The sequence below is a fragment of the Quercus lobata genome, chromosome 9, assembly GCF_001633185.2.
Source record: "Quercus lobata isolate SW786 chromosome 9, ValleyOak3.0 Primary Assembly, whole genome shotgun sequence".
Classification (NCBI taxonomy): Eukaryota; Viridiplantae; Streptophyta; class Magnoliopsida; order Fagales; family Fagaceae; genus Quercus; species Quercus lobata.
In genome coordinates, this window is record NC_044912.1 from 5,165,462 (window position 1) to 5,237,550 (window position 72,089).

General features: G+C 32.9%; 5 protein-coding genes and 2 long non-coding RNA genes across 8 annotated transcripts in view; 5 read left to right on the plus strand and 2 right to left on the minus strand.

The window, feature by feature from the left end:
- The first annotated feature begins 3,062 nt into the window (after window positions 1-3,062).
- LOC115959047 lies at window positions 3,063-5,668 on the plus strand. The gene is made up of 2 exons (XR_004084743.1): window positions 3,063-3,156; window positions 5,409-5,668. It is a non-coding gene; the product is annotated as an uncharacterized LOC115959047 (long non-coding RNA).
- Window positions 5,669-7,989: 2,321 nt separating this feature from the next.
- Window positions 7,990-11,379, plus strand: LOC115960528. Its single transcript, XR_004085193.1, has 3 exons — window positions 7,990-8,692; window positions 8,791-9,471; window positions 10,694-11,379. It is a non-coding gene; the product is annotated as an uncharacterized LOC115960528 (long non-coding RNA).
- A 3,468-nt stretch (window positions 11,380-14,847) lies between these two features.
- Window positions 14,848-29,046, plus strand: LOC115960527 (TMV resistance protein N-like). Its single transcript, XM_031079465.1, has 9 exons — window positions 14,848-14,956; window positions 16,080-16,598; window positions 20,147-21,242; window positions 21,358-21,651; window positions 21,760-22,629; window positions 22,712-23,442; window positions 24,429-25,342; window positions 25,434-25,712; window positions 28,380-29,046. Exons 2-6 carry the CDS (start codon window positions 16,108-16,110, stop codon window positions 23,378-23,380), a joined length of 3,420 nt encoding a protein of 1,139 aa, XP_030935325.1. The 5' UTR covers window positions 14,848-14,956; window positions 16,080-16,107; the 3' UTR covers window positions 23,381-23,442; window positions 24,429-25,342; window positions 25,434-25,712; window positions 28,380-29,046.
- Window positions 29,047-33,984: 4,938 nt separating this feature from the next.
- LOC115961100 (TMV resistance protein N-like) lies at window positions 33,985-39,339 on the minus strand. The gene is made up of 6 exons (XM_031080141.1): window positions 38,852-39,339; window positions 37,040-38,132; window positions 36,624-36,917; window positions 35,928-36,509; window positions 35,427-35,759; window positions 33,985-34,365 (listed from the first exon to the last, which is right to left on the minus strand). The coding sequence occupies exons 1-6, from the start codon at window positions 39,337-39,339 to the stop codon at window positions 33,985-33,987; spliced, it is 3,171 nt and encodes a 1,056-aa protein (XP_030936001.1).
- Window positions 39,340-62,220: 22,881 nt separating this feature from the next.
- LOC115959103 (NAD(P)H-quinone oxidoreductase subunit T, chloroplastic) lies at window positions 62,221-63,791 on the plus strand. Its single transcript, XM_031077404.1, has 2 exons — window positions 62,221-62,688; window positions 63,171-63,791. Exons 1-2 carry the CDS (start codon window positions 62,321-62,323, stop codon window positions 63,589-63,591), a joined length of 789 nt encoding a protein of 262 aa, XP_030933264.1. The 5' UTR covers window positions 62,221-62,320; the 3' UTR covers window positions 63,592-63,791.
- Window positions 63,792-66,566: 2,775 nt separating this feature from the next.
- Window positions 66,567-71,179, plus strand: LOC115960863. The gene is made up of 5 exons (XM_031079864.1): window positions 66,567-66,854; window positions 66,943-67,446; window positions 68,761-70,005; window positions 70,095-70,165; window positions 70,608-71,179. Exons 1-5 carry the CDS (start codon window positions 66,747-66,749, stop codon window positions 70,960-70,962), a joined length of 2,283 nt encoding a protein of 760 aa, XP_030935724.1. The 5' UTR covers window positions 66,567-66,746; the 3' UTR covers window positions 70,963-71,179.
- A 185-nt stretch (window positions 71,180-71,364) lies between these two features.
- Window positions 71,365-72,089, minus strand: part of LOC115959495 (uncharacterized protein At4g06598-like) — a 5,001-nt gene continuing 4,276 nt past the window's right edge. For both annotated transcript variants that reach the window (XM_031077913.1, XM_031077912.1), the window contains one exon: window positions 71,365-71,864. In XM_031077913.1, the coding sequence (XP_030933773.1) occupies window positions 71,698-71,864 (167 nt within the window). In that variant the 3' untranslated portion in view covers window positions 71,365-71,697. The remainder of the gene's footprint in view (window positions 71,865-72,089) is intronic.

Here is a 72,089-nt window from a genome sequence, read left to right on the forward strand (position 1 = left end):
TAAAAATTAGATTTATATTAACATTTATAATTAAGAATTCCATATAATTATTACAATTAAGAATACGTAATTGTGAACTCATTTGCTAAATAAATAAATGTAAACAAAAAGATTTCGGGGTTACATGCTGGTCATTGGTATCCTTTTTTTCTGGCGTCCTTTTTTTATTTTTATTTTTTCCTTAATTATATTTTTTAGGCTTCAAAAAGATGAAAGCAAAACAAATGATCTAAGACAGATCTTTCAACCAGGTTTGAGAAAACTTCACAAAAAATATCCTTGAAGAAGATAAGTAGACAACCACTAAAGTCATGCTTAATTTTGATTTCGAATCCCTATTTACCGACAAAAAAAAAATTAATCGATTTAATTATTTTATGTAAAAAAAAAATATCAATTCTTTAAAAAAAAAAAAAAAAAACCAACCTATGGCAACTATCTCATTTCACCTTCATTTTGCTCACATTTGCATTTTGTTTAGCTTTGCCTTAGCGCTAGCAGACTAGCAACAGGAAACAATGTGTGGATCCCACCTTTTAGTCCGCGTGAGAATTTGAGGGAAACAAACAGGGAGTTTTATATGTTTAGAGTTCAAGAAATTTCCTCCATTCCATAACTAAGGCTCATTTGGATTGAGTGGGGAGGGAGGAGAAGTGGAGGAGAATAGAATAGAGTTGGCTAAAAATAGGCAAATTTTGAGTCATTTTTACTCTACTTTACTCCACTTCCCCTCCTTCTCCCTCAATCCAAACAAACTAAAGTCTAAACTATAGACACTTTTGAAAACCAAGGGCCACACTTTAGACCTACATTTTAATAAAGAGAGTCAATTAAATGATTTCTTGACTTGACTAAAAACAAAACGTTGCACTTTCCTTCATCTATATATATATATATATATATATATTAATAGCAAAAACTTAGAGAAAATCTAATTAGGTTTTAATTAGATTCTCAATTTTGTGACATGTGTTCATTTAATTTTTAATTTAGTGCCAAGTGAATTATTGAGTGTAAAAATTGAAGAGTCCAAATTTAATTAGATTTTAAATTGAATTTCAAATGAAATTCAATTTTACGCCACGTGTTCATCTAAATTTTTAATTTTTGTGGCAAGTGAATTCATATATATATATATATATATATAATTATAATATGAGAAATCATTACATATTTTAGAAATGTATGGTTTAAAAAAAGTGTAAACTAATATCATGTATAATTTGAACATCTTCTCAAAAAAATTTAATTTGAATTGTATAATTATGATTTTTTTTTAATTGTACCGTGCATATGCATAATTGTGATTGTTTTAAAAAAAATGTATAATTTAAACCATGTAATTGTGATTGTTTTTACTTGTACCTGTGCATATACACGAGTACAAGTAAAAACAATCACAATTATATAGTTTAAATTATACATTTTTTTTAGAAAATGTTCAAATTATACATAATATTAGTTTACATATTTTTTAAACCATACATTTCTAAAATATGTAATGGTTTCTCATTATATATATATATATATATGATTTAGAATTTAATTGGATTTAGACTCTTTGATTTTTGCATCCGATAATTCACTTGCCATAAAAATTTAAAAATTAGATGGATAAGTGGCACAAAATTGGACACCAATTGAAATCCAATTTTTAATCTAATTAGATTTGGACTTTTCAATTTTTACACTCAATAATTTACTTGGTATAAAAATTAAAAATTAGATGGGATACATGGCTCAAAATTGAGAATCCAATTGAAATTTAATTGGATTTTTTCTAAGCTGGCTTTTAATCTATATATATATATATATATATATATATTAATAGGCAAAATTCAGAGAAAATTCAATTAAAATTTGAAACTAGAACCCAATTTTGTGCAGTGTGTCTAAATTTATGTAGGGACTATACAATAATTATCTACTTAAGTTTGTGTCATGTGTCCACTTAAGTTTTTTTAATCTTTGTGCCAAGTGAGTTAATGAGTGCAAAATACTAAGAATCTAATATTAATGAACTATAAATTTCTTTAAAAAAAAAAAAAAAAAAAAAAACCAATCACATATACTCAATAAAAATCATCGCACAACAAAGATCATCATACGTTCTATCTTATTAAAAATTAGAAAAAATATGATTATAAGTAGTATTAAATTTATGTAAGAATTTTAATACATGACTAATTGTGTATGATTTTTAATATATACATACATATGCAGATGTTACATGCTATTTTTTTTTAATAATTTGACTAACTATTTATATTTTTATAATAAAAATTGTGTTTAATTTTAAATGCATTCAATTTGTGCATATGCATGAGTTACATGCTAGCATCTATAGAATTTAAACCATCAATTACACAATATGATAGCTTCGCCGACAATAAAATACTGCTAATCTGCTATTCTCCAAAATCTTTAAGTTCTCACCCTTTTTTTCAATGAGTATCTATAACTGTAAGTTCTCACTTGTTATATATGTTCATTCTTCTCTTTAATTTCCTCTCCTTAGTTTTACTCTTTAAATTCTACATAGTTTCCTTTTACCCCTTATTCGTTTATTTATTTTTACTCGAAATCTAATCAAATGACATTTTGACGAGTATCTATAATTCTATATTGTGATTCAAGGTTTACTTGTAAGCTTAGATTGGCTTTCATGGATTCAAAAACCCCATCTTTCTCTTCTTCTAGCCATAAGTGGAAATACGATGTCTTTCTAAGTTTTAGAGGTGAGGATACTTGCAAGAATTTTACAGACCATCTATATACTACCTTGAAACAGAAGGGTGTCAACACCTCCAGGGATGATAAAAATCTCGAGAGAGGAGAACCAATTTCCCATGAGTTTTTAAAAGCAATAGAAGAATCATTGTTTGCTATTATCATTCTCTCAAAAAACTATGCAACCTCAACATGGTGTTTGGATGAACTTGTGAATATCACGAAATGCAAAAAAGGGATGGGGCAAATAGTTTGGCCCATTTTTTACGACGTGGATCCATCTGAGGTGCGAAAACAAACAGGAAAATATGCACAAGCATTTGGTGAACATGAAAAACGTTTCAAAGATAATATAGATAAAGTTCACACGTGAAGAGCTGCTTTGATAGAAGTGGCCAATCTCTTTGGATTTCATTTACAAGATAGGTAATTTGTGCTAATGTCATTATTTCTCTTTACATATTTTATTAAATAATCGTCTTCATTGACATGCGAGATTTATTTTGTATCTAGTTATTAGGATGTCATTCTAATGCAGTTGACATGACAATAATAATCTCTGTTTTTGGTTAGGTACTAGTCCCTTTGAAATGTATAATTACTTGGTACAAATTATAAATTATTAAAAATTTACAATATAACACTATAAGGGTACTTTTAGACGTAAGATTTTGACATGTATAACCCTAAGTCTTTAGTTATAGCTCGTTATTGACTTCTTTTAGATGTGGGATTACCGTTTTTACTTGGGAAATTGTATCTTCTTACTTTTCTACTTTTCAATGTGGAATTCATTTGAATTTAAAATGATTTACAACAAATTTCCACTTTTGACTCAAAAAATAAACAAATTAAATTTTCATTCTTTACTATGATGGGAAATGATATGTCCATAACATTTTCATTACACTTTTACAACAAATCTTAACTGGTAGATTGTTAATGGTTATTATTGGTGGACAAAAAAGTAATTTAAGTTATGAGACTCAAATTAAAAACAATAATAATTTACCACATATAATTTGTTGTGAAAATGTTATGGACCAAACACTTCTCTACTATGATAGCTTCACCTTAATGAAGCTTAACACGAGTAAGATAACTAACTTTATACAACCAAGGCCACGCTGTGGAGGCTTGTCACGACCAATTTGATACTAGTTCGTTATCATTTGAGAATAGAAAATTTGCAATATTCATACAAACAATATATTAGAATATTGCCAAAGGCCTTGTAGCTGAATTGGCACTTTTCCATATACAAAGTGCTTGAGGGTCTAGGGCGGAAAGCATTTGAATTGCGCGATTAGCAACATGTTATAATTATCTCTCAAAATACATTAGAATATTTTCACAAGACAAACAATATATGTGTGAGTTCTTCACCGAGAAAATCTTTCCTCCACCTTATTATTCCCCTAATGGGACTCCTCCAAAAAATGGTTTACCCTTTACATCAGTCAGGTTTCTGCTCCCCTGTCCCAGCCAAAAAAAAAAAAAGTTCTAAAAAGAAGAGAATCCTCTTCCAACAATTTGTAGTGGATTTAAAAATTACTCCTTTATCTTTAGCCAAGCCCAAAAAATTGTTATAAATTTTTATTTTAGGATTCAACAAACATTTGAAAAAAAAAAAATTGCACTTGTATTTTCTCTTTCATAATATTTAAACGTTACACTTCTATAATCATAATGGGACATCCATTTCATTAATTAAAAAAAAAAAAAAAAAAAAGATGTACGTGACATGGATAAACTATCAATTAATTATAAAAATAAAAAATAAAAGTTATCCTATTTTTTTGTTCCTTTAAAAAAAATTGTAAAACCATGGAACCTTGTTTAGGAGTTTCATACACATAATTTCAATAATTGAAAATGAAAGTTAGGGACTTCAACTAGAGAAAAGAAAGATTAATTATTGTACCATTCTTAAAATAATCAAAAGCACATATAGAATTTCTTGAAAATTAATAGGTACTCTTAAGTAGTTAAATTATTATTTTTTAGATTTCTCTTTATAAGTTATTATGTCGATGAATATATATTGATTTGTGATATTATATTTTAATTAATACTATTCTTTAATAGAAATTACAATCTATGATTAAGTTATGTTTTAAGTGAATTTTTTTAAGTTTTTATTTATTTATTTATGATAATTAAGATATTAAGAATTTAATTTAATTTAATATTTATATTAATCGACATTTTTTGAATCAATACTGTGTCAAACTATGTTTTATTCTTACCCCCAAAACTATAATCCTAACTTCAACTCTACTTAATAGAATTGTGTATATATATGGCTCCAACAGTAACTCATTTCTTTATTCTCAGTGATTTGGATTTTAGAATTACCAATCTTGTGTTTGAGTTATTGCATGTACTTAGTTTTCTTCTTCTCAGTGTGAGATTTGAAATAATTTGAGGGTAATTTACATTGAAACTTAACACTAAATATATGCTTTCTTTTCGAAGGTGTAGGGTAATATGGGTGACTCAATTGTATTGCATGATTGTTGCTCTTCTTTGCAGGCATGTGTCAAAATTTATCCAAGATCTTGTGGCAAAGATATTGCACAAATTAAGTGTAACACTAAATATATGCTTTCTTTTCAGATGTGGAGGGCAATATGGGTGATTTAGTTGCATTGCTTGATTGTCTCTCTTCTTTGCAGGAATGAGATAGAATTTATCCAAGATATTGTGGAAGAGATATTTCCTAAATTAAGTTACAAATTCCCAAGATCAGATACCAGTGATTTAGTAGGAATAGATTCTCGAGTAAAGGAATTGATGTCACTTTTGGCTATACGATTAAACAATGTTCGCATCATAGGGGTTTGGGGGATGGGAGGAATTGGTAAGACAACTCTTGCTAGATTTGTCTATCATAAGATTTTTAATTATTTTGACGGTGGTAGTTTTATCACTAATATTAGAGAAGAATCTGAAAAACACGGTTTACTTTCATTACAACAAAAACTAATTTGTGAAATTTTGATGGAGAAAAGTATGAATATTCAAGATGTTGATAAAGGAATTCTTTTGATCAAGCATATCATGTGCCATAAAAGGGTTCTTCTTGTTCTTGATGATGTAAATCAATTGAACCAGTTAGAAAAATTAGCTAGGGAGCTTAATTGGTTTGGTCCAGGTAGTAGAGTTATTATCACAACTAGAGATGAGTCTTTGTTGAAAAGACATAACATATTTAAAATATATGAGGTTAAAGAATTGAATGTTGATGATGCTCTTCATCTTTTTTGGTTGAAAGCTTTTATGAGTGATTGTCCTGCCAATGGTTATCTAAAGTTGTCTAAACAATTTGTAAATTATGCCAAAGGCCTTCATTAGCTATTGAGGTTTTGGGTTCTTTTTTGTTCAATAGAAGTAAGAAGGAATGGGAAAGTGCATTAAATAGGCTCAATGAATTTCCTAATCAAGATGTTATCAAAATACTTCAAATAAGTTTTGATGGACTTCATAAAACAGAAAAGGAAATCTTTCTACATATTGCATGTTTCTTTAATATGAAAGAAAAATATTATGTGGAAAAAATACTAGATTATCTTGGCCTTGACCCTAGAATTGGTTTAAGGGTTCTCATTGAAAGGCTATGAAGCACGGGTGCGTTTCGGGACTCGGGTGCGGGTGCGGGTGCGGGTGCGGGACTCGGCAATTTTTGAAAAAGGTGGGTGCGGGTGCGGCAGGACTCGGCGATTAAAAAATTATTAAAAATATTTTTATAATATATGTTTAATATATTGCTAAGCATACTTTTACTTTTTCACATTATATAAACAAATATTTTACTAATAATTTATAAACAAATATTTTACTAATATTTATAAACAAATATTTTACTAATATTTAACCAAATATTTATAAACAAATATTTAACCAAATATTTATAAACAAATATTTAACCAAATATTTATAAACAAATATTTAACCAAATATTTATAAACAAATATTTAACCAAATATTTATAAACAAATATTTATAAACTAATATTTAACCAAATATTTATAAACAAATATTTAACCAAATATTTATAAACAAATATTTTACTAATATTTATAAAAAAATATTTTACTAATATTTATAAACAAATATTTTACTGATAGTTTATAAACGGTGCGTTTGCACCTTTTTTTTTTTTTTTTTTTTTTTTTGAATTTCGGCCTGACTCGGCCGTTTCGGCCGATACAGGCTGATACGGCCGATACGTACCGAGTCGGCCCGATATTGGCCGCGTCGGCGCCGATTTTGGCCGCGTCGGCCCGAGTCGGGATCTGCCACGTGGCGCGACGCGGCACGACGCGGGATGGACGCGCGGTCTGCGGCGTCCCTCCCGCGTCGCCGCGTCGGACGCGGGTGCGCCGGCCTGGGAGCCGCGTCCGTGCATCCTTGTTGAAAGGTCACTTTTAAAAGAATTTAAAAATAAATACAAGATGCATGAACTACTACAAACGATGGGTAAAAGCATAGTTCATAAAGATCATCCTCAAGAACTTGGGCAGTGGAGCAGATTATGGATATACAAGGACATTCACAATGTACTGGTGAAAAATTCGGTAAGAGATCATTTGTAGAACTTAAGCATATGCCTTATAATGTTATTCAACACATAGTTACAATTTGAATTACTCTAGTATCTTGCAATTCACCTATCCATTTTTCTTGATTATCAGGGAACAAGAGCAAATCAAGGCCTAGTCTTACAGCTTCCTAAAGTTGAAAAACTACATAAATACGAAATGAGATATTGGAACCTAGAAGCCTTTTCAAAGATGCCTAACCTTAAATTGCTTATAATTCATGGTGTTCAACTTCTGCATGGCCCCAAACATCTTTCTAATAAATTAAGAATTCTTGATTGGAGTATGTATCCTTCAAAGTCTTTGCCATCAAATTTTCAACCATATGAGCTTGTTGAACTTCAATTGTTGCATATAGTAAAATTGAACAGCTTTGGAAAGGGACAAAGGTAAGATTGTTATTTAAGTACTTTGATACAACTTTGTTTTTAATTTTCAATTAATTGTAAGGATTATTAAAGCTTACTCTTCTACTATATATTTTGGCTTTGAACAGTATTTGGACAAGTTAAAGTTCATCAAATTGAACAACTCCTTAAACCTCATTGCAACCCCTAACTTCACCGGAGTTCCCAATCTTGAGAAATTGGTTTTCAATGGTTGTATAAATTTACTTGAGGTACACCCATCTATTGTGGTTCTTAAAAGACTTAGATCTAGAAAACTGCAAAAGCCTTATAAGTCTTCCAAGCAAGTTTGAAATGGAGTCTCTTGAAATTCTCATTCTTTCTGGCTGTTCAAAAATCAAGTGAATTCCAGAATTTATGGGAAGTATGAAACACTTATCAAAACTTCACTTAAATGGCACTGCTATTATAGAACTTCCCTCTTCAATTGAACATTTAACTAATCTTGAAGAACTATCTTTTCGAGGATGTAAAGAGCCACCATCTAAACTATGGAATAAGCTTTTTCCCTTTAATTTAATGCAAAGAAGAAGCCAAAATCCGGTGACCTTGTTATTGCCTTCCCTATTGGGTATGTGTTCTTTAAAGAGATTGGACCTAAGTGACTGTAGTCTCTAAAAAATTCCTAATGATTTTGGAAACTTATCATCTATAGCTGTTTTAAATCTAAGTGAAAATCACTTTAGTTGCCTTCCTGAAAGTATCAGGCAACTATCTAAATTGTTGGCAATTTATTTACACAATTGCACAAGACTTTGTTCATTGCCACAATTGCCATCAACAACTTTTTGGGTTGTAGCAGATGGTTGTACCTCATTGGAAACATTTCCAAATGGATTAAAACCACACCATACACATCGTACACATCTTTTCTTCTTGAATTGCTTCAAATTGGCTGGTCGGAGTGGCATGTTCATTAACGTGCTAAGAATGCTATTAACAGTTCATCAGGTCTCTTTATATCTCTCTCTCTCTGTGTAAATATATATATATATATATGCGTGTGTGTGTGTGTGTCAATTCTAAACATCTTGGTTTTTATGTTTCAGGAAATTTGCAAGCAATCTATAATATTATATCCCTTTGGTTCCTTTAATATTGTGATTCCTGGAAGTGAAATTCTGAAATGGTTTAGTCATCAGAGTGTGGGGAATAGAGTTAATGAACAAGTTACTCATCCCAACAGAAATGTGAATATACAAGTGCCTTCTTGTTTGAGTAATATGTGGATTGGTATTGCTGTGTGTGCTGTTTTGTCATGCCCCAATTTTTATATTTCTAATATTTTGAGATGTTGCATTCTAATCAATAAACATAAAGGTTCAAACTTTTCTGTAGGCATTAACCCTAGATTGGTTAAGATTAAATCACATCACCTTTGGTTGTCCTATCTACCCTCTCAAATGTTTAATGAGAAAGTGAGAGCAATATTGAGTCAAATTGATGAGAATGGAATCATACAGATTGAGGTTGGATTTCGATGGGATTCCAACTACTTCCTGGAGGTTAATAAATGTGGGTTTCGTATGGTATACGATTCACCATGATTTTCACATTTCAACAGAAGGTATCAAAATGAAGCGAAGTTGTGATGAATATGAAGGGGCTAGAGCTAGTGGAGAAGGCAGCTCTAACAATGTCCCACACTCAAAGAGGACTGAAAGATAGAGAATGTATGGGCTCATGCTAACTTTGATTGTGAGAATTCTAATGAAGGTGGCCTAGGACGGGTAAGTCATCATTACATAGACTCTGTAGCATCTTATTAGGCATATATACCTTTTGTTTTTTTTAATTTTTTTTTAATGTTTTATGGAATTTTTTAAGCTTAGAAATTATGTTAAGCATATGTTACACAGACTCTGTAGATTCCTATTGGGCCAGTGGTATCCTTGTTTTTTTTTTTTGGAGAGAAAGTAGGCCATGATACAAAGGAATCTACAGAGTCAAAATGTTATTGCAATTACTAGTTTCTTAAACCTGTGAGTGTCAGAAGCTTGCCATTTTCATTTTACCATCTTGTACAAATTTTTCCTTAAAAGAATAAATCCCAATTTTTAGTTAAATATATATATATATATATTTGATAATAAGGTACAAGTTGCTCATGAAGATATTTGACTATAAATTATTTTTACTGAATTTTGGCTTATTCACTTGAGTTTCTCTGTTGAGTTCACTTATACATACATGCATACATACATAAATACATACATACATATATATATATGCTCAACTTGGGTGTGAATCAATTTGGAAAAAGACCTATTTTCTTCTGCTTTTGGTTTTGCTTTGAAATTTGTTGGGTTTCTTCTACTTTTAGTTTGTTTGGGCTTTTCTCCATGATTTTTCATCTTCTTATCCCTTCTTGTTTTGTTGGATTTCAATTATTGTTATTTTTTATTCTCTAATTGCTTAAGTACTTGGCTTAATTTGGGTTAGTTTTGGATCTTGGACTAATGGGGTTAGATAATTGCAAAGACATTGGCTATGTTGCTTTAAAAAAAAAAAAGTCATGATTTTAACTTTTTTTTTTTTTTGGGAGAAACCTGATTTTAACTTTGTTGGTGCTGCTATTTGAATCCGTACGAGTAATTGCTCTGCAGCATTTTATGTCTATTTACAATAAGAAATCATTAAACCGATAAATAAAATAAATAAATTAGAAGCTCTATTCAACTTTGATGGCATGCTAGAGGCTTTCACATTATTTGTTTTGTTTGTTAAAGTAGGTTCTAATTGCCACGAAATCTGATGCAATTAGATGGTAGTTGCAGCTTTTAGTGGACAGCTTTTTTTTTTCTTTTTCTTTTTTTCACTAGAGGCACTTTCTTTGTCATACATCCCCAAATTGCTTGTTTAACATCCAGAGTAATCTTAGTTTGGTTAAGATTGAAAGTGAATATAGGCTAATTTGGATTACTGAGAGAACAATAAAATATTCTTGTGCAGGTGCATGGAACTGTATAAGGATGAAATGCCCAAAGGTTAAATGGTGATGAACATCATCTGGTTTCCCAAAGTAATTCCAAAACATGTGGTTTCCCAAAGTAATTCCAAAACATGTGTTTATAGGCTGGGAAAGACTAATGGTTCTCAACAGAATGTCCACAAAAGATTGAATGTGTAGTGATATGCTAATCTTGATGCTCAGTGTGTTATTTGTAAAAGAAGAGTTAAAAAGTATGGACCACTTGTTTTGTGATTGTTCTTTCTCGATGAGAATATCATGAACCATAATGAGATTATGCTCTAGGATGTGAAATCCATTGTGTCTATACAGGCATCGTGGTCTACAGTGTATCATAATGGCTTCAGAGGAATGCCAATATTCATCAAGGAAGACTACTTTCTGAAGAGGCTATGGTCAAAATGATTGGGTGGGAAGTGCAGAAAAGAGTTGAATATAGCAATTACTGCAGTTCTGTAAATGGTCCTTGTCTCTGTAAACTAACAATGTTGGAGTTTTAACTTTGTAATGTTTTATTATTGTTAGAGATTTTACTTTGTAATGTGTATGGTGTAGGCTGTTTCTGTATTGGTGTTGTATTCTTTAGAGGTGTTTTGGACTAATTGTACGTCTGTTTCTGTTGAAATTTGCTCATTCATCCCCAAAAAAGGAAAGCATTCTTTTTCAAATTAAGGTTGAGTTTATTCACAAATTGTTTGATTAACTTATACTTTTCTAGTTTGTAAGTTTCCGTGATTTATTTCAAGGAATTCTTGCACAAAGAAACCAACACATGGCTGAACTGTTTGCCTACATGGGATGGAGTCTATGGTACAATAGGAATGCAAAAAGAGTTGGGTCCACTTCCTTGCCAGGGGATAAAATCTTCAATGATGCTGTGGAACGGCTGCAAGAGTTCCATTCGGTGCAAGATCAGTCAATACAAGATGACGTGGTTGTTCATTCAACCCAATGGCGGCCTCCACCACATCCAACCTACAAAATAAACTTTGATGGAGCTACTTTCATTGAATCGGACACGGCAGGTTTGGGTGTGGTAGCTCGTGACTCAGAAGGCATGGTTATCGCCTCCCTGTCGGAACGAATCAGTCTTCCACCAACGGTTGCTAACTTAGAAGCTCTGGCATGCAGAAGAGCGATCTTATTCGCCATCGAATTAGGTCTCCAAGATGTGGTGTTTGAAGGTGATTCGGAGGTTATCATCAAACACCTCAAAGCAGAACAGCCCTGTTTGACAGCTTATGGGCACATAATAGATGAAGCACGAAGCCTTTCAACCAGGTTGAGACAAGCATCATACTCTCATATTCGGCGCAAGGGAAACAAAGTAGCAGATCAACTTGCAAAACTAGCAAAAAGTTTGTATGAACCACGAGTGTGGATGGAGGACATTGATAATAATGCTCTGCAATATGTATTCCAGGACAGAGGCGTAATGCCTGTTTAATGAAAAGCACTGTTTCGTTTTCTCAAAAAAAAAAAAACTTATACTTTTCTTATATAGTAAACATGACAACCAAATATTTTTAGTCCTTTAGAAATCTATGCTAATAATTATTGACTAAGTTATGGTTGAAATTGTAGTATTTGAGTTAATTAGATAAAATGATATTCATTAATGAACTCATAAAAATTAGATTTATATTAAGCTTTTATAATAAAAAATTCTATATAATTATTACAATTAAAATAGACTATTTATAATAATAAATTTATACAATCCTATTTGAAGTCTATATAAGAATGTTATATATATATATATAGAGAGAGAGAGAGAGAGAGAGAGAGAGAGAGAGAGAGAGAGAGAGAGAGAGATACTTAAATTAAATCTCATACTTACTTTTATCTGTAAAAAAAAATAATTAAAAAAAATTCTTATTTACCAATTTGTTCGTGAATACATTATTACTAATCGCTAACCCGTGCGATGCACGGGAAAACTATTAGAAAATAATAAAGCATGCATATATTAAAAGACAATTTAAGTTCATGTGTGATTGCAAGGGGTACATACCTAAATAGTTCTTGAAGTAGAAATAAAAGCCTTATCTTTGAGATAAAGAACTGATGTAAACAAACTAAACTTACATAAAACAAATTTAAAAAAAAATAATAAAAAAAAAACATAAAACTGATGTCACGGGAAATTCAGCCAAAATCAAAAATATAATGATTCTTCAAAGACAATGGTATTCCCTCTCCAATGATAAAATAATAGAGACGAGGAGAGGAAGTTACCTAGAACATATTTTGTCTAAGCTGTAGACCACAAAACCTGCAAAAAGTAAAGACATCTCCATTTATCTAATCACCAGCTCCTATTTTGCAGCAGGGAGATTGCACAAATTCAATTTGCTAGAGAATAGAAAACTCAAGAAATATATAATAATAGTTATTGAAGTCATAATAACATACGCTTGAACTCCTCTAGATTGTTCTGCTTATGCCTGCCACCAAAGCAAACCACGATGGGGCGTCCCTTCTTATCCAGGCCTTGCATAAAGAGCTTGCAAACTGATTGTTCTGTTTATGTATTAATTAATATATAAACAGAACTGAACTTTATAAGCTAAAATCTATACCGTGCATTGTAGATCTTGAATGTTTTAGAGCTTTCTACGTCTGGAGAGAGAGAGTTTGTAGAAACCGTGGCTTTATATTTCTTAACTTGAGAGAGGGGTAAGGTTGCTAGGGTTTTGTAGATCTTGAATGCTTTAGGGCTTCTTACGTTTGGAGAGAGAGAGTGTTTGCAGAAACCATGGCTTTATATTTCTTAAATTGTGGTGCCAGCAAAGGCTTCGGTTTTATATATATATATATAGATAAGCTCATTCTAAATAAACAAACAAACAAAATAAACAAATAAATAAATTATGGATCAAGCTTGAACTATTCATAAACTGTTGAATTTATTTACGTTTGGGGTCGTCAGATTTCCGAATTTAGCTAGGTTAGAATATTTCTGTTTACATTATCTTCCTTCAAGGTTTGGGCTTCCATAATTGGTGCAAGGTTTGGAACAAGCCTGGTAACATTGTCGGACAGTGCTAGTTGATGGGCTTTAGCATATCTTTTGGACCTGTCGTTTTCCCTATATTTCTTCTAAGGAAAAGCTTAGGAAGGCAAATAGTGCTGCTAAAAATTTAGTGAATGGACTATTGGGGGCCTGTTTTCTTACATGGGACTGAAATCTGAATGTGTTGAATATGCCCACCTAAAATAAAATAACAGAGAGACCATAAATAAATAAATAAAAACAACTCAATTTATTTATTTTATGCACAACTTTTTACTCATTGTTTTTAAAAATAAAATCATACAATTGCTTAAATTAGCAGCAGGAACCAAATTGTGGATCCCACCTTCAGTCCCCATGAGAATATGAGGGTAGGATGAGTATGGGTATAATATATATATATATATATATATATATTTTTTTTTTTTTGAGAAGAGGGTATAATATTTTTAGTTGTGATAAGTATGGTATAATATTTTATTATTTTTCCTAAAAAAATATTTTTTTATTATTATTTTTTTGATGGATTATTATTTTATTTTATGATAGAAGTATAGAACAACTCTTTAATAGACTCCATTTTATAATAAAGTCTAAAGATACTTTAAAAAAGCCGGGGCCATTACTTACACACTTCAATAAAGTTGCTGAGTTACGTAAGTAAAGTAAAATGAATTATTATATTCCTAAAAAAAAAAAAAAAGAAGAAGAAATATATATCTATATATGTATGTATATATATATTTTTTTTGAGAAGGTATAATATTTTTAGTTGTGATAAGTATGGGATAATATTTTATTATTTTTCTTAAAAAAATATTTTATTATTTTATTTTATTTTATGATAGAAGTATAGAACAACTCTTTAATATACTCCATTTTATAATAAAGTCTAAAGATACTTTGTTTCTCCAAAAAAAAAAAAAAAAAAAAGTCTAAAGATACTTTTAAAAAGCCGGGGCCATTACTTACACACTTTAATAAAGTTGCTGAGTTACGTAAGTAAAGTAAAATGAATTATTATATTCCTAAAAATAAAAAATAAAAAATAAAAAAAAATAAAAAAAAAAAAAAAAAAAAAAAGAAGAAGAAGAAATTCACGGCTGGGCCATATATAAACGGACGACGCTCTCTCTCTCTTCATACGCACAAAACTTTGCAGATTCCTTTTAAACCAGCGATCAGACGATAGGAGCTTCACAGACAATACTGCAATTCTCCATAATCTGTAAGTTTTCACTTGTTACTTGCATCCTTCTCTTCTTTTTTTAGTTCCTCTCTCCTTTTATTTCACTCTTTATCTTTCTAAATCGTTTCCTTTTAATCCCTTTTTTTTAGCCTTTTAGAAATCTATGCTTATAAATTTATAATTATTGATTAATTAAATTATAGTTGAAATAAAATTATTTGGTTTACCAAAAGAAATGAAATTATTTGAGTTAATTAGATATATAGAATAATCTTCATTAAGAAACTCATAAAAATTATATTTATATTAACCTTTTATAATTAAAAGTTAATTATGTATAAGTATTACAATTAAAATGGACTAAAAATGTTATACACATACTTAAATTAAGTTTCATACTTGTGAGTTTGTTCGCAAATACATAATTGTGAACTCATTTGTTAAATAAATAAACATAATTAAACAAAAATATTTTTGAGTTAAGTTTGAACCAGTTATAAACTGTTGGGTTTATTTTTATGAATGGACTATTGGGGGGCAAGTTTTGTTGTATGGGACTGAATATGCCCACGAATTAAGAGAGAGAGAGAGAGAGAGAGTAGATATTAATTAGTTGGATTCACTAATTGCCAATGGATTTTGCGTATATTGATTAGCTCGGAGACATGGAACATGTACTGCGGGGTTTACATGCTTGGTCATTGGTGTACCATGTATGCTATATATATGATTGATTTCTCATGGGGGTCAAGGCTCAATTAGCATGCATGCCTAGCTAGTCTGTTAGCTTTAATTACTCCATTCTTAAGGCCTTTGTTCATGATGAAGCATCAGAATTTGAGTTTAGTGCAGCCCCTGAATCTTGATACATAGATTTTGTAGCTTCCATTTTTTTTTTCTTAATTATATTTTTTAGGCTTCAGAAAGAAGAAAACAAAACAAACAATCTAAGACAGGTCTTCCAATAAGATTTGAGAAAACTTCACAAAAAATACCCTTACAGAAGACAAGTAGACAACCACCAAAGACATGCTTAATTTTGATTTCGAACGAAAAAGAAATTATATTGGCTTTCATGCATTCTTGAATGAAATCTATAATTTATAGCCTCTAATTGAATGAAATCTTGACGAGTATCTATAATTCTATATTGTGATTCAAGGTTTACTTGTAAGCTTAGATTGGCTTTCATGGATTCAAAAAGCCAATCTTTCTCTTCTTCTAGCCACAAGTGGAAATATGATGTCTTTCTAAGTTTTAAAGGTGAGGATACTTGCAAGAATTTTACAGACAATCTATACACTACCTTGAAACAGAAGGGAGTCAACACCTTCAGGGATGATAAAAATCGAGAGATAGGAGAACCTAATTCACATGAGCTTTTAAAAGCAATAGAAGAATCATTGTTTGCTATTGTCATTCTCTCCCAAAACTATGCATCCTCAACGTGGTGTTTGGATGAACTTGTGAATATCATGGAATGCAAAAAAAAGATGGGGCAAATAGTTTGGCCCATATTTTATGATGTGGATCCATTTGAGGTGCGAAAACAGACGGGAACATATGCACAAGCATTTGACAAACATGAAAAACATTTCAAAGATGATATAGATAAAGTTCACACATGGAGAGCTACTTTGACAGAAGTGGCCAATCTCTTTGGATTTCATTTACAAGATAGGTAAGTTGTGCTAATGTCATTATTTCTATTTATATATTTTATTAAATAATTGTCTTCATTGACATGCGAGATTTATTTTTTATCTAGTTGTTAGGATGTCATTCTAAGGGAAAAATGCCCAAACACTCCCTGAACTTTGAATTATTGGCCAAGACACCCTCTGAACTTTTTTATTGGCCAATACTCCCTAAACTATACACACTTGCCAAACCAATACTTCAATTAATTTCACGTTAAAACACTAACGGAATAAGAGCATGTGAGAATCATGTGACCTTTAAAAACTAACTAAATCACTATTTACAAGATTGAAAGAACGGAGAGGAGAGACTGACAGGCAGAGAAGAGAGAGAGAGGCGGTAGCACCATCAGAGTTGATATCTTGTGAGAATATTCCCTTACTGTCACGCACTTCATTTTCTTCAGCCAGAAGGTTCAAATCCAGATACCTAGTTGATGTTTTGTGAGCCCGTTTGGCCATTTCTGAGATTTGAGGCTGCCCCAGAGAGTCAATAACACTGACAAGCTTCCTTTTATTAAAAAAGATTGGGTTATAGATGTCTTTTCTCATTGTATCCGATACGTTCGTGCTCTGTCTTTTGGTGTTGTCTCCAAAGGCTTGTGAAATTCTACTTTGCATTGGCCACCATTTTACTGGTAAAATTCTTTCCGCAGAGTATTTTGAGGGTTCCCTTCTGACAGTGTGAAGATAGTTTCCCCTTGAGAATGTTGAAGTTGTCACGAATATCATGTTATTGATGTTGATTTCTCTTCCAAGTGAGACTGAATGTTTACCGGTCCGAATAGCCTGAGAAAAACTATTTTGAGCCAGTACATCAGCTTTATCTACATTTTCAAGGAAGGCAATGGATAACAGGACAAGGTTTTCTTGGTTAACTCCTCAGCAAGACAATCAACAAGAGTTTTCCCCCTGAACTTTATATCATAATCATTCATTTCTTGCTGACCAATGATTGTGTTTGAATTAATCTTCCCATCTTGGGAACTCAGATCCATAAAAATAAAATGTTCCTGGCTTCCATGTAATTTTTGAGCAAGGGCAAGTGCTATTTTCTTCTTACCAAGCCTATCAGGTCCAACAAAATTAAACCATATATATGCTCTCAAACTTGCTCCATGGCATTTTTTACTTCTTGCTTGGTAGCAGGCTATCGTTTGGCTAATAACACAAGTTGCTTCGTCTTGCCAACCAACCCTCTCAGTTAGTGCTCTAAATAGTGTCTTTAGGTATGAGTTGTTTCTTTGTTGGAACTAAGTTCCAAGCTTTTCCTCTAGTGCTTCTACTGCCTCTCTCTCTCTCTCTCTTGCTCTTATCTCACCCTGTCAATCTCTCCTCTCTCTTCTTTGTGTGTAAATAGTGATTTTGTTAGATTTTAAAGGTCATGTGCTCTTATTTTGTTAGTGTTTTATCATGAAACTAACTGGAGTATTGATTTGGCTGTTGTGTATAGTTTAGGAAATAAATTAGCCAATAAGAAAGTTAAGGAGGTGTCTTGGCCACTAGTTCAAAGTTCAAGGGGTGTCTGGGCATTTTTCCCTCACTCTAATGCTTTTGACATGACAATAATAATCTCTATTTTTGGTTGGGTACTAGTCCCTTTGAAATGTATAATTACTTGGTACAAATTATAAATTATTGCAAATTTACAATATAACACTATAAGGGTAGTTCTTTTAGACGTAAGATTATCTTCATATGTATAACCTAAATTTTTAGTTGTAGCTTGACATTGTCTTCTTTTAGATGAGGGATTATTTTTTTTACATGGGAAATTGTATCTCCTTACTTTTCTACTTTTCAATGCAGAATCCACTTGAATTTAAAATGATTTACAGCAAATTTTCACTTTTGACTCAAAAAATAAATAAATAAATTTTTATTCTTTACTACAATAGGAAATGATATATTCACAATATTTTTATAACACTTTCACTACAAATCCTAAGTGATAAGTTGTTATTAGTTGTTATAGGTGGGCAAAAAAGTAATTTAAGTTGTGAGATTCAAATTAAAACTAATAACAATTTACCACCTATGATTTGTTGTGAAAATGTTATGGACCTGACACTTCTCTACTTTGATAGCTTCACCTTAATGAAGCTTAATATGAGTAAGATAAATAACTTTATACAACTGAGGCCAATCTTGTAGAGGCTTGTCTCGACCAATTTGATACTATTTTGTTGTCATTCGAGAATAGCAAATGTGCAATATTCATAGAAACAATACGTAAGAATATTTGCACATGACAAACAATATATATGTGTGATTATTTCACCGAGAAAAATCTTTCCTCCGCCTTATTATTCCCCAAATGGGACTCCAAAAAAATGTTTTACCCTTTATATCAGTCAAGTTTCTGCTCCCCTGTCCCAGCCAAAAAAAAAGTTCTAAAAAGAAGAGAATCCTCTTCCAACAATTTGTAGTGGATTTAAAAATTACTCCTTCATATTAGCCAACCCCAACAAATTGTTATAAAATTTTTATTTTAGGATTCAAATAACATTTGAAAAAAAAAATTTGCACTTGTATTTCTCTTTCATAATATTTTAAAGGTTACACTTCTATAATCATAATGGGGCATCCATTTCATTAATTAAAAAACAAAAAAAAAAACTGATGTGGTACGTGACGTGGATGAACTATCAATTACAAAAATAAAAATAAAAGTTATCCTATTTTTTTGTTCCTTTAAAAAAAATTGTAATACCGTAGAACCTTGTTTAGGAGTTCATGCACATAATTTCAATAATTGAAAATGAAAGTTAGGGACTTAAACTAGAGAAAATAAAGATGAATTATTTTACACATTCTTAAAATAAGCAAAAGCACATATAGAATTTCTTGATAATTAATAGGTACTCTTACACAGTTAAATTATTTGTCTAGATTTCTCTTTATAAGTTATTATGTCGATAAATATATATTGATTTTTGATATTATATTTAATTAATACTATGCTTTAATAGAAATTACAATGTATGATTAAATTATGTTTTATGTGAAAAATAATTTTTTTAAGTTTTTATTTATTTATTTATGACAATTAAGATATTAAGAATTTAATTTATTTTAATATTTATATTAATTAAAAAATTTTGAATCAATATTGTGTCAAACTATGTCTTATTCTTACCCCGAAACTAAAATCCTAACTTCAACTATACTTAATAGAATTGTTTATATGTGACTCCAACAGTAACTCATTTCTTTATTCTCAGTTATTTGAATTTTGTAATTAATGTTCTTGTGTTTGAGTTATTGAATGTACTTAGTTTTCTTCTTCTCAATGTGAGATTTGCTAGAATTTGAGGGTAATTTACATTGAAACTTAACACTAAATATATGCTTTCTTTTGGGAGGTGTAGGGTAATATGGGTGATCAATTGCATTTCTTGATTGCCTCTCTTCTTTGCAGGCATGAGTCAAAATTTATCCAAGATATTGTGGTAGAGATATTGCACAAATTAAGTTTAACACTAAATATGGTTGATTCAATTGCATTGCTTGATTGTCTTCATTGCAGGAATGAGATAGAATTTATCCAAGATATTGTGGAAGAGATATTTATCAAATTAAGTTACAAATTCCCAAGATCAGATACTAGTGATTTAGTAGGAATAGATTCTCGAGTAAAGGAATTGATGTCACTTTTGGCTATACAATTAAACGATGTTCGCATCATAGGGGTTTGGGGGATGGGAGGAATTGGTAAGACAACTCTTGCTAGATTTGTCTATCATAAGATTTTTAATTATTTTGACGGTGGTAGTTTTATCACTAATATTAGAGAAGAATCTGAAAAACATGGTTTACTTTCATTACAACAAAAACTTATTTGTGAAATTTTGATGGAGAGAAGTATGAATATTCAAGATGTTGATAAAGGAGTTCTTTTGATCAAGCGTATCATGTGCAATAAAAGGATTCTTCTTGTTCTTGATGATGTAAATCAATTGAACCAATTACAAAAATTAGCTGGGAAGCTTAATTGGTTTGGTCCAGGTAGTAGAGTTATTATCACAACTAGAGATGAGTCTTTGTTGAGAAGACATAACATATTTAGAATATATGAGGTTAAAGTATTGAATAATGATGATGCTTTTCATCTTTTTAGGTTGAAAGCTTTTATGAGCGATTGTCATACCAATGGTTATCTAAAGTTGTCTAAACAGTTTGTAAATTATGCTAACGGCCTTCCATTAGCTATTGAGGTTTTGGGTTCTTTTTTGTTCAATAGAAGTAAGAAAGAATGGGAAAGTGCATTAAATAGGCTCAACGAATTTCCTGATAAAGATGTTATGAAAATACTTCAAATAAGTTTTGATGGACTTAATGAAACAGAAAAGGAAATCTTTCTACATATTGCATGTTTCTTTAATATGAAGGAAAACTATTATGTGGAAAAAATACTAGATAATCTTGGCTTTGACCCTAGATTTGGTTTAAGGGTCCTCATTGAAAGGTCACTTTTAAAAGAATTTCAAACTAAATACAAGATGCATGAACTATTACAAACGATGGGTCAAAGCATAGTTCGTAAAGAGCATCCTCAAGAACCGGGGAGGTGGAGCAGATTATGGATATACAATGACATTCACAATGTATTGGTGAAAAATTCGGTAAGTGATCATTTGTAGAACTTAAGCATGTGCCTTATAATGTTATTCAACACAATTACAATTTGAATAACTCTAGTATCGTGCAATTCACCTATCCCTTTTTCTTGATTATCAGGGAACAAGAGAAAATCAAGGCTTAGTCTTAGAGCATTCAAAAGTTGAAAAACTACGTGAATATGAAAGAAGATATTGGAACCTAGAAGCCTTTTCAAAGATGCCTAACCTTAAATTGCTTATAATTCATGGTGTTCAACTTTTGCATGGCCCCAAGCATCTTCCTAATAAATTAAGACTTCTTGATTGGAGTAAGTATCCTTCAAAGTCTTTGCCATCAGATTTTCAACCAGTTGAGCTTGTTGAACTTCACTTGTTGCATAGCAAAATTGAACGGCTTTGGAAAGGGTCAAAGGTAAGATTGTTATTTAAGTACTACTGATACGATTTTGTTTTTAATTTTCAATTAATTATAAGGTTTGTTAAATCTAACTCTTCTACTATATATTTTGTACTTGAACAGTACTTGAACAAGTTAAAGTTCATCAACTTGAAAGGTTCTTTAAATCTCGTTGCAACCCCTGACTTCACTGGAGTTCCCAATCTTGAGAAATTGGTTTTTAAAGGTTGTATAAATTTATGTGAGGTTCACCCATCTATTATGGTTCTTAAATGGCTTACTCTTCTTGATCTAGAAAACTGCAAAAGCCTTAGAAGTCTTCCAAGCAAGTTTGAAATGGTGTCTCTTGAGACTCTTATTCTTTCTGGCTGTTCAAAAATCGAGAGAATTCCAGAATTTATGGGAAATATGGAACGCTTATCAAAACTTCACTTAGATGGCACTGCTATTACTAAACTTCCCTCTTCAATTGAACGTATGACTAATCTTCAAGAACTATCATTTCGTGGATGTAAAGGTCCACCATCTAAACTATGGAATAAGCTTTTTCCCTTAAATTTATTGCCAAGAAGAAGCCAAAATCCTGTGAGCTTGTTATTGCCTCGCCTTTTAGTTTTGGGTATGTGTCCTTTAACGACATTGGACTTGAGGGACTGTAATCTTCAATCAATCCCTAATGATATTGGAAACTTATCTTTAATAAGGTACTTGAATCTAAACGAAAATCACTTTAGTTGCCTTCCTGAAAGTATTGTGCAACTATCTGATTTGTCGGAAATTCATTTACGCAATTGCACAAGACTTCGTTCATTGCCACAATTGCCATCAACGACTGATTGGATTGAAGCAGATGGTTGTACCTCATTGGAAACATTTCCAAATGGAATTGAACCACAGGATTTCGCCCAAACACATCTTTTGTTCTTCGATTGCTTCAAATTGGCTAATAACATGTTATTTAATGTTCTGAGAATGCTACTAGCATTTCATCAGGTCTCTCTCTCTCTCTCTCTCTGTGTATATATATATATATATATATATGTCAATTCTAAACATCATGGTTTGTATGTTTCAGGAAATCTGCAAGCAATCTGCAATATTGGGTAGCTGTGCTGCCTTTAATGTTGTTTTTCCAGGAAGTGAAATTCTGAAATGGTTTAAACATCAGAGTGCGGGGAATGTAGTTAATGCACAAGTTACTCATCCGAACAAAAATGTGAATATACAAGTGCCTTCCCGTTCAAGTAATAAGTGGATTGGAATAGCTCTTTGTGTTGTTTTTTCATGCCCCTATTCTTATGCTTCTGAACTTCCGGATTTTTTGAGATGTCACATTCTAATCAATAAACATGAAGGTTCATACTTTAATTTAGGCATTTGCGCTAGACTGGATGGGAGTAAATCACTTCACCTTTGGATGTCCTATATACCCTCTCAAATGTTTAATGAGAATGAGAGAGCAGTATTGAGCCAAAGTGATGAGAATGGATTCATACAGATGGAGGTTAAATTTCAATGGGATTTCAACCCAGGTATTAAGTTTAAGAAATGTGGGTTTTGTCTACTATATGAACAAGACATCGAAGATATCAAAGAAATGATATCGGCTCATGATTGTCATGATTTTGACAACTCAACTGAAGGAATCAAAATTAAGCGAAGCCGTGATGAATATGAAGGGGCTGGAGCTAGTGGAGAAGGCAGCTCTAACAATGTCCCACACTCAAAGAGGATTGAAAGATAGAGAATGGATGGGCTCATGCTAACTCTGATTGCAACAATTCTAATGAAGTTGGCCTAGTACCAGTAAGTCATCGTTATATAAACTCCGTAACTTCCTATATACCTTTTTTTTTTTTTTTTGGTAACTCTGATTGAAAGGAATTACGTTAAGTTAATGTTGCATAGACTATGTAGCTTCCTTTTTAGTCTCAATTCTAAAACTTCTATTTTACATATTCTAACAATATATGTAAGTGAGATTTGGAATTGATAGGCTTAACTCAAGAAATTGTATTCTTGACAGATTACCTACAAGGTGGTTCTGAAGATATTTTGGCTTACTCACTTGAGCTTTCTCTGTTGAGTTCTCTGTGTTTTTTTTTTTTTTTTTTAAATACTCAGCTTGGGTGTGAATCAATTTGGAAAAGGACCCATTTTCTTCCACTTTTGGTTTTGCTTTGAAATTTGTTGGGTTTCTTCTACTTTTATTTTATTTGGACTTTTCTCCTTGATTTTTCATCTTTTTATCCCTTCTTGTTTTGTTGGATTTCAATTATTGTTATTTTTTATTTTGTAATTGCTTAAATGCTTGGCTTAATTTGGGTTAGTTTTGAATCTTGGACTAATGGGGTTAAATAATTGCAAAGACATGGGCTGTGTTACTTTTTTTATTTATTTAAAAAGTCCTGATTTTATCTTTGGTGCTGCTGCAATTTGAATTAGAACGAGTAACTGCCTTGCTGCAGTTTATTACTATATAAAATCATTAAACCGATCAACACATAAAAAATGAGAATCTATATTTCAGTTATGGCTGACATGCTGGAGGCTTTTACATTATTTGTTTTTTGTATGTTATAGTGGCTACTAATTGCCAAAAAATCTGATGCAATTAGAAGGTACCTGAAGTTTTTACTGGACAGCTTTTTGTATCACTGGGGGCACTTGTTTTTGTTATATGTCCCCAGATTGCTTGTTTAACATCCAAAGTAAGCTTAGTCTGGTTGAGATTGAAAGTGAATATAGGCTAATTTGAATTATTGAGAGAACATCAAAATATTCTTGTGCAGGTGCATGGAACTGTATAAGAAATGGTGAAGATCATCATCTGGTTTCCCAAAGTAATTCCAAATCATGTGTTTATTGGTTGGCTAAGGGTTCGCAACAGATTGTCTACAAAAGATTGAATGTTTTAGTGATATACTAATCTTGATGCTCAGTGTGTTGTTTGTAAACGAAGAATTAAAAGTACGGTTCGCTTATTTTGTGATTGTTTCTTGATGGTTTAACCATTAGATTGCAGGGACTACAGTGAATACACGTCACTCATTCTTGTAATAAGTGGATTGGAATGGTTGTGTGTGCTTTTTTTTCACTCCATTATCTCAAGAAGATATAATGAAGGGTTGTTATATCTCTGTCAATAACCCTAGAAATTCCAGATGTTTCGGATTCTTAAATCATAAATTTGTTCAGACTGAATCAGATCACCTTTAGCTGCTTTATATTCACCCTGAATGTGTTTCTGAGAATGAGATAGCAGACTTTAGTCAACTGGATGAGAATGGAATCATTCATACGGAGGTTGAATTTGATTGTAAGCCCACACTTTGAGTGTAAGAAATGTGGGTTTCGTATGGTATACAAGCGAGACATTGAAGAGATCAGAGAAATGATGGCTCAATCCAGCAACAGTAGCTGCATCCTTTTGAGGTATTGAGATCTCATGCAATAGCTACACCTTGTAATCATCAAGAGGGTGTAGATGTTGATGCTCGACATGATTTTGACAATTCAACAGAAAGTAGCAAAATGAGAAAAACCGTGATGAATACAATAGGGCTGGACCTAGTGGTGAATGCAGCTCTAATGATGTACCACACTCAAGGAGGATTCAAATATATACAAAGAATGTATGGCTCAAGGTAGCTCTGACTTTGGTAACTCTGATTGCAGGGATTCTAATTAAGGTGGTTCAGGACTAGTAAGTCACTATGTTTCTTTCTATTACAAGTATTTTATACTCGTATTTTATATTTTTTTAATTTTAAATTCAGAAACTGTTTTTATTGCAGCCCTGATTTAGTCTCTGTAGTCCTCTTTCTTTGACTTTCTCCACCAACGGTAACAAAGCATACCCCTCTCTCTCTCTCTCTCTCTCTATATATATATATCTTTCTCTCTCCCTTTCTGTTCTTCTCTGATGTCAGAATTTTTGAGCTAATCTTTTCTTTGTTGAGTATGTCGGCCTCAGTCACTCAACATCTGCACTCACCTGTGGTTTCTCACTCTTCACTCTCTCACCCACAGTCAGCGACTCCTAAAGCAGTTGCATTCAGTATTGTCTCTGAAAGGTACATAAATGTTTTTCTTTTATTAGTCTCATACCAGAATGCACCATTGTTGTCCCTTTTTTTATTAGAATGATATTTCTGTGTAACCGTGTTTGATGTAATGCGATCAAGACATATATGTGAAAATATAATACACTATATCATCAATAGATTTGACCATGGTCCATGGTTTTCTAGCTACCATGATTTTATGTTTTCCATAATGAACATAATGTATTCCTATTTATGCCATTCATTGGATTCATTGTAGCATACAATTTTACATAATAAGGACGTAGCAAGTAAAACAACTTCTGTTTTAACATATTCTAACAATATATGTAAATTTTGGTTTGAATTGATTGGCTTAAATCATGCAATTCTGTTCTTGACAGATTGCCTACAAGGTGCTCATGAATGAGCTCCATTGTAATTTTTTAAAATGAAATTTGGCTTATTTATTTAAGTGTTCTCAGTTGGGTTTAGTTTCTTCTTTTTATGAAATGGTTTTTTCTTGGTTGAAATTGTATCTTTTTTTCTGCTTAGCTTGTGTGCAAATTGATTTGTAATTTGTAAACAGGCCCATTTTCTTCAGTTTTTGGTTTTTCTGTGAATATTGGTTGGATTTCTTCCACGTGTATTTTATTTGGACTTTTCTCCATAATTTTTTATCTTTATATTCCTTCACGTTTTTCTGTATTTCATTTAATTTTTCTAATTGTTTAAGCATTCGGATTAATTTAGGTTAGTTTGGAATCTTTGAAAAATGCAAAGACAAATGCTATATTGCCTAAAAAAATTGGTCCTGCTACATTTTTAATCCAAATGTATAACTGCCCCACTGCATTTTATATCTACTAGCCACGAACCCGCACATTGCGCGTGATAATTGTTTTTATGGTAGTTTTATTAAAAAAAAAATTACAATTTAAACTAATCTAATAATGAGTAATGTATTTCATAATTATATTTTTGTTTATTATAGGAACAATCATAAATGTAATATAGGAACAATCCAAAACACCAAAAAAATGTAAACTAAAAAAAATTTAATAAAACTTAACAATGATTAATTGAACCGATATTAGGATAAAATTTTGTTTTTGATAATCTATTAAGGTTATTTTCTTCGTAAAAATTATAATTTCGGCCGCCCAAAATATATTATCAAATAAACAGTTATTAGCAAAATGTAATAATTAAATTTCTATACATGCGTTGTTATAAAATAATAATAATAAAAATAAAATTGCAAAAGTTAAAATTTGTCACCTATCTGATTATTTTTGTTTGGCTAACCTTTGCTTTTCTTTAAATAAATGGCATTATAGAGTACTTCTAATACAACTATTAAGAGTACTTTGTCCACAACAAAGGATTAGAAAATAAACAAAAATTAGTAAAGTCTCATAGTTTAATATCTAAATTAAGCACTATAAAAAATTATGCTATTTAACAGAATAAATACCGAATTATCCAAATCATGCTATGTAATAGAATAATATTATATTTTTATATGCTATATTTAATTCTTTAGAACGCAATAGGATAACATTTAACCCAAAAAAAAAAAAAAAACAACAACAATAATTTAAAAAACAAAACTAAATCGCATTAACCCAAAATAGAGTTTTAAAGAATATAAAAAAATTATCAATCTAAAGTAGAGATGCAAGAAAAATAAAAAAAAATCCACCAAAAAAGTTAGAGAAAGAGAGGGAACTTTTTTTTTTTTTGTGAGGGAAAACTATGCATAAAATAGAAAAAATAGTGACAAATTTATAGTAAGAGGGTGCGAATAAGAAGAGACAAAAATAAAGGAAGATGAAGGGAAAGAGGAAGAATGATATTAATGTAGAGGGTAGTGGGGAGATGAAAAGGTAAAAGAGGGAGAAAGATTGAAGAAGTAGTAGGGAGATGAAACGGTAAGGGAGAGAGAAAGGTTGGAGAAGTGTAAATATTAAAAAAAATAAATGTTAAGAACAATTATAAGAAAATTGAAAAAAAAAAAAAAAACTAAAGCTTGAAAGGCTTCAACATTTTTTTTTTTTTCCTTTAAGCTGAAAAGGCTCACAGAAAACCCTAAAACTGAACTAAAAAGGCTTTGGGTTGAGCTTGATAGTGAAACTAAATAAATAAGAGATGGACTGGATTAATTATACAGATTTATTATAGGGTGATAGTGGAAGTAAATAAATAAGTAGTGGGCTGCATTTATAGGGCTGAAAATTGTAAAAACCATTTTAAAATTGTAGGACAAAATATATTTTTTTTAAAAAGAATGACATGGCAGCTGATGTGGCACAACGTGAAAACAGCAACATTAAACACTACGTTTCAGCTTTTAGTAGATTTGCTATAACAAATCATTAAACAAATAAATACAAAAATAAATAAATTAGAAACTCTCATTCAGATGATGGCAGGTTCATCCATTTTGAAGGATTCTTGAGGCTTTCACAATGACTTTGTACGTTATAGTAGCTTCTAATTGCCACAAAATCTGGTGCATTTAGATGGTACTTGCAGCTTTTACTAGACAGCTTTGGCATTGCTGGAAGCACTTTCTTTGTTATATGTCCCAAGATTGCTTGTTTAACGTACAGAGTAAGCTTAGTCTGGTTGAGATTGGAAGAGAAGATTTGCTAATTTGGATTACTGAGAAAACAGTGAAATATTATTTTGCAGGTGCATGAAACTGTACAAGGAAGAAATGGCCCAAAGTTAAATGGTTAAGATCATCTGGTTTCCCAAAGTAATTCCAAAGCATGTGTTTATAGGCCGGCTAACGGTTCACAACAGATTGTTAACAAAAGATTGAATATTGTAGTGCTGTGCTAATCTTGATGCTCAGTGTGTTCTTTGTAAAAAGAGAATTCAAAGTAGGATCACTTAATTTGTGATTGTTCTTTCTCGATGAGGATATGGTGAACCATAATGAGCTGGTGCATAATAAAAAATCCAAAGTTCAGTTGGCTTGAGATTATGCTCTATGATGAGAAATCCATTTGTGTCTGGACTGGCATTTTGGTCTGCTGTGTATCATATTTGGTTTCAGAGGAATGCTAGTATTCATTAAGGAAGACTACCTCATGAAGAGGCATGGTCAAAATGATCATGTGGGAAGTGAAGAACAGAGTTGAATGTAACAGTTACTGCAATTCTGTTCTAAACGGGAGAATAGTAGTAGTTAATGGTCCTTGTTTCTGTTATCTAACAGATAAGGAAATTTCATTTTGTAATGTTTATGGTGTAGGCTGTTTCTATATTGATGTTGGATTGTTTGGTTGTGTTTTGGACTGATTGTACATCTGTTTCTATTGAAATGAATTGCTCACTCTGTTTCTATTGATTACCTTGGAGACGTGGAAAATGTACTGTAGTGTTTACATGCTTGGTCATTAATGTACCATGTATGCTATAAATGATTAATTTGTCATGTGGGTCAAGGCTCAAGCCAGGCTTGAATATAATAAAAACAGTACTGCCTAGGCATGCATGCCTGTTCGGCTGATGATGAGTATTCAATACTCAAGAATGTAACGTCGTTGTCAGCTTTGTTTACTCCATTCTTAAGGCCTCTGTTGTTGTTGATGAATTAGCACCAGCATTTGCATTTAGTGCAGCCCCTTGAATTGGATACATAGATTTCAATGATGTACCACACTCAATGAGGATTGAAAGATATATAATGGACGTTACTCTAATTATATTAACTCTGATTATGGTATTTCTGTTTGAAAGGATTGTAATGAAGGTGGCCTGGGACTGGTAAGTCATCGTTACATTGACTCTGTAGCTTCCTATTGGGCATATATACTTCGTTTTTTTTTTTTCGAATTTAGCTGTTAGAATTTATGTTAAGTGCAGCCCTTTTTCCATAGACTCTGTAGCTTCCTCTTCGGCCTGTGGTAACCTTGATTTTTTTTTTCCCTAGAGAAAGTAATCCATGATACAAATGAATCTTCCTTGTCCACAAGATTGTTTACAAGACATTCATTATACGTGAGGTTTTGGTCAAAAAGTCATTGCCATTACAAATTTTAGTTAAGAAGTTTTGACAAACTTATATTGGGAACAAGGTACAAGGAAATTTGATGCCATATATACATCGATTTTTGCAACCCAGGCTTTGATGCTTAGAAATTTGGGTTTCATTTATTATATGAGCAAGACATGAAAGATATCAGAGAAATGTTGGCTCAACACAGCAATAGCACTTGCATCACTCCTTATGAGGGTTTGGATGCTCAATACGATTTTGACAATTCAACATTAGCAACAGAAGGTAGCAACAAAATTAAGTGAAATCGTGATGATTGCAGTGGGGCTGAACCTAGAGGTGAAGGCAGCTCTTAAGATGTGCCACACTCAAAGAGGATTGAAAGATAAAAGAATTTGTGGCCCAAGGTAATTGAGAATGCAAGGATACTAATGAATGTGTCTGTTACTGGTAGTAACAATCATTTTGCTTTTAGATACATGTAAGTCATTGTCTTTCTATTTATTACAATTTACAAGTTTTGTTGGTTGTTTTTTATTTATTTCTATCCACTTTCTCTGGCTGTAGTAACCTTTTTGTCAGAGAAAGTAGGCTATGATGAGAAAGAAATCTTCTTTGTCCACAAAATTGTTTACAAGATGTTACTATGCCACTTCCATTTCACTACCCTATCACCTTGAACATATTTTTCATTAAAAAAAAAATCCCTAAATTTTTTGCTGATCTGTTTCATTACAAGTGTATTAGGGAGGAAGTACCAGGAAATTCAATGCAATCAGCCACAAACATCTCATTTTTTGTGTTTGTTCCACCAATCACAACTTGCCCAGAATAAATTTTTTTTTACTATAAAATAGTTAAAGTTTAAAATGGAAACAATTTAAACATGTGGCAAGTTGCAATTGGTGGAGTATAAAGTGGAATACAACCACATATACATCGATCATTTGAGTTTAGGACTTTTTAAAGTTATGTTATTGCACCAAATACTTATGAAAGCTCCATTTATTTTGGCAACAAGTTAATGCAAATCAACGACCATAATCCTTGCTTTGTTGAGTATATCAGCTTCAATCAATTGCTCCATATTTACACTCAACAACAACAACAACAACAACAACAACAAACAACAACAACAACAATACAGCCTAAGTCCCAAAATTTGAGGTTTGCTATGGATACTCGATAGATTAGATTGGGTTGGCCACATGAATCTCAATTCTATATTATTTGAAGTCATGTTCTTTGTTTCTCCCATATTTGCAATCACTAGTGGTTTTTCACTCTTCGCTATCTCACTCACGGTAGGTGGCTAATCAAGTATTCGCAAGTAGTGTCGTTTCTACCAAAGGTGAGTGTGCTTTTTGTTTTTTTGTTTTCGTTTTTTTTAGGCTCATATACCCAATGCAATTGTCGCCCTTGTTGTTTTTCTTTGTATTTCTTTTGATTGAATTATGTTTCTGTGTTTGATGTAATACGACCAAGACATGTTAGAACTTAGAATACAATAGGCTATATCATTAATAAAGTAGACCACGGTTTTGTAGAATATCAAGGTTTTATAATACTACCAGTCACAAATACGTGAGATGCACGGAAGGTTAGCCATTACAAAAATACAAAATGATTTACATATTGTTTCCAGCATAATCCTCCCAAACGTGTAATTTTCTAAGTAGTTCACTGAAGATAATGTCCAATTCAAAAACAAAAACAAAAAAATATATATACATAAGAGATTGCTACTACTAACAAGGTAAACCTGTTTTTTCCTTCAATCTTCTGCTTGCAAATACTTGAATTAATTGCTTACAAATAAAGAAAATATATACTGAGATCATGGACCTTATCCTCTCACCCTAAAGTTTCTTACGTAGAAATCTCACAAAAATAGACAGAATGTAAGGAAAACTCAAAATTTATAAAGCAGAAAATGAACTATATCAATGGATATGTTAACAAAGTATCGCATTAGACGTGGCACCATTGGCACTTCAATATTAGTAGCCTTGTCGTATGGCTTCACGTTGTCCCAAGTCCCAAGCTCAAGAAGTTCATCGTTGTGTTGTTCAATCAAATTAGCAAAGTGCGGAAGTGCCATTTGTCTTTCCTGCATAATTATTAGAATATAAGTAAAAAAAAAAAAAAAAAAACCAGCCTTAAAATTTGTACAGTAACATTTTCTTTCTACGTCAAATTAAAGTGACAAATAAGCACAGTAAGAAACAGTTACATAAGTGGTCATCTTTGGCCACGGTCCTTCATCAAATGCCTTGGAAGCAACAGAAAATTCTTGATTTATATCTTTAGCATCACTTTCAATAACATTTTGCTAGGTACCTTCAACAACATGAGCATCACATCCCCTGCCCTGGGATCCATTGTCGGAAAAGTTTTACCTGAGGCCAAAAGTAGCGATAGCATAACTTTCAAGTTTCAATGTACATTAGAATAACAAAATGAGATACCAAATCACCTAAAAAGTGTAGTTAAAAAATATAGTGATGCTTGAATGGTTATTTTTTGTTTTAATTAGTAAAATATATATGGAAATTAGTTTTGAATCACAGGTTTACCTTTCACCCATCCTTATGGAAGAAGGAAGTACCATTTCAGTAAGAATTCATTGCCGTTACCAATAAGCTCATGAATTCTGGAAAGTCTTACCTGATGCTGCATTGACAAACTACCCAACAATCAAAGCTGGGTATAATTTACTTAGATTAATTAGGTCCTCAACAGTAGCAGCAATGCTATATCAATATATTCCTCTGCTCAACTTAATTAGAAGGATTCTTGATTTACTTTGAAATCAAGATTTCTTCTCTCTTTTTCATCGAAAAATTTCATATGACACCACTAAATTTCTATGGAATATATCAAAAATCTAGTAAGTTCATTCATGCTATTATGGAACAATATGGTTAATGGAATTTTAGAATCAATTATCATGCAAATTTTCTACCCATTGATCTTTGCAGTACATGGGTTCTTAGATAAAAATATAACTTCATATGCCTACATCTTCAAAGACTTGAACATGTAGGCATGATAGAAACTCTGCTCAACCTAACTGATTAAAGTCAAAACTTTTTAGACTTTGTTTAAGATGATGACATAAATAAGAATTCAAAAATCAGAGGTTGGTCTTACTTTCAAGGGACCTCAAAGTCATAGGGAAATTAGTATTCACAAATCAAAGGCAAGCAGAAACTTACCTATCCTTTTAACAACCTCTACCCCTACCTGATGACACACGTCACACACAGGTTATACCTACCATGATAACACATAAAATATGCACACAAACTTATATATTTTTGCACAGATATAACTTCAATACCCCCATGTTTTTTTCTTTTTAAAGATCAATTTAGGTCCATTTCAGTCCAATTCAGTCCATTCAGTCTATTTTGGTTTATTCAATCCACTTCAGTCTAATTCAGTCCAATTCGGTCCATTTCACAATTTTCATTTTCTTGAAGGGCCAAACAAATAATTGAATCAATCATGAAGAAAGTCATTATTATACGCTTATTACGGACCAAAAACAATCACTTCAAACTTTAGGGACAAAAAGTGTTTTAAGTACTAAAGTTTAGGTACCATCAGTATATTTTTGTCTTTAATTAATTTTAGCCCGTTGCATGTAGAAAACACAGTTGAATGATCTTATCCAAGCCTCCAAGCCCTTGTGCGAAGAAAGTGGATTACATCTCTTCATAATACCTTATCCCAAAAAAAAGTATATAAATACAAGAGCCAATGTGAGGTCAAGCCCAATAACAAATGAATTTATCGTCTGGATCTGAAGTTAAATTTGGAAAAACAAAAATACAAGTACATATATGCATGGCAAGGAAATGGAAAAATTAAAAGAAGTATAGCAACTAACAAAACCTGTGATAGAAAGAAAGACAATGACTTACCAGTCCAAGACCACCTTCATTAGAATCATTGCAATTAATGTTACTGTGAGCCATTCATGCTTTATCTTTGAATCCGCTTGGAGTGTGGTACATCATTATAGCAACCTTCATCACTAGGTCTAGCCTCACCATATTCATCACGACTTCGCTTAAGTTTGCTATCTTCTCTTACCACTGTTGAATTGTCAAGATCATATTCATGAGTAAAACCAACACCCTCATAATGAGGGATGCAGCTACTGTTGCAGCTTTGACCCATCATTTCTCCAATATCTTCAATGTCTTGCTTGTATACCATACGAAACCCACATTTCTTAACCTCGAAGCAAGGGTTGTGAGGCTTTGGAATTCTAACCCCCATTCAAATCAATTCATTCTCATCAGTTTGACTCAATACTGCTCTCGCATTCTCATAAAAACAATGAGAGGGAAAATAGAGCATCCAAAGGTGAAGTGAGTCAATATGACCAAAAGTATTTACAAAATAAGCCGACTCTCTTGCACCTTCATGTTTATTGACTTCAATATAACAATCAAAACAACAAAGACTGTTTGGATGGAGATCGCGGAATGACAAAACAGAGCACACAGCCATTCCCATCCACTCTTTTGAATGAGTAACCTGTGCATTCACTATATTCCCCACACTTTGATGGCTAAACCAATTTGAAATTTCACTTCCAGGAATAAGAAGTCTACAGGCAGCCCTAGGTCTTTTATTTTTAGGTGCACTGTAGAGTCCCTGAAACATACAAGCTTTTGATGTTTAGAATATAGCAAGTTACACCTAATTTAACTTTAAGGCCTAAATTTTATACATGTTTCTTATTAAATACAAGATTTTTAATATGGGTAAATTACACCACCTTCCCTTGAAGTTTTACCAAATCACACTTCACCTTTTGAGGTTTGAAACTTTGTATAAATATTTAAATATAACTTTTTTAGGTTTTTACAAATGGAATTGAGAGGACTTGGATTTAATTGTTGCATTTATGCAATCAAGTGGGAGAATGTCATTTTAATAACCTCAAAGGAGAATGATATAATTTACCCTTTTAGTTTTGTTAATTAAAGTCCAAATGTATGAACTCATTTCAATATAAGTCATATCCATATCTCATTATTAATTTTTGTTATTTTGGACAACAACAACGCAGATAAAAGTAGGAAATCATTTTTTAAAACTTTGTATTTCACCCATGGTTTGTTGATAAATCAATTTGGCATTCATTGAATTGAGAAAATAGAGAACGAAAGCTTTGCTTGTAGTAAGAAAGTGATTCCCACAAAATCAAATTTGATTACCTAGATAAAATAAATAAATAAATATATTTCAACAATTTCCCCATTTTCCTCTTTTGCATTATTGCCTAGATTAAGGTATATGAATAACAGATAAGGAAATATGCAACAAATTGAAACAGTTTCATATATTTAGGACTTTATTTGATAAAATTAAAACCTAGTACGTAATATGAAACAAACATTGTATACTCTCTTAGCCTTTTATATAATGGGATTTACTAAAGTGTGCCCTTAGGGCACACATTAGTAAACCATTTTAGAAAACTTTTTATGGAAAAATGAAAAACAAATCTACTATTTTGAAAGTTTTTTCAATTTTCCATAAAAACTTTCTCAAAATGGATGGTTGATGTGTGCCCTTAGGGCACACATGACACACATTAACCGGACCCTTATATAATTTCCCCTTTATAATATATATATATATATATAGAGAGAGAGAGAGAGAGAGAGAGAGAGAGAGAGAGAGAGAGAGAGAGAGAGAGAGAGAGAGACCTGAGCATCTGCTGATAGCATTCTAAAGAACACATTGCTTTGGTGTTGAATGTCAGCCAATTTGAAGCAATTGAAAAGAATTAGAGATGGCGGGAATAGTTTGTCTAATGTTGATCTGTTTGGTAATGTTTCCAATGAGGTACAATTTTCTGCAACAACAACTGAAGTGCTTGATGGAAGTTGTGGCAATGAACGAAGCCTCGTGCAATGCGTCAAAAAAATATTCTTCAACATAGATAGTTGAATGATGCTTTCAGGAAGACAATCAAAATTATTTCCACTTAGATTTAAAACTTCTAAAGAGTATAAACAGCCACAATCATTAGGGATTGTCTGAAGATTGCAATCACTTATATCCAATCTTGTTAAAAAACACAAACATGACAGGGAAGGCAATAACATGCTCACAGGATTTGGGATTCTTCTTGGCATTAAATTAAAAGAGAAAAGCTTGTTCCAGAGTTTAGGTGATGACACTTTGCATCCTTGAAGAGATAGTACCTTCAGATTTTTCAAAAGAATGACAGAGAAAGGCGGCTCTCTAAAAGTAATCCCACTCACATTAAGCTCTTCTAGACTTTCGACATTCAATAGGCTCTGTGGCAAATTGTCAAGTTTCAAGCATCCAGCCACATTGATATCTTTAAGCGACTTGAAGCCACAAATTATGGTAGGAAGACATACTAGATTTTTACAATCTCTTAAATGCAATGAAGCAAGGTTAGTCAAATGTTCAATTGAAGAGGGAAGTTTTGTAATAGTAGTGCCATCTAAGTGAAGTTTTGTTAAGCGTTCCATATTTCTAGCAAATTCTGGAATTCTCTTTATTTTTGAACAATCAGAAAGAATAAGATTCTCAAGACACTCCATTTCAAACTTACTTGGAAGACTGTTAAGGTTTTTGCAGCCTTCAAGGTTAAGAAGAGTAAGCTTTTTATGAGCCATAATAGATGGGTGAACCTCTCGTAAATTTATACAACCTTTAGCAACCAATTTCTCTAGATTGGGGACTCCAGTGAAGTCAGGGGTTGCAATAAGGTTTAAAGAATCATTCAATTCGATGGACTTCAACTTGTCAAAATGCTGTTAAAATCCAAATACAATAAATTAGAAATAGTATATTAGGTTTTACAAAAATGGGAATTTATTGATCACACACACACACACACATAAAGAGTATCTAAATAAAAATTGTACCTTTATTCCTTCCCAAAGTCTTTCAATTTTGCTATGGCACATGTGAAGTTCAACAAGGTCATTTGGCTGAAAACTTGATGGCAAAGATTTTGAAGGATATAAACTCCAATCAAGAAATCTTAAGCTATTAGAAAGATGTTTGGGACCATGTAGTAGGTGAACACCATGAATTATAAGCAATTTGAGATTAGACATCTTTGAAAAGACTTCAAGGTTCCAATGTGCCTTTTTGAATTCACCAAATTTAGGCAAACAAGGAAGCTCTAGGACTAGGCCTTGAATTGCTTCTGTTCCCTAATAATCAAGAAAAGGGGATGGGTGAGTTGCAAGATATATGATAACAAAGCTATTGAAGCTCTAACTTTGTTAAATAATATGATAAGCTATATGCTCAAATTCAGTAAATGATCTATTACCGTATTTGTCATCAGCACATGATTAATGTCCTTATATAGCCACAATTTGCTATGCTTTCCGGGTTCTTGAGGACAATCTTGATGAACTATATCTTGACCCATTTTTTGTAGTAGTTCATGCATCCAAAATTTATTTTCATATTCTTTTAAGAGAGACTTTTCAATGAGAACCCTTAATCCAATGCAAGGATATAGGCCAAGACAATCTAGAATTTTTACCACATAGTTTTTATCCTTCATATTAAAGAAACATGCAATATGTAGAAATATTTCCTTCTCTGTTTCTTGAAGTCCATCAAAACTTGTTTGAAGTACTTTGATAATTTTTCTTTCAGGAAATTCTTTGAGTCTATCTAATGCACTATCCCATTCCTCCTTACTTCTATTGAACAAAAAAGAGCCCAAAACTCCAATCGCTAGAGGAAGACCATTGGCATAATTTACAAATTGTTTAGACAACTTTAGATAATCTTCAGTAGGATGACTCTTGTTAAAAGCTTTCAAACTAAAAAGATAAAGAGCATCATCATCATTCAATCCTTTAACCTCATATATTCCATTTACATTATGTCTTATCAACAAATGCTTATCTCGTGTTGTGATGATAACTCTACTACCTGAACCAAACCAATTATGCTCTCCAGCTAACTTTTCTAATTGGTCAAATTGATTTACATCATCAAGAACAAGAAGAATCCTTTTATGATACAACCTATTCTTGATCATAAGAACTCCATCATCAACATCCCGTATATCGATACTTCTCTCCATCAAAATTTCACAAATAAGTTTTTGTTGTGAAGGAAGTAAACCATACTTTTCAGATACTTCTCTAATATTAGTGATAAAACTACCACCCTCAAATTCATTAAAAACCATATGATAAACAACTCTGGCAAGAGTTGTCTTACCAATCCCCCCCATCCCCCAAACACCTATAAAGCGAACATCGTTCGATCCTATAGCTAAAAGTGACATCAATTCCTCCACTCTAGAATCTATTCCTACTAAATCTTTGGTATCTCTTGGGAATGCACAACTTAATTTTTGCAATATCACTTCCACAATATCCTGGATAAATTCTGACTCAGGCCTGCAAAAAAAAGAGACAATCAACAAATGTGATTGCACCATCCCTAACACCCCCACCCTGTGTGTGTGTATGTGTATATATATAGTGTTAAGTTTTGTTATAAATTTCCCTCAATTACTAGCAAATCCCACACAAAGAATTGGATAACTAAATAAATGCAAAAATTCCTACACAAGTGTAGTAACTACTAACTAGTAATTCCATATTACTGTTGTAGCTGTACATTCAATTCTACAATTTTGATGGCTAATAGCTTTGGTTCAAATACGGACTTAAGCTTGCAGTGGCCTTCCCATATGGGGAATAATAAAGTTGAAAGATGTTCACATTCAAATATACACATAATACATAAAGTATGATTGTGTTTGGACTTTGGAAACTGAAAGACAGATGGTAGTTTTTGGGAAAAATAATTAAAAAGCATTGTGTGAGTTTTTTTTTTTTTTTTTTTTTTTTTTTTTTTTTGAGATAATATAGACAGAATAGGATGGAGAAAAGTAAACTCTAAGTACAATACTTAGAGTTTGCAAATGTCATTTGTAAGAGTAAATGATATGATTGTAATTTTGTTTCGTTGATAATTGATTTTAGATAATGTTATTTAAAGATGTTGACCTAGAACAAGGGGCCAGTTTAATTTTGACACCAAGTTGAAGGGGATCTTTATGTATCTTTCTCTTCAATATATTCAGTGAAATAATATTACTCATTAAAATTACCTATCTTGTAAAGACCATCCAGAAAGATTGGTCACTTCTCTCAAAGTAGCTCTCCACTTGTGAACCTTCTTCATGTTCTCTTTGAAACATTTTTCGTGTTCAACAAATGCTTGTGCAAAAATTTTTGTCTGTTTGCGTACATCAGATGGATTTACATCATAAAAAATGGGTAGAATTATAAGCCCCATCTTTTCTTTGCATTCCACAATCTTTACAAGTTCATCCAAACACCATGTTGATGATGCATAGTTTTTTGAGAGAATGACAATAGCAAACATTGATTCTTCTATTGCTTTTAAAAGCTCATGTGAAATGAGTTTTCCTCTCTCCAGTTTTTCGTCATCCTTGAATGTGAAAATGCCCTTTTGTTTCAAAGCAGCGTATAAATGGTCCGTAAAACTCTTACGAGTATCTTCACCTCTGAAACTTAGAAAGACATGGTATTTCCACCGATGGCTAGAAGAGAAAGATGGGCTTTTTGTATCCATGACAACCAATCTAAGTTAACAAGTAAATCTGGAATCACAATATAGAATTATAGATAAGAAATGGTATGTACGCATGAAAAAAAAAATCATTCAATTAGATGTTGAGGAAAGAAAGCAAAACAATTTAGTAATAACAAATCAAAACTTATAGATTTTGGAGAAGGATGCTCGTGACGAGTTAGAGCTTATACAAATTTTGGAGAATTGCAATAGTGTCAGTAAAGAACCGTGCAATTGATGGTTAAATAGTGAAAGCTCACTTAGTGTGTAAAACACTTGTGAATGTTTAGACCTCCAAATACAAATTATCCAATACAAGCTTATATTCAAACAATATATGTGTGGAATATGAAATATAAGCAATACCCAATTTGGCAAACTATTTTAACACATAATTAATCACAAACACAATAGCAATTAATGGTTAAATAGTAAGGGAAGAGAGATACAAACACAAGACAACACCAGCACATGTTATCGAAGAGGAAACCGAAGAACTTGACGAAAAACCTCTCTGCCGCCCACCAAGCGGTAAAATGATCCACTAGAAAATTAGTTGGGAGACATGAATAGCGATAGACCCTCAAAACCTAATCTACCCGATGCACCTAAGCCCTCCAAGCTTCTTGCTCCAACAAGATTACGCCGAACTATATCTTCTCTAGCTTTCCGGATTCCGCAATAAGCTACATATTGCATTTGCCATCCTTGGCATCTTCCAATGTTTCCTAAGCTCCAAAAACACTCTCAACACTTTGAATGGGTGTGGGTAGTGTTTGGGTACAAATCTCCTCTCAATGAGGCATATATAATATGAGTGATGGGCAAATAAGTCACACTAAAAAATCCTCTAACTAGTGAAATTCGCGGGTCACTTGTGGGTCACACACAGGTTGCCTGAGTAGCGAAATCCAACTGGCATAGCTAGCACATGACTCTAGTTTATTAGTTTTTTGTGGGAAAGAATAAGAGACAAAATGTTATGTCTCTAGTTCAATTTGTATTGTATATATAAGTATATACAAGATAGCTTGTAACATATATACCAAAAGATGTCTATTAACCGAAAAGGTGCTCACATTGGTGTGGAACCCACATCCATATGAGCAATGCATCAAGTGACATAGGTACCACTTTATGTCAAATACTATCTCCAAGCGTCCAAGTCAAGTCAAGTCAAGTCAAGATCTCATTTTAAACCTTAACTGACTTTTTCAAAGAGTAGCTGAGAAAATATCCAGTGGCTGGTGGCCCTCACTTTCCATAAAATAGAGGAAATTTCTTGACAATGAGTCTGCCGTGTAAAACTGTAAAGGATCGTTTGGTAATGTTGTTCTAGTAACGTTATTTATATTTTTTGGAAATACATGTGAGTAAAAAAATATGTGAAAATACATGTAATGTTGTTTAAACACTGAAAACTATTGCTCAAAACACCCTACCAAACAGCCCCAAAATTTTCCACAAATTTTTTTTTTTTAATTGATTGATGCGATAAGCTTAATATTAACTAGTCGCTAACTTGTGCAATGCATGAGAAAGTTATTGATAATAAGATCTAATAAAATTTAGAAATCGAAAATTGAGTTAATAATATGTATATTATAGACACTTCGCAATATAGCATTTAAAAAAAAAAGAATGGTCATAATAAAATAAAATACAATAGGAATAAATATTTAACTTCTATAATTTTTCATGGTTTAGAAATGTTGTCCAACCTAGAACGTTATTGAATTGCTAGGAGAAATCTTTATAAACTATTAATACCAAACATACATGCTTATGTTGTCAACAACTCATTGAAAGTGCATAGTTACCGAAACTGACAAAGTAATTCATAATTTTTAAATTAATATTTACTAAGAAGTCAGAAACTATAAATGTCATTAAATATTTAATAATTCTATTTATATATCAAGCACATTACAATTGAACATTGAGAGAATTGAAGGAAAAAATTTCAAAATTATCCATTAAAGAAAATCAACATTAGAATGTTCTATTGTCTGAGGGGAATCTGATTTCACATGAGAATAATCTAATCTCAGATCAATGTTTTGATTTAGATACTATTTATAGCATAAAAACATATACATACACATTGTTCTTCTTTTTCCCTTTGGTTATGGGTATTATATTTATCTATTTGTGAGAATTTCAAATGGAATGAGATGACATGGGACTTGAATAGAGCATTATTTATGAAGCTCTATTACTAAAATTCGTTCTTATTATTAAATAAATAAAAAACAAATTCATAATTACTTTGTATGTTTATTAATCACTAAAATTTTGACTTTATCCATAAAGTAACAACAAATATTAACAAATATACTTAATTTTCAACACATTTTCTCCAAATATTTTAGTGAGCAAAATAATTAATAAGGTGAAAATCACTAATAATAATTATATATTAAAAGCATAAAAGAAAATTGATAAATTTGACCTAATATATATTTCTAAGAACTACAAGGCATTTTTTATTTCTTAACATATATATATATATATATATATATTTTTTAAGATAGGTTGAAACTATCTCCAAAAAAATATATATTTCTTAACATACTTATGAAAGAAATGAACAATGTTACATAATTAAAGCTAAAATTTCTAATACTATAATTTTTAAAAATTAAAAAAAAAATATATATATATATATATATATACACACACTATCTTTAACTATAAATTAAAAATATTAATTAAAAGGAAAATTTTAAATCTTGTGTTATATATATAACATATTTATATAAGCTTAGAGCAGTCTTCACAGACCAAAATAAAAGAAAGTAAAAAATAAAAAAAGAAGAAGTTGTGGGCAAATGAAAAATCAAAACGGCAATCCATTAATATCTCTTCTACCCCACGGTCCGCACCTACTGCCACATCCTCTTTTCTTCTTCCCCGTTTTTACGTTTGTCTTATCTCTCTCTCTCTCTCTCTCTCTTGCATAAAGGTATCATTATTTTGGGTTTGATTTGTTCTACTGATTGTGAAATCTCTGACAAAATTACAATTTTGGGTTACCTAACAAAAATTTCAACAGTGGCGGTGCCTATCTGTCCCGTGAACAGATAGATCTAGCTGCTCAGAAAGAAACAACAGCTAGGTCATTGCCATAGCTTTCACTGTTCTTTCCCGTGAAATAACACACAGTAATAGCTCCGGGACGAGTTTCAAGAAAAAAAAAAATTATTTTTTAGTTGGAATAATAAGCAAAAATGCATGAAATTAAATTAAAAAAAAATGATATTGAAAGAAATAACACAAAGTTTTATTAGTTAGGTAGAAGAAGGCAATGCTTTATTTATTAATTTTTTGTGGGAAAGAATAAAAGATAAAATGTTGTGTCTCTAGTTTAATTTGTGTTGTATATATAAGTATATACAAGATAGGTTGTAAAATATATACCAACAGATGTCTATTAAAAAGTTATAATTCTTCATATTAAATATTCTAAAAGGTGCATATTGAAAGGTCATATAACTATTCATATTTGATATATATTAAAGGTGCCTATTGAATGAAAATGTGTCTATTGAATAAAAAAGTATCTATTGACCAAAAAGATGCCTATTGAATGGAAAATGTACTTATTGACAAAAAATATGTCTATTAAAGGGTCATAATCTTTAGGTATAAATAGTAGTTCATATTCATTTGGTAACTTCTCAAATTTTTTTTTTATCTTTTTTAGAAACACAAGAAATTTATGGGTTTTCTCTAAAATTGTTATTTATAGGATCTAATAAACTTAGTTGTATCTTGGGAACAAATTTATAATACGGAGTCTACAAAAGACCGGTAACTATCTCTCTTCTCGAGGGAGAAAAAAAAAAAAAAAAGGACTGAAACTAATAGGTCTGATACAGGCCCAGCCGATTACAAAACCCAAATTATGGGCCGAAATCCTATCAACTCCGAAATTTTCCACACGTACAAAATTGTGGAAGATACTTCTGTCTTATCATCATTAATCCGACACATAATTAGCACACAGACATGGTAACTAAAATAGAGCCAAAGACAATGAAGAAAAGAATGCTTACTTTGGAAAAATGTTTGTACTTTGTCTCTAATCCCACTTGCAAGGCTCAGAGTTTTCTTCAGTTTTGTCATTTATGTAGACCAATACCAAGACCAAGATATCATTATCATCACTACATGCAATGGCGGAGGCAAGAACTTAGGTTAAGGGGTCAAGATTAAATATATAATTTAATTCTTTGAAATAAATAAAATAAATCAATGTAAAAGTATTAAAAGTATAACAGTATGCCTGTGAATATTTACAGGTCACTCTCAATGGCTTGAATAGTTTTATAAACTTTAAAAAAAAAATGCTAGGTTTTAGACTAAAAGTGACTAATACCAAAAGAAAAAAAAAAAAAAAAATTGATGGGAGGTGTGCTTAAAAGTAGCTGTAGAGAGGATTAGGATCCAGATGCAATTAACCTCTCTGATCCCTCTTACAAATTTTTTTTACCAATTTTACTTTTTTAACTTTAATTTTTTTATTGATTTAGAATTGCTTTTTATAATTTTAAATCTCAGTCATTTATAACAACTGCACTAGGTCATAGGTGCAATATCTCAAACCTAGTAGAGAAGTGAGTTATTTTACAAGTTGTTTTATTTTTAGCGTTACTAGGTGGAACCCATAATATATATATATATATATATATAAAATAAAAGTTAGAACCTGCAAATTGTGGATGCACACAACGATGACAAGTGGCGCAATTTTTTATATATTTAGAATGATGTGGACAAATAGTGCCACATGGCAAGTAGCAATTTGTCCATAACATGTCACATCTGACATGTGGCAATACATTTAATCCTAAATTAATAGTATGTTATAAATATTTTGCATTTAATACTCTTAAAAGTCGATGGTGCATGTATATATCATTTAATAATAATAATAATAATAATAATAATATATTATAGATTACAATTTACCATTCACATTTGACCATTTGATAATGAACAATGTAACCACCACGCACCCTTGGTGCGATGGTTCTACACAAATATAAGTGCTTGTGAAATGTAGAGGATAAGAACCGAGGTTCAAGTCTCCAGAAGGAAGCTTCACACACATATACACTTAGATTAGGCTAGAGTAGAATTTCTATTTTGTATTAAAAAAAAAAAAAAAAAGACAAAGATAATGAACAATGTAATTATAAAATAGAATAATAATTTTTTTAAAGAACTATATTTAATGGGTTTTATTTTCTATAATAAAAAAAATCAATGAGTTGTTATATCATCTTTAGTAACTCATAACTCCTCAATTTCTTTAGTATTGTACTCATGCCTACTCATCTCCTCAAAAAACTAAAAAAATGAAAACCTTAAACTCTATTAATAGACGATAGTTCCACTATATATTAACATACAACACTATAAATTCCAATTGCAACAAAAGAATCCTGACAAAAAGGTATGGTTTCGTTAAATTTTTTTTTTCAAGTTATTTTATCTTTTCTTTTCCGTATTCTATCAAATTTCTTTTCCTTTTTGAAGTTATTTTCTATTTTATTTGATAAATAAAATATATAGAAAATAGTTTATTTTAACATTGTTGTTAATGTTCTTAATAGATAGCCAAGAGAGAGAGACATGGAATCTGTGAGTTTCCCTATCTTTCTAATGTTGATGGAGTTTGATTTCGAAACCTCCTTTTAATTAGTGATAAAAGAAGAGGTACAAAACTTTCCACACCATTTATCTTAATGCTGATGAAGTTCTATAATTGTTGATGTTCTCCATAGATAAGGTTACAATTGATTTTCTTTTTTTTTTTTTTTTTTTTTTTTTTTTTTTTTTTTTTTTTTTTGTTATATAGCAAATCTAAAGCCATTTCTATTCTTAATTATTGGTGTGTAGACCCTTTTTTTACATTTTTTTTTGTTGAAATAATTTACTTATTTATTTTAACATATTCATTACAATTTATTTCAGCATTTACCATATATATATATAAACAAAACATTCTAATCAAATTCAAACATAAATTAATAGAAGACCATGTAAAATAACAATAAAAAGCCTCAGTATATAATAATAATAACATCTCTTCTCAAATAAATACTTCTTTTTTATTTTTTGATAACAGGTTTACTTATGATATTTATAAATTATAATAAGTCCAAAAAAAAAAAAATTTGTGCTAAGCACAGGTCAATAACTAGTTATTTTAATATAAGAGTTTATGTAAAAGTGTAAGTGGTGTAAGAAAAGTTACCGTGAGAATTGGAAAAAAGGGAAAAGTAAAAGCTGTTTATGTGTGAGAAGCTACTACATGTAGTCATGTATAGTATAATAAATAGAAAGTTATTTGTCATTTATGTCAGGAGGAGCAAATAAGACCTTTTAATAGTAGTAGTTTAGAACTTTTTGTGAGTTCAGGGGGCAAGGTGCAAAATCTTTCTTGGTTAAATATTATGTTGCATTTCGATCAAGGAGGAAAAAGAGGTAATAGAGTAGATTTGGCCTAAAATTAGCTAATTCTACTCTACTCCCCTCCACTCTCCCTCCTTCCCCCCTCAATCCAAACGGGGTATAGAAGACAACTAATCATTATTGGCCTCAAGGCACTGTCAAGTTTAGCAAAAAGAGATTAATATATCATTGGAAAAAAGAAAATCTCATCACTGATTAATATTCCTGGTACTTTGTCAAAACACAATGCACAAAGTGCACCCATGTGATCCAATGCAAAGACTCCATGAGAGGAGGGATCTGACCTTTGGACTTGATTTGGAACTTTACTCGCTTCTAAGTATTTCTGCAAACAGGGAAAAACTTTTATTAAGTAAAAGTCTCAAAGTTATTGTGGGAAATAAAGTACAAAGAGAGGCAGAGAAAAGGAGAATAATGTACACAAAGATAGGGAGAAGAGAAGTGTTTTTTTTTTTTTTTTTGGTGGTTTTTTTTGGAAGAACTATAAAGCGTATGAACACTAGAAGTACTACCCAAAGCCAGGAAGAACGTTGCGTTCCATAGTTTGGGGATTTGTTTTTTTAGTCGCATGTTATTATTTGCAGAAGTTAGATGTGGCATGTTCAACAAAAAGTCAAACATTTTTTGTTTTATATTTTGTAACTTCTACCAAGAGACAAATCATTGTGTCTCTAAATTAATACAAACAATTGAATAGCAACGGTACTAAGAAGATCTAAACGTTTCGCATAAATTACTAAACAAAAAAGATACTATGTTTCGATGTTTTTAAATGTAGGCATGTGGCAGGAATTTATGTAGCCACGTGGCGTAATAAGAAGCTGTCAACAAAATGTCAAATATTTCGCTTTTATATTATACTAGTCGTTAACCTGTGCGATGCACAAGAATAGCTACTGGATGAGTTTCTAGAAAAAATAAAATAAAATAATAATAATAATAATAATAAACCATTATTTTTGAGTTGTAGTAAGCAAAAATGCAAAAAAAAATTATATTGAAAGAAATAGCACTAAGTTTTATTAGTTAGGCAGAAAAAAGAAATGTTGTTTTATTTTTTTAGTTTTTTGTGGAAAGAAATAAGAGATAGAATGTTGCATCTCTAGTTTATTTTGTGTTGTATATATAGGTATATACAAGGTAAGTTGTAATATATATACCAAAATGTGCCTACTGAAATGTCATAACCCTTTAAATTGAATATACCAAAAATATGTTTATTGAAAAGTCATAACTCTTCATATTAGATATATATATAAAAGGTTAGGTATTTATTAAACGAAAATGTGCCTATTAACTGAAAAGGTGCTGAATAAAAATGTGTCTATTGATCGAAAATGTGCCTATTGAATAAAAATGTGTCTATTGACCGAAAATGTGCTTATTGAATGAAAATGTACCTACTAAAAGGTCATAATCCTTTGGGGGCCAAAATATGTAGCAATCTACCACTTTTTTAAAACTCAAGTTCGTGAAACTCGAGTTTGACATGTAACTCAAGTTCCAAAAACTTGAATTCCATAAAAAATGCCACGGTATCACTTGCCGACCTGGAATTTTTTAATTAAAGAACTCCACGTGAAACTTGAGTTCCTTGTAAATAAAACTCAAGCTCTGATGGGTTACCCAAAATGGAGAAAATCAAGGATTCCATACTGAGAAGCATCTCATTGCAAAGTGCAAACCAGATTGAGAAGCATCCCATTGCAAACCCATCAACCAAGATGTCGATTTGCCACATCTCCACCACACCACACACGCCGGTCTCAACACCACGATCTTCCAAATGCCCGATAACACAAACAACATCAAGTTCCAAAACAAAATTACAAAATCAACAAAGAAAAGGGTTCCGACAAGGATTACCCAAATTGGGAATCAAGTCATATTAGACCAAAGACAATGAGTTGAACCATAGAAGAGCATATTGGTACCCAAGAAGGGAATCTGGCTATGACTAGTGGCTAAAAGGTGTGTCAGTGGGTCGTTGGAGGAAGATGACTAGAACCACGATGGAATCGTGGTTTGGCCATGACAAGTCCCACAAAGCAGTCACTAGAGCTAGTTGATGATTCCAGCTAGCGTTTGTTATCGTCATCGAAGTTAAGGAGTAGGATCAGTGATGAAGATTTTGATCGCTAGAGCTAGTTGATGATTCCAAAGCTAGTTGTAGGTTGTGGCTGGTGGGGTGAGTGGTAGAAGGTGGCAAGGCAAATAATGTGTGGTACTCGAGTTTTAAAAACTCAAGCAACACATTGCACAACGCTCTATCTTTTAATTTAAATAATCCACGTCAACTCGAGTTTTTGAAACTTGAGTTCCATATCAAACTTGAGTTTCACAAACTTGCATTTCAAAATAGTGGTAAATTGCTAAATATTTTGAAAATAGTGGTAGATTGCAAAATATTTTGGTCAAAGATGGTAGTTGGCCATTTTGGCCATCCTTTGGGTATAAATAGTGATTCATATTCATGTGGTAATTCTTCTCAACTTTTTCTCTTTCATCTTTCTTTAAAACACAAGAAATCTGTGAGTCTTCTCCAAAATTTTTATTCCTAGAACCCAATATACTTGGTTGTATATGTGGTTGTTACTTTGAAGCAGGTCGTTCATTGGCATTGAAATCAATTATCCAATTAGATTTTTGGCATTTCATTCAATTTTTCATAGCTCATTTCCTCTTAATTGTATGATCAGTTGATCAATAACTTCAATTTTGAAAATAAATAAATAAATAATTGTGGGTACCCTTGTAATTGTAGTCCGGAGTCAGAGTTTATAGAGGAAATTGTTGAAACCATTTGGAAAATACTAAATGGGAAATCACCTACCACTCCATTTCGTCGTCACGTTGACATTCCTGCTCAAGACTGTTCAGCATTCATCCCGCAAAATGAAATGATTCTTCATCTGATCAAAATTCTATTGCTGATTGGACACCCCTTTTTTTTCAAAAACTTTTTTTTCTGGGTGAACTCAATAGTTCTAAATTTTTGATTGCCACTCCACTTCTGTCTGCCACTTTAACATTTTTCTTTGTCTAATAGTTGAAGCCAATGGTCAATTTTCTTTTACTTTTCTAATATGGGTCAGTGAAGTGCGTGTCCTTGTTTCTTCCGTGGGTTTGTTTTCTTTCTATTCCTTGTTTTTCATTTCGTTCATCTGTTTAGTTTGGGGCCTTGGGCAGTTGATTTTTTTTAAGTTGAATTTTTTTTTTTTTTTTTTTGTTAAATAGTGAAAAGGTCTAGGAATCAAGCCACACCAACGGTAGCAACAATAAATATTGAATGATTTCTTTAAATGCCTTAAGGATAGATTTTTCATTCTCTTCCCTACACCTTTTTGATGTTTTTCTTCTCAACTACACTTTTTTGTTTTAATATATACATCGTATGTAAAACAATGAGCAGATACTGAAACTTAAAGGGCAAAATGAAAAGGCACAATTGTTCAGTGTTTTTAAATGTAAACATGGTCATGTGGCGTGATAAGAAGTGGTCAACAAAAAGTCAAACATTTCACTTTTATATTATTACTAGTATTATGCCTGTGCGATGCACGGCTTAATTAAAAGTTATATGTGTTGAATTTATGTTAATAATTTGTGAGTCACACAATAAAAACAAATTAATTTTACAAATTGAGGAGATGGAAACAACATATATCACCATTAGAATGTCATAAACATGTAACTCATATATGATATATAAAATAATAGATCTTCCAAAAGGAGAATAAGAGATTTGTAAAAATTAATATATTAATTCTTGTGGAAGATACACCACTATGAAAGCATGTCTAATAATATTTAACCATTGATTCTCAAACCATAAGCATATAAAATATATCAAATTTAAGGAAATTAGCTCAAACAAAAGCAACAAATATACAAAACCTATTTAATCTAATTATTAAAAAAAAATAGAGTAAACAACATACTTGTAACATTGTAGGTGCCGTAGGTAGGAGAAGGAAAGACTAAATCAAAAAACCATACAATTGGTAGGTACTTGAAAAAATACACCAAATAACCGTGTGTGTGTGTGTGTGTGTGTGTGTGTGTGTGTGTACTCCACCTAAAAGGAGTCCATGTAAAAATAAAATACCCTAAAAAAAAAAGGTTGTATGCCATCAACTATCTAAATTTAATTGTTTTTTAAGAAATTTAATAATTTTTTTCAATTTGGTGTAGCCACTTGTTGCAACCACGGCTTCTAAACCCAATTTTTATTATATAGTATATCATGATATGATATAGATAAAAGTAATTTTATGTTATGTTAGCTTCTTAGCTTATTTTGCTTCCGTGCCAATTTGATAGTACTGTCATGCTTCTTGTATCTGTGGGCTTTGTTTTTAATCAGGTTGGGCTTATGTGTTCAAGATAATGTTGCTGATTTGACACCCACAAGTTTGCAGGTGACAATCATTTAAAAAGCTATTGAGACAAAATTCGCAAGACAAACTCACGGGTCCTTGGGAATTTTACACCCATGAATTTGTCAAGTTATAGAAAAATCGATTAGACAGATCACCTGCTATGCCAACCTCTTCCCTCTATAAATACACCCCATTTTCCACAATTTCTATAGTGAAGCAACCTTTGAGAGTTGAGAGAATTGAACCCATACTTGTTATAGTCAAACATCATTAATTCTCTACACTCTTTCCTCTCACCATAGCCAAATCCTTGAGAGAAGATTTGATCCTTCACACCCATCATCACCTGAGTGTTGTGAGCATGGTTTGGACTCTTCAAAACCATTGGAGCTTGCCAATTTCAGCCTTGGAGGCTTGAAAGTGTAACTAGGCTTGGTTGCGGGATCCAGAAGCTAAATTGAAGAAAGGACTTGGCAACAGCGTAATAAAGATAACAAATTTATTTATTTTTAGTTTATACTCACTCGAAATGGACTGAAGTGGACCAAAGTAGACCGAATTAAATCGAATAGACTGAATTGAATTGAATGGACCAAATTGGATGTAATGGACCAAATTAGATTGAATTGGATCAAAATGGACCAAATGATCTGAAGTGGACCAAATGGACCGATGTAGACCTATTTGGACCAAATTGGACAGAAGTTGGTGTTTATTATCTCTATCTCTTAAAGTTGATGAAAATGACATATGGTTCTTGTACGTTTTTAGACCCCTTAAAACACAAGTTGTTTAACCTAATTATTTAGCCAAGTGATTACTTAGATAAATTATTCATATCTAGGTTAACACAAGAAAATCATATGATGTAAATAATGCAGAAATATAAAGAACACACGATATGATAATCCAGGAAAACCAAACAGGTAAAAAACTTGGGGAGAATTCAACCTAGTTATCCTCAAGGTAAAACAAATCCACTATGAAAGAATTGAAGTTTGTACAATAGAACATAGACCACTAACATCCTATTGCTACCTCGAGTAGAAAACTTACTACTATGAACACGTGACAGCTCCAAGTCCACGGATTACTTTTTTCCTTGATCCACTGCAACCACAAGTAGTCCCACTTGTGACTTTAAGACTCCACTCAAAGGTTTCAGATCTTCTTTAAATTCTTTATGCAGTAACTAAAGCGATCACCAAGTTCTTAACATGGATTTTGATCTTGATAACTCTAAGTGTGTATGAAGGTAAACACTTCTAGATCTCATAAGAAATTCAACACACAGCACATCAAAGACTTCTAAAACGTAACTAGGGTTTTTCTTTTTATACTTGGAGTAAAACATAAAACCCTACACATTATATGGGCTTGGGCTGAATTGAAAATTCTGCAAAAAAAAAAAAAAAAAAAAAAAAAAATTTGCACGAGGTTCGATTGATTAAGTCTATTTTTCGATCGATTGAGCTTTGCAGATTTATTCCAATAAATTCTGCAATCACTCGATTCCAATTTTACAAATAATCACTCTTTGAGCAAGCCTAAACCTAGACTCTATGTTTTGATCATGGTTTGCCAACATAATACAAATTGAAGTTCTAATACATTTAGTTCCTAAAGTCTTAGAACCTAACAGTTCTCTAACTAGACCCTTCAACTTGGTCTTGGATACTATATTAACATATGAATACAATAGTGGAATAAAATATCTTTCGAGTGAGCATAAACTAAAAATAAATAAATGGTATCTCCGCTTAAGTTGTTTGTATTATATGTTTTTTTCTATTATAAGTTTCATTTAGGTTCAAGAATGTGTAAAGTCATGGTGGTAAAAACTAAAAAGTGATGGTCATATCATAATTGGTAAGTCACAATTAGTGTTGAGAATGTCTAAAGGCATAATAGAAACTTAGTAACAATACATGTCACACTTTACCTTTTAGATATTATGTTGATATAGATAGATATATATGAATTGCTCATTCATAAATAATAATAATAATAATAATAATGTTGCTTTTTTTTTTCTTTTTCTTTTTTTGGCTATAGCCGCATTCTTTGTTATTTTTGCAATGGCACATTTAAAGATGAGTTGGTGGTCATTAGTTTCAAACTTGGTGTACCAAAAGGAGTAAGCATGATGAGATGAAGAAGAAACAGATATAGATCGGATTTTCAAAGATAAATGCTGCATTACAATTTCTCTTTGGTTGCAAGACCAGAAAATAAGATAGCATCCTCAAGAAGACTCAAAATCAGTTGGAAAAAATGGATTTGTGCATTCAAGATCTTGAAGGAGGAGAGCAACTAGCTAAGAAATCGTTGTGCAATCACTTGGCATCTTTTTTTTTTACTGGAAAAATAGTGTTAGGATTTAGCTTTTCATGCCTGTAAATGAATAAGATAAACACGTAATTTTCTCAAATACTAAATTAATGTTGCACAACAATGTAATTTCTTTATGTAACATTAATATTTAGCACTTGAATGATTAATGTGCAATCACTTCAAGCTGAAACCGATATTTTTATGGTAAGCCATCATTTTATTTTTAGGAAACATTTGGTACATTGAATGTAGATTACAACGGGAATGATAATCTTTATTATTAGGAATAAAATTAAAATGTGTTGAGATGGAATTTTAAACCTATTCATGAACAAAGAAACAAAACTTAAGATATATTTTAAGAAATATTTTACTCATACAATTATATTTTCTAAAAAATAATATTTTTAAAGTTGAGAGATATTAGTTATTTTTTATGATTTTTTTATATAATTATTATGAACATATGAAAAGTTTGCTTATTTGAGAATATATTAATTTTAAAAATTATTACACCTACTAAAGAACAATTATTACAATTATTTTAGAGATGAATAATTATTCCTCATTTTAAAGAATCTTTATTCATAAGAAATAACTATTTCATGTAATAAAAATACAATCAAACTACTGAATAACTAAACTATAGGAATAACTATTACATTACAGTGTTTATTTCAATCTACCAAACATACCTTTATAATTTTTACCAGTTCAATGCAAGGGGAAAAATCAAGTAAAGAAAGTCATATTGAATGATAAGTGGGATAACACAATAAAAATGGTGTTATTAAGCTGATGTTTCAATAGGGTTCTAGTAATCTATATATAAAATAATAGGTGAAGCAGAGAGAGTGTGAAATTGAATTCCAAATTAGAATTCTAATTTTGTGCCATGTGTCTAGAATCTGAAATTAAAGTTGAATTTTGCATCATGTGGCTAAATGTATGTGAACTCATTCTCATTAAAACCACTTCTATGTATCGGGTCAAGTGAGTTACTGTGCTAATTAAGTTTTTTCTTGATTTTGTAGTCAAACGTGAAAACCAAAGAGATTAATGTCGGTGATAAGAACTTGGTTTGGGTACATTGCATAATTTCCAAAAAGATAGCAAAGCCAGAGTTTGCATCTTTGTTATAAATTGCTTACAAAGTTTGCATCTTTACATTTGAACTGAGTTTCGGATTAAAGTGCTTTCTTCTTGGTTCTGACACTGAGTTTTGTTTACTATTCACTTACAAAGTTTGCATCTTTACATTTATTATAAATTGCTAATATGTGATTAGATGTACATTATGCCTAAAATTCACTATCTTTATATTTGTTCAGGTTTGGCACCTATAACAATAAAGAAAGCATTACTGTGGACCGATGGATGATACTTTTTGCAGGCTGCAAAGGAACTTAGTGATCAATGGAATCTCACGCGAATTGGAGAGGACCCGGCTGTAGATGTCTGGATGGCAGATGTGAGTCACTATGTTTTTAAAATGTTCAGTGAAGGTAAAGGTTATGAACAATGTAAATTTTCCGGAGAGAGATTTATTATTCTATATTTACACAAGTTTGGTCACCTTCTTGGAGTGGATCACTCCACCCTGTTTTTCTACTGGAATTTTTTATTCAGATTGTTACAATTTAATTCGAAATTTTATTTGAATATTCCTATTGTTGTTACTATCATATATTATCATTCCAATTGTTCAATTAGAATCTGAAATTGGAGTCCAATTTTACTATACACGTGTACAATCTAATTATTTTTAATTTTGCTGTCATGTGCAGAAACCAATGAGATGAAATTAATAACACATAAACACTCATGCTTTGGGAATCGGTAGTACCAATCTAAATTCATTGGACCTGCTTCGTGATAATACAACTATGAAGGATGTATAAAAACACACACAAACCCCTCTCTCTATAAAAAGAGATTGGAAAGAATTTCTTTTATCAGCCATAGAAGTTCAGAGGTTTTTTCTTCACACAAATGCCTATCATGTTACAAAATGACCCATCGTAAAACTACAAAATGAGTACAACTCTGAGGGTTTTTTTTTTTTTTTTTTTTAATTTAAAATTTTTTAAGCTGCGAAAATTTCAATCACCAATAGAGATTGAAAATTCAAAAGCGTAAATGGATCTTTTGGATAAACATTGTCACCAAGGTTCATCTTTCTGTGTAAAATATATATACTGCTAAGTTTTGTTAATGAAATTTTCTGGTTAATAATATGAATTTAGACTTAACTGAGTCTTTTAAACATGAATAAACTCATGATTAATAATATATCCATTCCAGTGCGGTAGCACGGGGCTACATACTAGTAGTCTAATAATAATAGCATCTGTTTCATCATTTATAATTCATCATCATAAGTTATGAAAAAACTTAAAAAACCTTTTATGTACTAAGTACTGTTCATTTCTTAAACTTGGCCCCCGAAGTGTGGCCGATTGTTGCCCCTTACCTCTGCTTCACAAAAACCAGTACTACCATGTCTTTTCTTCTTTATTTTTTTGGGTAAAAACAGTACTACCATGTCTTGGTATGCAAATGCAACGCCATTTAACATGATAATAATAATAAAAATTTTATTAAAAAAAAAAAAAAAGAAGCTATTGGCTGGACGGGGTTCTTTTTGTCTTTTTCGAGTGGGTGGGTCATAATGGGCCTATACTGGACCTAATTGCAACAAGAGGTGAGCCACACTCTCCTTCAACTATATGAGGCCCACAATTGAGCTTTGCTAGGAAACCCATATTTTCTAGATATTCTAATTTTTCAGATTTTGTTTTTTCTACATCTCCTTGTTATGACTTATGAACCAGATCAGGTTCCCACTAGATATTTTGAGTGGAAAATATAAGTTTATTTTTATGAAATTCTAATGTTAAGATCACATTTAGGGAAAATTCCAAAATTCAAAACTCATCAAAGTAAGAAGTTATATAAATAATACACTCAATTGGTTTTAAAACATTCACATCATGAAAAATCCCCAAATTCCAAAAATCGTAGACTATAAAATTGTTTCAAGATTGAAGATGTTGCGAAGTGTTTCTTTCATTATGGATGCTGTTATTGACATTAATTTGAAGTTTTAAACTTCAATCTTCTTCCCTTTGTAATTTTGGAACACTTTCAATGTAGAATTAGAACCTTTTGTAAGTTAGGAGGAAAGTTCCTTCAACCTACAACACACAATAACCACTTCTCATATGTTTATCATTATTGGAAAGAAAGTTTGTTACAGGCAGTAGAATTGAGTAACTCAAACAGTTTCTCTGTAGCTAGGAAAGCTTTGTCCATCGAGCTTCTCTTAGGCAGTAGAATTGAGTGTCCCTTCTAGTAAGGTGTAAGGTCCCTACGATAACAAGGTTATCTGTAGGCTTGTGGGTTGTTTGTTTTTTCTTGGGGGTGGGAAACAAGAGAGTGAGTGCCGTGAGTTTAAGATGGAGAGCCTTACGAAGCATTGGAATAACCTCTCACTGAATGAGAGAGAATGTGGCGGTGTTCATCTTCGTAGAGATAGGAGTGTGAACGAGTTTATAGTTGCAGCGAAGTTTTTAACAAAACGAGCTCTGAGTATTGACGCAATTATACGCACATTCAACCCGTTATGGAGATCAAAACGTGGTTTTGAAGTCCGAAATGTGGGTGATCATGTAATGCTATTTGTTTTCACTGAAAAGGAGGAAGTAGACAGGATTTTTGCAGCGGAACCGTGGAGCTTCGATAGGCACTTAGTCCTGCTGCGGCGATACGATAAGAAAATACCTGTCCGGGAGCTAGTGTTCAGCCAGGTAGCCATTTGGATACAGATTCATGACATTCCAGCACCTTTCATGACACGAGAAGTGGCAGAAGAATTATGTGGCAACGCAGGAATTGTTGACAAGACGACTGACTTCTCAGATATGATGTGTGGAAGTTTCATGCGAGTGAGAGTCAGTATTGATGCATCTCTTCCTCTGTGTAAAGGTAGACTCATCTCCTTCGATGAGGGAGAAGAAGGGTGGGTCTCGTTCAGGTACGAGAGGCTGCCCAACATATGTTATTGGTGCGGGTGTTTAAACCACTGTGATAAAGACTGTAATCGATGGATAGAGAGCGACGGAAGCCTTAAGGATGAAGATAAGGAATACGGGTCGTGGATACGAACTACTGCGGCAGCCCTCACAAAAAAATCAGTGGTTCGCGTGCCTGGATTCTATGAAGCAAGGAAAAAGCAGCCACAACCAGTAGGAAAGGGGGGTGGAGCAATCGCTTCACGAACAGCGGCGAAGCATGCTGAACCGTCTGTTTCGGAGGAGTCGGTGAAGGTAGTGGCTGAAACGGATTTTGCGGAAGAATTTAATGTTCGCATTAAAATAGAGGAAGTAAAGACTGCACCTACTGAAAAGGAAACGCCTAAGCCCGATTTGGAAGGTGACAGTCTGGGAAGGAATCAAAAAGAAACTAATGTGGAATTAAGGAGACAGGGGAGTAATGAGGGCGTTATTTCAGGGGATTTATGCAATCTGATTAAAGGCCAATGACTAACGGTAAACTTAGAGAGTCAACTTGTGGAGCCAGCTAGCACTTTGAAGGAAAGTGATCCATGTATCCGTGTGCCACCTAGGATTAGTGGTCACGTGAGCTCACATGTGGTAAGCTCAGGACAAACCCTTAGGCCGAAAAAGTGGAAAAGAGTATGCCATGAAGCAAACCATGAAACACCCACTGAGAAGACCGTTGTGCCTGCAAAAAGAAATTTGGTTGTGAAGACTGATCTGAGCCGTGGAGAACAAAACAAAAAGAAGAAGGTGGAAGCAAGGGATGAAGGGGAAACAAAAGATATATTGGCGGAGGCTGTTCCCAAGCCCCGCCAGGTCCAATGAGTCTCCTATGTTGGAACTGTCGAGGGCTTGGGAACCCGGAGACAGAGCAAGAGCTTGGAGATTTAATCCGGGCACAAGATCCTGCAGTCGTGTTCTTGGCCGAGACATGGCTGACTAAAGCTAGGCTGGAGGAAATTAGGGCAAAATTTAAATTCGGAGGGATGATTGAAGTTTCTAGAGAGACAAGAGGAGGCGGGGTGGTAATTTTTTGGAAAAAAGAATTTGATTTCTCAGTGGATACTTTCTCTCCCAACCATATTGATGCGATTGTAAATCAAGGCAAGGATGATGCATGGAGGTTTACAGGCTTCTATGGAGAACCAGATACAAACAATCACCATATTTCATGGGCAACGTTACGAAGGTTGAAAGCGAGGCATTCTTTGCCTTGGATTTGTGCAGGCGATTTCAATGAAATTACAAGAGCTCATGAAAAATTGGGAGGGAGGTTACGTCCATTCAGGCAGATGCAAGATTTTAGGGATGTGTTGGATGAATGTGGCTTTAAAGACTTGGGGTATGTAGGAGGAAAATATACTTGGTGCAACGGTCAAAGGGAAGGATACACAATTTGGGAGAGGATTGATAGGGCGGTGGCAACAATTGACTGGATTGAAAAATTCCCAGATACAAAAATTGTGCACTTGGAGTGTGGGACTTCTGACCATAAGCCGATTGTGATTTTCCCCACAGGTATACCAAAGAAAATTCAAAGACCATGGAGGTTTGAGCAAATGTGGATTGAGGAGGAAGGGTGTCATGAATCAGTGGAGGCGGCTTGGAGAGAACTAGCCCATGGGAGTCCGATGGAACAAGTGGAGTGGAAATTAAAAAGTTGCCAAGTAAATTTGAAGTGGTGGAGCAAGAATTCCTTCGACAATGTCACAAAACAATTGAGGGAAAAAAAGGAAAAGCTAAAAAAAGAAGAGGATGCAGCTATTAGGGGAGGACCAATGGATGGTGTGCTGAATTTAAAAAGAGAAATAAGTGATTTATTGAGAAAAGAAGAAAAGATGTGGAAGCAGAGGTCTAGAGCATTATGGTTAAATGAAGGGGACAAGAACACTCGCTACTTCCATAGCCGGGCAACTCATAGATACAGACGAAATAAAATTTGTGAGTTGAGAAATTCAGAGGGGCTGATGTGCACGAAAAAGGAAGAAATTGCTCAAATCCTTACCAGCTTCTATCAAGATCTTTTCACTTCAGCCGGCCCATGTAATATGGACCAAGCCGTGGTGGACATGCCCTGTGTAGTCACAACTGAAATGAATATCATGTTGCAAGAGGTGTATACTAGAGATGAGGTGGACAGGGCAGTGTCTCAAATGGAAGCTCTCAAGGCGCCTGGACCCGATGGATTGCCTCCCTTATTTTTTCAGCACTACTGGAATATTATTGGGGATGAGGTTTCGGCGGCAGTGCTAAATTGTTTGAATACAGGTTCCTTCCCTCAATCTTTAAATAATACTTTCATTACTCTTATTCCTAAGGTGAAAAATCCTACTCTTGTATCTGAATTTCGTCCTATCTCCCTTTGTAATACCCTCTATAAAATAGTGTCTAAAGTTGTGGCAAACAGGCTGAAAAGAGTGTTACCTGACATCATTTCGGAATCTCAGAGTGCTTTTCAATCAGACAAAGCCATTTCTGACAACATATTGGTTGCATTTGAAACCTTACATCATATGAAGATTCAGAAGTCAAAGAAAATGGGGTTCGTGGCTTTGAAGCTTGACATGAGTAAGGCATATGACAGGGTGGAGTGGGGGTTTCTTAAAAAAGTCATGGAGAAGATGGGCTTTGGTGAAAAATGGGTGAAGCTGGTTATGGAGTGTGTAAGTAGAGTCTCTTACTCAATCTTGGTAAATGGAGAACCAAAGGGTGATATTAAACCGTCTAGAGGCATAAGACAAGGTGACCCCCTCTCACCTTATTTGTTCTTATTGTGCTCTGAAGGTTTAAACAGGTTAATCCAAGCTGCAGCTAGAGAGGATGAGATAAGGGGTTTTTCATTGTGTAGAAATGGACCTCGGATTAGCCACTTGTTCTTTGCTGATGATACTTTACTCTTTTGTAGAGCGGTAATGAGTGACTTGGTAAAAATCCAAGACATCCTAACTCTCTATGAAAAAGCTTCAGGCCAGCAAATAAATAGAGGGAAGACGACTATATTCTTTAGTAAGGCAGTCACCGAGGAAAGGAAAGAGGAGATCTCCAATTTTTTGGGGGTGGAAGAGGTGAAAGAGTATGAAAAATACTTGGGCTTACCAGCGGTGGTTGGGAAAAATAGAAGAGCAAGCCTAAATTATATAAAAGAACGAGTTTGGAATAAATTACAAGGGTGGAAAGAGCAACTATTGTCCCAAGCAGGTAGGGAGATACTACTAAAAGCCGTTGTCCAAGCCATTCCAACTTTTGCCATGTCTTGTTTCAAACTTCCGGTGGGTCTTTGTCATGATATTGAGATGATGATAAGAAAATTTTGGTGGGGCCAAAGAGGGGAGCAAAGGAAAATCCATTGGAAGAGTTGGGAGGTTATGTGCCAACCAAAATACCAAGGGGGTTTGGGGTTCAAAGATTTGGTTAAGTTCAATGAGGCCATGCTCGCTAAACAGGTCTGGAGGTTGCTGCATGATCAGTCTTCCCTATTTTTCCGGGTTTTCAAAGCCAAATATTTCCCCCATGGGATGGTGTTTGAAGCAAAGAAGTCATCCAGCTCATATGCATGGCAAAGTATATTAAAGGCTAGATCGGTCATAGAAGCTGGGCTGATGTGGAGGGTGGGGAATGGATCAACTATTCGGGTATATTGGGATAAATGGCTGCCAGGAAATTTCCCTTCCACGATTAAGTCTCCAAGGGTGGGTGCACCAGGAGATATGCGAGTGGACTCTTTGATCGACCAAGACACAAAACAGTGGGATTTAGCAAAGATTGATCTCCTCTTCCTACCATTTGAAGCAGCAAAAATTAAGTCAATCCCTTTATGTTTTTCTAATCAGGCTGATTGCATGGTGTGGCCAAGGTGCAGGGATGGTTTATACTCGGTGAAAACTGGATACCAACTACTCTGCGAGATGGACACTCAGAACAGAGCATCAGGGTCGGACTCGTCAAGTTACAGGGGTTTCTGGAGACGCCTATGGAAGATGAGAGTTCCAAATAAGATAAAAGTTTTTCTTTGGCGGGCGTGCACCGATGCGCTGCCTACACGATGCAACTTGGTTAGGAGGAAAGTGCTGGACGATCCAACTTGCTCTATGTGCGGTGTGGGAGCTGAGAACACGATGCATGCGCTATGGGAATGCAAACAATTGCTCACGGTGTGGGAAATGGTTTTTGGATGGATTTTTAAAGACTACCCAGCAATGGTGGAATTCTCGGACCTGGTTGCTCTGGTTGGCGAGCAGGAAAAACAGCTGGAGCTCTTTGCAACGATTGCTTGGTTCATCTGGTGTCGCATGAACAAGACCAGATGCAACGAACTGAGCGTACCACTGGGAAAAATCTTGGAGAGTGCGGCTTCCCTGTTGATGGAATTTCAGAGCAGTGTCAAGTATGGAGTTAAAACAGTGACACAGCGTATCAGCAAATGGAAGCCACCAGACGGAGTAACGGTGAAGACGAATTTTGATGGGGCTATGTTTGCAGAATCGGACCAAGCAGGGATAGGTGTGGTGGTTCGTAACCATAGGGGTTATGTCATGGCGGCATTAGCAGAAAAAATCCCCAAACCAGCTTCCATAGAGGTACTTGAAGTCTTGGCAGCACGGAGAGCAGTACAGTTCACTCTTGAGCTGGGCTTTGCACATGCCATCTTTGAAGGAGATGCAGCAATTGTTACTAAGGCACTAGCTGAAGGGAACAGTTCTTTGCATAGTATAGGACACATTGTAAAAGACATTGAGTCTATAAGTGGTTTATTACAAACCAAATCTTTCTCTCATGTTAGAAGGCAGGGAAACACTGTGGCCCATTCCTTAGCTCAGAGAGCAAGGCTTTCTTTTCCTGTTTTAATCTGGATGGAGGATGTTCCACCAGATATTTTTCGTTTTGTATCTGCAGACTTTCCAGTTATTTAATAATATAACGACAAGTTTGGATTCTCAAAAAAAAAAAAAAAAAGAACCTTTTGTAACATACATTAATTTTGATGAGTTTAGTTACTGACACGGAGTTATTAATTTTTTTTTTTTAACCCCTTAAAATAATACTTTTTTATTATTTTCTTTTAATATAAGAATGTGGATCAAGTGGTATTCTAACATTTGATCAAACTATTCCACTCACTGTTTAGGAAGCATTTCAAAAATTTTATAGGCCAATAGTGTAATGAATGGATCTTAGGATCTAGGTTTAGGACATATCCTTCAAGGATGCTAATTGCTAAACTCACCCACCACACATCCCGTAGGGACAATAATTTACCATTAACTTCAAAGTAAGGTTAATATTAAGTTATTAACTTCTTATGAACTATAACTAGGCCACATGAGGACATTCTGCAATTTAAATCAATATTCAATTTATAAAGATCAAAAAGAATTTAGCCGGTAAAAAAAAACAGCTTTTTATTTTCTAGAAAATGTTAGAAATTTTTTTTTTTTTTTTTTGCTTTTTTGGTACTTCTAATTTTTGTAACCTTCTTTTATATATTTTTTTAACCTTTTTTTAGAAATAAAAGGAACAGAAAGAAAAATAGAAATATATTCATAAAAAAAAAAATAGAAATAAAGGCAAGAGAGGAAAATAAATAAATAAATAAACTAGTAACTATCAAATGAATATCAAGCTTTCTTTCCCTCTTGCTATCAAATCCCAACCATAGAAACAAGCGGTCATGAGAGCTCGTCTTTCCCACCTCTAAAACAATACCATCTGGCTTTCCCTCCCATGGCCATGGCCTCCACAATAGCTCCTCAAGCTTCATACTCTCTCATACGCAAAGCCCAAAACATTGGCCACTTACGAGAAGAGTACCACCCAACGCTAAAAGGAGCAAAAACAAGAAGTTCAAGAAGAAACCATGATAATAGTTTGCGCGTCTTTGCATCACAGCAAGAACCTCCAAAACCCAAAAGAGCACCACCAGGAGTTGACACAAGAATCCATTGGGATAATGAAGATGAAGGGTGGATTGGAGGAAGCACTAGTTCCCAGCAAAAACAACAACAACAAAGCAATGAACCAAAGGAGCAGAAGAATCTATTGGGTGAGAAGTTTGCTGATTTGCTAAACGACTCATCCGACTCTCATTACCAGTGAGTCTCTATGTATGCTTTCCCTTCTAGAGTTCAATAAACAATTTTACAATCTTGGATGTAAATATGAACTTCTAGGACTGTGACCTTGAAAACATTTGCTTAGCTTTATACGGTCCATATCGAATGGTCAATTAATCACAAGTTCAGTATTAAAAAGTACATCAGTTAAAGTTGTAAAACTTAGATACAGTAACTAAGGACCAAGGTGTTGATCCTAGATTTTTCAATTAGATTAGACGATGAGTTCATGACTAATAAGTCACATGATTGAATTTAATTATGACTAAGGAAAGAGAACTTCAATGATGTTGCATTGACCAATACAATCATATAAGTGAATTTGATTAAGCTTTGCCCTGTGCCACAGTATAGGTACTCCAAAAAAGAAAAAAAAAATTGTCCCTTCTTAAACCATATATATGAATTTACTTCTATATATGTGTGCACCCATGATACCCAATAAAGTTGGAATTAATCAGGTTCTTAGGAGTATCAGCAGAAGCAGATATGGAAGAGATCAAAGCTGCTTACAGAAGATTATCAAAAGAGTACCATCCAGACACAACTTCTCTTCCACTAAAAGTTGCTTCAGACAAGTTCATGAGGCTTAGAGAGATATACCATGTACTGAGCGATGAAGAAACCCGTAGATTTTATGATTGGACACTTGCTCAGGAGGCTGCAAGCCGCAAAGCCGAGAAACTGAAAATGAAATTGGAGGATCCTTACAAGCAAGATGTAGAGAACTGGGAATCTGTTCCTGACATGGTTGATCGCCTTGGTGGAAAGAACATGGAGCTAGGTGAACAAGCAACCGCAGCCCTTGGCTTTGATATTATCGTCATTATTTTTTCCATTTTTAGTATCATTTTTGCTCTTTACTTCAAAGAACCATACTAATCAAGAATAGCTTAGAGCCTTGTATTATAAATGTAATGTATATAAAGTGACCCCTCATTCCAAGTTCACATCAAACTATATATTGTGGCTACAATCATGAAAGTTCACTTGTTTATGTGATTGAACATGATTTATGTGCTATCAGTGGTGGAACTCTTTACTTGTTCGTGTAATCTATTTGATAATTTTAATTCATTCTACTGCAAGGATAAGCTAATTGATAAGACACATGTTTGGGCAAAATATATTGTTGGTACTAGCACTTTAATAAATGAGTGATTTTAGTCCTTCGTAAACTTTTTTTTTTTTGTTTTGTAGTCCTTTGTAAAGTTAAATTGTTTGCTTTTGGTCCTTCTGTCAACATTCATTAAATTTCTTAGACGAAATGATAACATGGCCAAACTAAGAACTAAGACATCATCATTTCATTAGACGCGCTAGTTAGGAATTAAAAGTGATTACTTCAAGTTTGTTAAAGACTAAAAACAATCATGTTAAATTTTTTTTTCTTTCTTAAGAAGAAGAACGATCATGTTAAACTTTAGATACTAAAATCATTCATTGGTTAAAATTTACAAAACAACAATGTAATTTACAATAAATCTTAATTTGTAATATATAATATCACAGTTCAATGATTTTATCTGAGCGCTTGTTAGGAGAAATTGAGATATATCTCTTTATAATACTTAATTGCATCGAAATTTTACTCTCAATGTTTTTGCTTTTCATAATAAAAGATTGTCAAGGCCATATAGCCAATCTTGATAAGTTTATCTATTATGGATTCATAACCAATAACAAAATTTTGGGATTATAATTAAAAGTTAAATATAAACTTCATAAAAAAAAGTTAAATATAAACTATTAAAAAAAAAATTACATCTGAGTTAGGTTGAAGCCCAATAACAAAAACGAATTGAAGTTCTGATACGAATTCCTCAACCGAAGCCCACAACAAATTTCAGCCCAACAACAATTCAATTCCTCCCTCTCTCTCTCTCTCTCTCTCTCTCTCTCTCTCTCTCTCTCTCTCTCTCACAGTTTCCCGCCAAGAAAACCCAATCCTCGCAACCAAACAGACCGCTTCACCTTATTCCACCTCTTCACATTTCCCAGTAATTTCAATTCCATTTCCCATTTCCCGTTTTCCACTCCCAAAGCTTTCGTGCTTGTCCAGCACACCAAGCAAAATTATCTGAATTCCTGAATTGCGAAGTAGAGGACCTTAGAAAATTATCTGTTTATGAATGATCTAGCAGATTTCATTGAGTGCAAGCGAGAGGAGGATTATCTTGGCTATTTAAAGCATTCGACAAAGATATCGTGAAAAGGTGGAAGAAAAAGAGAGAGATTTGGAAGTGTTTGAAAAGGCAGAAAATTTAAATTGTGCATAGCTTTGTAGCTATTGTGCACTAGTGTTATTTTGTAGTATCAAAATTAAGTCCAGTACACAACTGATATGAAAATGGTATCTCAAGTCTCAACATCTAATATTTTACTTGAGAGCTGATGGTTTTAAGATTCAATTATACACAGTATAGATCAAGCAAATTTAATGAACAACTATTACATCTATGGCATTTATTGCAAGAACCATCATTAGCGATTTGGCACTACAAAAAACTAATCTATCTGTTTTACCACTTCATTTTACAAAACAGACAGTATTGCTAGTTTTATTTTAGCTTTCAATACAATAAAATAATATAAACAATACAATAAATTAATATATCAACTACAATAAACAACTCCACTACCACCACCACAATAAAATAATATAACTTTTAATAAATTTTTTTTTAAACCTTCCTAGCTACAATATGGCTGTGCACTGTAACTTAACAGTCAATTTTTTTGGCTTTCCCTCCACCATTGCAGCATACTTTTTAGTATTAGGGTGCTAAAAATAACAATAAGGCTTTTTAGCACCACTAATACTAATGCTTTAATAAATTTATATGGTAACGAGACTCAAACTAGGTGTTACTAAAGCAGCTTTGTTATCCCTAAAATTTAAATAAATAAATAAAAGAATCTTATTTAGTTGAAGTAGTTGTCTTTACTCCTTGGTGAGAGAAGTTGTTTTAGGCTCTTTGAGGAATTTGTCTCCTAAAACAATATCCTATGTGCTTAAGAGCATATAGATATGATCCTAATGCATAATTTTTAAGTCAAAATGCAAAAACATCTTCTAGGATTTTGGTTAAGCCGTAGAAACACCCTCTAGGATTTTGGTTTAGTTGCAAAAACACTCCATGATGTTCCAATTATTCTTTAGAACTCTCTATGAGCATTCACATCAAATATGTTAAAAATGTTAAATCCTAATTTTAGCTCTCATCCCCTCAAAATATCATCCACATCAAGTATGTTATTCTTAAAATTTTTGACATCTTTGCTACAATAGAGTGTCATCTTTGACACCCTACTGTAGTAAGATGCTAGAGTTTTTTTATCATTTTTTTTTCTCTCTCTCACTCTCTATTGTGTTGTGCACCTGTGCCTCTCTCCACTACTTTCTCTCTCTCACTCGATTAAAATAAATAATATTTTAATAAAGTGATAAAAAAATTAAAAAAAAACCTTTGATGTTGGGTGTATTATAAAGTAAAATGTTAAAATAAATAAAATAATATTTTGAGATGTTAAATGTTATATTTTTTGACATGTTTGATGGGAATACAGTTTTCATATTTGTCAAATTGACCCTAGAACTAACTTTCGTTAGTTCTTATTGATATAAAAATCACAAGATTTTAGCATCACCACATTAATAAAACTTACCAATTGATTCGCAGAATGGTCACATAATTTTTCCATGATTAAACACATTAACTAGTGTCGGTTAACCATGCTCTTAGAGTAATTATAAATTTTTACACCAGAAAATATAAAAAATCAAACAAAAAAAATCTTTTAAAAATATTTTCTAATCGGTTTAGTTGTCCGTTAACTTTTCCTTTCAAATCAAACAAAGCTCATTTTTCCCTCGTTCTCTCTCTCTCTCTCTCTCTCTCTGTATCGGTTTGCCCGCCAAGAAATCCAATTCTCACAAACCAAACAGAGCTCTTCACAATTCCCAGTAATTTCAATTCCATTCTCATTTTTCCAACTCCCAAAGCTTGGTGCTATTTCCAGCACACCAAGCAAAAATGGGACCCGGAAAAATCGACAACCACCCGAGTCCCTCCAAACAAACCCTTCCTCCAAATCCACACTCCTTCAAAACCCTAATCCTCTTAATCCAATCTTCCCCACAGGTAAATTCAAACACTCAGTTTTCCCCAAATTCCTTCCCAAATTCCCAATTTCTCAATTCTAGGGTTTTTTTTTTTTTTTCTTTTGCAGGATTTGAAGCCATCGCTCACCAAATCAATCTACTTCCTCTTGCTCCACTCGTCGCTAAACGCACCGCTTCACCGCTCCGATTTCGAGTCCGTGCGTACTCTCTCAAACATTCTGTTCGAAGATCTCGATCGGCGGTTCAAGCAGTTCTTCTTCTCCGACCTGCGCGACGTTTTCCGGGGAACGAGGTCGAGTGCGAAGGTGTGGGCCAGCGTGGAGCAGCTGATTTTGATCCTGAGGTGCTGTATGGTTGTGTTGAATTTGTTGGAGTTCGATCCGAATTTGCTTTGGAAGAAAGTTAGGGTTCTGCTTCTGATTGTTAGGGTTTTGGTTTCTCTAGTGAGCGAGAGTGAGAAGAGCGAGAGTAGTGTTAAGTTTGAGAAGTTGTTTGGTGATAATGATGATGATGATGGTTGCACTGCCTCTGTGGCTGAGGACTTTGTGGCTTCGCTGTGTTTTCTCAAACCATTGGATCCTTGCCGGCCATTTTTATGCGCCTTGATCGAGGTAATCGCGGAAAAATTGAAACATTTGTTGGCTTTTGATTTCAATTATGCAGTTGCTAAGCTCAGTTTTGGTGATTTGGTCTGTTTAATTTAAAATGTTGCAGTTTCATACTTTGAAATTTTTGAAAATGTATCAATTTCATGCTTCTGTGAATGTTTAATATCACTTGTGTTGATTTGGTATCGCTTGTTCTTCCACTGAAAGTTGCTCAGTTGAAAAGGTGAGGATTTTAAAAAGTTTACATAAGCAAATAAACTAAATAAGCACCCAAAAAAAAAAAAAAATCAGCCTTTGTAACATCCCATGTTAGTGCTTTGTTTGCCACTATGGAATTTCTTGACTAAAGTACATTTTTAGCACTTTGGGTTGTTTAATTTTGGCCCTTTATGTTTGATTTTTAATTTCATATTGGTCATACCGTCTTAGTAATCTAACCGTTCATAGTGTGTGTGTGTTTTGTTTCTTCCTACAACAACGAAATCCATGCATTGCACGACATTTTAGAAATTACAACTAGTATTTTCATGAAATAGTTTAACATGAATGGTCCTTTACTTTGGGTCTTATAGATAGTACTTTTATTCAAAATTTTAGAGTCAATTTATATGTAGATATTTTTCTGATTTTAATTCTTTAGGCTACTCCGTGTCTTTCATTCATGAAGTAATCACTTTTCAATAAAATCATTCTTACTTATCCCAAAAAAGAAGAAGTTAAACATGAAGGACAATTAACGGTCAAATTACTCATAGAAATGGAGTAATGGACACCAGAGTCAACATGAGAACATCATCAAACATGAAGTGATAAAATTAAAATTTTGAAACATAATGTGCTAAAATGAAAACAACTCCAAACTTCAAGAGCCAAAAAGTGTATTTTAGTGTATTTTTTTTAATGGTTAATAGATGGAAGGGTGAAAGTTTAAACAACCAAGCTGGCAATATTGGAATAAATTCATAATTATGTTTTTGTATCACTTGTGATTTAGTGGAGCTATTTAAAACCTTCCTAGTCTGCTTGGTAACAATTTTTCCTTTATATGCTAATTGATTGCTGATATCCTGGCTTCCTTTTTGAGTTACTTTTGAATCTTTATTACTAGCATTATGGATGTACATGATTTTGAACATTGAGGATATTGTTTCAAATGAAAAATTAAAGTAGCACGTCACTCTTTCAAAATTAAGCATCCTTTATTTAAAGCCTTTTGTCCATTTCATTTTACCCCTCTCTATACCTTCTTATCCGGGTAGTTCTTTTATGGAGTTTTGTTGAAGCCATAGAAACTTAATGTCAAAATATGATATTCAGGTTTTGGCGGACGAGCTTCTAATAAATAAATCATTGAGAAAGTGCTTTATGCTAGTTGATTCTGCTTCCGGAAATGAAGCACTGTTTATGTGCCATTTTGGTCATGGGGATATTGAAAGTGTGCTGGAGGTGGTTTCTGTTCATTTTGTCCTGTCAGTTTCAGATGGGCATGCATTTGATAATTTCATTAACAGGTTAGTGTGGCAGCATGACAATGATTTTAGAATTCCTGAACTGAGCCTCACTCCAGCCATGTCATTGCTTTTCAATCCTGTCATTCTTTCTGCACCAAAAATGTTCCAGGCCCATTTAATTTCATTGGTTTCGGATGCCATTGGCATTGGCATGTCTTCTAAGAATTTGAGTCCAGATCTTGGACTTATGAATTGCTACCTTACTACATTTGAAAGGTCTGTCATCTTGTACAGCAAACTCATGTCTAGTTTGCAAGTGGGCGATCATTCTATAGGATCTACAGGTTCTGTCAATCCATGCGTGCTTGGGAAAAGTAATCTGACTTTTGACTTATGTGTTCAGCAAGGAACAATAAATAGAGTTTATAAAGTAGTTTCCAAGGCAGATGATTTGTGGGAATTTTATTTACGCAATATGTTCTTTGGAACAAAGTCTGACTTGATGACTGGATCTATTTCATATTTGAAAGAGAATGGACATGTTTTTGAGGAATCAAGCAGAGATGAGAATTTGTCAATCTTAGATTGTATAATTCTTAATGCTTTTTCCGATGATGTTAGTGATACTGTATTGTACAAAAAGGGGGAGACAAATACCCAAGATATTTATCTTCTTGCTTCTATATTGAAGTTAATGAGTAGTTCATTGGTACAAGCAATTTGGTGTTTAAGGCATAGTGGGAATTTGGGATGTCTGAAATCCTTGGAAAATGCTGCTTCATGTAAGGAATATGATTTTATGGTGGGCATAATTCACTGTTTTCAAGAATCCAGTGTATATCTTCCAGTTCAAAGATTCTTGTGTGACATTATGAAAATTTACCCAACAAGACATAAGGAGTCCAAGTGGATGTTTTTGCACTTTTCGGGCTTGCTGTCTTTAAGTTTTAAAAGTGGGCTTAATTTCTTGGTGAAGGGATGTATCTCCATGATGATGGCACTGATTAATCTATTTGCATTTGAAGAGGATAATTTGGCAGCTCTAAGGTCATTGCTTGGTACCGGATCTGTAGCCTTGTCATCAGTATCATCCTATGATAAAGTTCAAGAGGTGATTTTCGTTTCTTCCCGGATTTAAATTCTTAATTACTTTGTCGTATTTTATGCCTTGAAGGCTTGAAGCTTTGACAAATTTTGCAGGCCCGGCTGGAACATAAATCTAGTAAAAGAGTTGCATCAAGATTTCAAAAGATTCAGATGCTTCACTTAAGGTACATGATACTGTTGTCTTTGTCACATGAGCATGATTTTTGGTTCTCATGTAGAGCATGTAATGCAGTGTGTTCATGCTTCTAATGTTTTAAATTGCTTTCTGCTTTCAAATTGGGACATCTTGTGATGTTGGAAGCCACTGTTTTGCCTAGTTTTTGGAGCTTGAAAATTTTTTTTCTACCTTAGGAACGTTTAGTTCCAAATTAGAAAGAGAACTAACCTCATATAATTTTGTGGAAAGTTGTTTCCTTGAAATTATGCTGGCTAAGCATACTATCATGCAAACTAGAGCCTTGCTTTTGTCTTTTGTGCAATGAAAAAGTCAGTGCCATATGCTAGTTCATTATTTAATAGTCTTACCAAGAATGGAGTACCATCATTTGCATGGATCTTCTGTGCAGTTTTATTCTTTCTCAATGCATTTTTTTCCCTTTTTTCTAGCACGGATCTCAGAAGCTTTGACCAGAAATTACAAAAAGAGCAAGCAGAAACTTCACAGAATGTGTCCATCCTTAATCACATGAAGGAGTCTGTTGATGGCACAGAGGAGGAAACAGTGAAAACCTGTAATGGGGAGACGTTCCTGAAATGCATGTTAGGAGACTCTAAAAATTTACCTGATTTTGATGATCTAGCAGATTTCATTGAGTGCAAGCGTGGGAAGGATTATCATATTTGGTTGAAGGATAAACAAAGACATCGTAAATGGAAAGGTGAGAAGATGGCAGTCTTAAGGTTTAAGAAAAAGAGAAAGACTTGGAAGCTTTGGAAGCTTATGAAAAGTCTGAAAAATTAAATCATGTATAGCTTTGTATCTATTTTGCACTAGTGTTGTAGGTTGACCAGCAAATTTCTGTAGTATAGAAAATAGGTCCAGTATACAACCATCATGAAGATGGAATCTCAAGTTTAAACTGGTGTGTTGCTTCTTATAAACTATGGTTACGCTTATGTCTCTAATATTTACTTTTTGAGGATGGGAAAAATTTATTGCCCAGGCTGTTTCTCTTGTTTGTAAAGCTCTCCAAATTAGAAATCTCCTGTCATGTGCATTTATATTCTCTCTATTAACACTGCAGGAGCATCATCATAGCAACTCTGGAAATTACCCTCATTCTGAGTTTTAGATTTGTGATCTATCAAAGGTCCATTGTTAATTGTAGAGACTAGACTGAGTATTTTCCAGTAAAACCAAACAAAACCAAATTCTGTAGTTTATTGAAATCTCTTTCACTTTGAGGCAACATATGGAAGTCACAAACAAACAAAGAACATACTATGCAAGCCATGTTATGGAGAATAACCAATACAATCTCATTTGGTATTTCCGGGCCAGCTCAATTCCAAGAGATTGGCTTTTCCCAGGATTTACCAACAAGGCATATACCTATAACATAACAACAAAAGTGACAAAGGCTCTAATAATAAGGCCTTACTAGTTTCCAAATTTCATAAAAAAAGAAAGAGAATATAGATTAGATAATGAGAATATTAGTCCATCTATGTATGATATCTTTTGTCTTGTCAGCTGCTAATTGCATTCCCAGGAACCAGCTTCCTTTGGTATTATGGAGGTGTGGGAATCAAGATTTGTACTGTTGATTTGATGACGTTTTGAATGCATCTGCTGCTGCTGCTGCTGCTGTTGGTATAAATTTTGAAGCCTTGAGACTTCTTTTTGTAGCATATCCTGTTCCACTGTAGTAAGCAAGTCCAGAGCATACAATTGATCATGAAACCCAATTCTAGTTAGATTATGATACTTCTAAAAAAATTACCTTAAGATGGTAGGGCAATTACAATAACAACAATCAAGCTTTTAGTCATAAAACTTTAGGGTTGGCTATGAATCCTCAATAGACTAATTAGGGACGGTTGCATATATTCTTTCTTCATTTTAACACATCCAAGTCATCCTTTTCT

Coding starts and splice junctions, on each gene's coding strand:
- LOC115960527 (XM_031079465.1), top strand. CDS start 16,108: ATGGATTCAAAAAGCCAATCTTTCTCTTCTTCTAGCCACAAGTGGAAA. Junction 16,599..20,146: donor GGATTTCATTTACAAGATAG/GTAAGTTGTGCT, acceptor TCTTCATTGCAG/GAATGAGATAGAATTTATCC. Junction 21,243..21,357: donor ATGTATTGGTGAAAAATTCG/GTAAGTGATCAT, acceptor CTTGATTATCAG/GGAACAAGAGAAAATCAAGG.
- LOC115961100 (XM_031080141.1), bottom strand. CDS start 39,339: ATGGATACAAAAAGCCCATCTTTCTCTTCTAGCCATCGGTGGAAATAC. Junction 38,133..38,851: donor GGATGGTCTTTACAAGATAG/GTAATTTTAATG, acceptor TTTTTTTTGCAG/GCCTGAGTCAGAATTTATCC. Junction 35,760..35,927: donor TTCTTTTGAAAAATCTGAAG/GTACTATCTCTT, acceptor TGCAATCTTCAG/ACAATCCCTAATGATTGTGG.
- LOC115959103 (XM_031077404.1), top strand. CDS start 62,321: ATGGCCATGGCCTCCACAATAGCTCCTCAAGCTTCATACTCTCTCATA. Junction 62,689..63,170: donor TCATCCGACTCTCATTACCA/GTGAGTCTCTAT, acceptor GGAATTAATCAG/GTTCTTAGGAGTATCAGCAG.
- LOC115960863 (XM_031079864.1), top strand. CDS start 66,747: ATGGGACCCGGAAAAATCGACAACCACCCGAGTCCCTCCAAACAAACC. Junction 66,855..66,942: donor TAATCCAATCTTCCCCACAG/GTAAATTCAAAC, acceptor TTTCTTTTGCAG/GATTTGAAGCCATCGCTCAC. Junction 67,447..68,760: donor TTTTATGCGCCTTGATCGAG/GTAATCGCGGAA, acceptor TATGATATTCAG/GTTTTGGCGGACGAGCTTCT.